Source organism: Marmota monax, unplaced genomic scaffold (assembly GCF_021218885.2).
Source record: "Marmota monax isolate L192 unplaced genomic scaffold, Marmota_monax_Labrador192_F-V1.1 WCK01_AAM20220418_F8-fsc00012, whole genome shotgun sequence".
Lineage (NCBI taxonomy): Eukaryota > Metazoa > Chordata > Mammalia > Rodentia > Sciuridae > Marmota > Marmota monax.
The window spans coordinates 20,453,000-20,525,088 of NW_026695227.1; the positions used below are offsets into that span (position 1 = coordinate 20,453,000).

Genomic DNA, 72,089 nt, shown 5'->3' on the forward strand with positions numbered 1-72,089 from the left:
ATGCCCACCACTAGAGGGGTTTAATTCCTGGTGAATTGATTTTTGTTGTGAAGTGAAGTAATAAGAGACACAACCTTGGGCTTTCAGCATCTACAATCTGTAGCTCTTCCAGAGTCTCCATAGAGTGTCCATATTAGCCCAGATCAAACCAGACCCATGGGACTGTGGGCCAAATGCAGCCTAAAGTATGGAGTAGGCACTCATTTTTCTTATAAGATCTTACAGCATATATTAGCAATAGATACAATTATTTATCTATAAAAACTACTACTCTGTACTTCCTGTACCTTGATGTCAATAATGTTCACTGCAGAAATGAGTGAATCACATGTCTTTCTTTACAAATGCATGTGGTCAAGGATTTTCACAGGTCTTACAAAAAATGTCAACATGATAAGAGTTCAGGACACTCTATATTAATTATAGGCAAAATTTTTTTTTAACTCAGGAACTTACCAATCAATGAACAAGTGTCACCAGACTATGTGACAGCAAGGAATAGAATACAGTTCTTTCATTTTAGTTGACAACACAATTAGTACCAAATTTGGGGGGTGGGGGTTGATTAGTTCTTTAGAGTTCAGCAGCTCACCCTTCATTTTCCTTAAAATAAAAGCATCTTCTTCCTTCTGACTAGGAATTTAGGTTGATTTGGCTAAAGGATATCTAGATTGCTGAGTGTGAAGATGTTTTAAGGCTCTTAGGCACTGTTTCTTTTGAAATCTCCATTCTAAATCTTATCAAAACTTCAAAATGTAATCAAATGTCCTATTAATAAAATGTTTTTGCTATAAAGTCTTTTAAAATGATTTCAAAGGTAACTTTTCTGACAGGAACAAGAGAGCATTTAAAAACTAAGTGCAATGCAAAACTTGAAAAGGAAAGGGCTAATTATGCAGAGAAGTGGCTATCATTGGAAGAAAAAAACCCACAAAAATGTCAAGGACACACACATTGACAGTGTGCATTAAAATACTATTTAGAAAAAGGGCTTTCACCATGACCACTGTTGCCTAACTCCAGGAGACATGAGTTACATAGATGGTCATGTGAATGATATCCACTAAAACCATGCTACATGGCAGCCCTGTTTGGGAGGCAGGTGCATCTGTGGAAGTGCAGCACTTCCACCTGTCAAAACAGGAGGCCATTTAGCCTGTAATCAAAGCACCAGCAGCCTCTGTTCTGAATCCAGGATCACAAAGCAATATTCTGATTATAATTTGACTTCCTGTGTAGCTTCCCACAGAGAAAGAATATGATGGCCAGAGCAATGAATATCTATTCCACTTGACAATTATTTTTCTCATTGTAAATGAAATTAACACTCTGGTATCATCCATTAGCCCATTATAAGCTTTGTTATAGTGAGTAAACATTGCACAATTTGATCTAGTCTAGGAGAAAGACAAAGTCAAAGTTTGGGTTTGGAAATCTAAAGATCAGACTCTGGCCTTATATGATTTTGAAAATACAGGACAATTTTATGACCTCACCGGCATTGAAGTATCTCAAACACTTTACATTTTCACTTAAGATGAGATCAGAGTAATAAATAACAGACTAATCCCAAGTAGAATCTGAGAAATGGCATGTTTTAGTTAACATTTTGTTGCCATGACCAAAAGATCTGACAAGAATGATTAGTGGAGGAAGTTTGTTTGGCTCATAGTTTTGTAGGTCTCAGTTCGTAGAGAGCCCACTTCATTGCTCTGGGCCCTGGGGTGAAGCCAACATCCTAGCAGAATAGTGTAATGGATAAAAGCAGCTCAGGACATAGCAACAGGAAGTAGAGCAAGCTCTACTTCTTAGAGACAAAATATAAACCCCACAGGCATAGCCACATTGACACACCTCCTCCAGTCACACCTTACCTGCCTACAGTTACCACCCAGTTAATTCCTATCAGTAGATAAACCCACTGATTAGATCACAATTTTTCATAATCTAGTCATTTCACCTCTGAACATTCTTGCATTGTTTCACAATGAGCTTGTGGGAGGGCACCTCATTATCTAAACCATAACATAAAGGCAGTTGATAAAGAAAATAAATGTCAATTATGTATATAAAATGCTTCTGATAGCATTATTTCATTTCAATCTAAAACCTTTGTGAGGCAAGTTTATATTGTCAATTTAATGAAGAAAACATATGCATTGTGAGATTTCCAATCTTTCTAAGGCCATATAACTGAGAATTAGAGCTGGATCACAGGATTGCTGGCTCTCACATTGCACACTGTAAGGAAAATGACTGGATGAAACGGTTTAATCTATCTGAGTGGAGAATGTAGTAATAATCTGAAAAGAGAGAGAACTGCAGAATATTCAAAGCTGGTGCTGGTTAGAAAGAATATTGAAAAAATTAGTGAGTTTAGATTAGCCTACTGAATGTCAATAAATACTGAACACTGAAATAAAAACAATGTGTATCCCAATCAAGAAGCCAGGAAGTGTGCAGTGACTAACTTAATATACATTGGTTGCAATCTGAGTTTGTTTATTTGTATATTTAACTACAACCATGGGCATATACATCTGATATAAATAACATTTTACTTGCAAATAACTGGGGATATATCCATATTAAAAATAGACTGTAATCTGTTGGTAAGTGGATTTGAAGAGTGTGCAATTACACACATCAAAAAAAAAGTTGTCTGACTAAGAAATAACCATTTAATTTTCAGTATGTGCTTCAGAATACACAAGTAAAAAAATAAGAAATGGCATTCATTGCCACAGTGTTAGTCAGGCATGTTTCAATTTTAAATGAAACGTGGGGCATTTTTAGTGTCAGAAAACCATCTATAAAGGATGCTAGGTATGCCAGCTGGGTCTGTACTGCCATGCAATAATCAGAAACTTGGCACGAATGTGTTCACACCAATCACAGTGTGGTTGCTTTTGACTAGAAATGCCACTGTGGTAGCTTTAATTAGAGATGTGTCAAGTAATTCAGTGTTAACCATGGTATGGTTGAACCAGCATTGGTTACAGTTTGAAAAACTCTTTGGACCTTTACTCATGCATGAGAGTCTCTTGGCAACATTTTTGTGAGCTGAAAATAATTCATATTATGTCTGCTGGTCATTAAGTCATGTCCCATTGTGTTCATGCCATGACTAACTGGAAAAGCAGATGTGGCAATTAAAAACTAAAAGTGATACCCATTTATTTTTGGCCAGAGAATTACTACACATAGCAGCACTTTCTTCTTCCTTAGCCAAAAGGATGGTTTGTACAAAGTAACTATTATCTTCCTGCTGTTTATGAATAGTTCATGAATCATGACCAATACCCAACCACCTGCCTTTTTCTATTTTTAAACCATTTAAAATATGCTTATATTCATTTATTGAAATGTCTCTTTATTCCTAGTAAAATCTAAAGCATATGTTGTCTTCTTTCCTTCCTTCCTTCCTTCCTTCCTTCCTTCCTTCCTTCCTTCCTTCCTTTCTTCTATTTTTAAAATCCAATTTGGTTACAAAGAAAAAGAAGTTAAATAATCAAAATAAAACAGCAGTTTTGAACAAACTGTGTGCACAATGTAAAAATCACAAGCTTAGGGAAAGAGAGTAAGAAGTGTTTCCAATGTTCATCTCATACTATTGCAAAACCAACCAGGCCATACACTTATTTGACAGTAATTGATTAAATTAACAATCAATTTGCACAAAAACATTTTTAAAGAAGACCAAAAATATTGTATTAACTAGACTTCAATGTGTCCTAATTTTAAAGATTTCTACAAGTTAAATACTTCTAAGTATTCACTTTTTGCAAAGATTTTTTTTGTGAATTTGCAAGAATTGAAAGCTTTTTACAGAATAAGAAACAGCTTCTATTGTCATAGACCTTACAAGAGTAAGGGAAAAAAACTCTGTACTTCAAAACTATACTTCAAAACAAAGTGTATTAAGAATTATATAAGAAATATATTAAATCGCTGTGTGAGAAAATGAAAATAAAACTATGAGTAAACATAATCTCTATAAAAAATCCCAGCAGTCTTCTTTATATAAATTGGTTAGCGGATGCTTAAATTCATATTAAAATTCAAGGGACTTGGAAATATAAGGATCTTGGTCAAAACAATCTTTAAAAAGAAGAACAAATTAGAAGAATTAACACTGCTTTAATTTCAAAACTTACTATAAAACTGCAGAAATTAAGACACTGTGATCTTTAGAATTAAAGACCAGAAATATACCATCACGTTTATGTTTGAATGATTTGACGGAGGTGCCAACACAGTTCAACAAGGAAAGAAGTTGATTCAAAAAGTTGTGCTGGGACAACTGGAAAGGCACATGTGAATCAAGTAAGTTGTAGTTATATTTTTCATTGTACAAAAATTAATTCAAAATGGAACAAAGACTTAAAAGTAGTAGCTAGAATTATTAAGTTCTTTGAAACAATAGGCATAAATATCCATGAACTTGGATTAGGACTAGGCAATGGTTTCTTACGTATGACACCAAGAATAAAAGGGGGGAAAAAGTAGACAAAGCAGACATCATCAAAATTAAAGATTTTGTGATAAAAGAACATCATCAAAAAAGTAAAAAGACAAATCTACAGAATAGAGAACAAATGTTTGAAAATCATATCCCTAACAAGGAACTTGTATCTAGAATTTATAAAGAATTTTTATGACTCAATAATAAAAGACAAGTATTCAATATTTTAAAAAGAGCAAAGGATCGAAATAGAAATTGCTTTTAAGAATGTGCCAATGTCCGATGAATGCATGAAATGACACTCTACAGTTCTGGGGTATGGATCAGTGGTAGAGAGTTTGTCTACTATGCACAAGGTCCTTGGTTCAATCTCTCCTCCCCACCCCCCAAAATTAAGATGTATACAATTATTAGTCACCAGAGAAATGCGAATCAAAAACACAATGAGATATCACTTCAGACCTGCTGTGATGACTTCAATCAAAAAGACAGACAATAAGAGTTAAGGAAGAGGGGCTGGGGATGTGGCTCAAGTGGTAACGCACTCGCCTGCCATGCGTGCGGCCCTAGTTGGATCCTCAGCACCACATACAAAAAAAAAAAAACAAAAAAAAGAAAAAAACAAAGATGTTGTGTCTGCTGAAAACTAAAAAATAAATATTAAAAAAAAATTATCTCTCTCTCTCCTCTCTCTCTTTTGAGTTAAGGAAGAAATAGTAGGGTAGAAACCTGTAGATACTACTAGTGGGACTCTAAATAGCACAGCCATTTTGAAAAACATTTAGGCAGTTCCTCCTAAGGTTAAACAGAACTGCCACAGAAATCAGAAATTCTACTTCTAGGTCTACTCAAGAGAAATGAAAACATATGTTCACACAAAAATTTATATATGTGAATATTTATATCTGCATTATTCATAACAGCCAAAAGGTGAAAACAACCCAATGTACCTCAGCTGTTGAGAGGAGTAAATGAATAAATGTAGTATGCCAATACTATGGGGTATTACTGGGCAATACAAAGAATAATAATAGAACTTCTAGTTTCCAGTTTTACACATAAAGAACATGGAACTGAAACCATTTTGTCTAAAAAACAAAAAAGTAAAAAGCTGAAATATCAACAACTTCTTAGGTCCATTAGACATGTGAGGTGACAGGGAAAACCACTGTCCCCAAACCAGAGAGACAGACAAAAATATTCAGAAAAATCACAACTTAACAGGAGCAGAGACTCATCAACAAGGTACTCCACGGGGCAGGGGAAAAAAACTCTGCTTTTTATTTGATGAATTACTGGTGGCTCAGTGCAGAAAATCTGAGAGTTAGAAATGACAGGAGACCCCACACTTTTGTCAGTTTTATCTCTGGGAGCATGAACAGGTTCTCACAGCAAGTACTGGAGAAAAATCTCCTCATGCCCTCAGGAGAAAGAAAGGAAGTAGTTTGAAATATGCCAGAGTATTGTTAAGTAAAAACTTAAACTCTAGCTCCATTCACTGTGAATTGACTTAAAAAATCACTAACTTTGGAGGTCACAAATTGGACAATACATTATTAGTCTTTCACTAATATTGCTGTAGATAACATTTCTGGCACATGGGTTATGATGATAACGGTTGCCTCGGTTACTCTTTGTTGACCTGAAGACTGCTTTAAACACTAACTCTTCACTTGGGTCTAATAGCTGTCTGACTAGAATGGGATGAAAACAATTGACATCTCTGTCTTCATATTGTATCAGTCTCCTTTGTTGACTCAACCTTTGGGTCAGATTCTACTCAGTATTGCATGTAGATATGCTAATCACTAAGAAATGTTTTGCCCGAAATTGTAATATGGGGTTAACTTGACCAAAACTTGCTTAATGTCTTTCACTACCTTCAAGACTTACCACCTACCAGCCACCTTGACCAGAAATAACAAACTATGGAAAGAATGGAAAGAAGTGGCACTCAAATTACTGGAACATCTCTGCCTATTTCCAGAAGAGACATAAATATTTGTTCCCTTTATTAGCCCATCCTTCTCCCTCTTTATTCCTATTCTATACCTATAATGCTTTAGCCCTTCTGGTGTTGAAAAATCAGTCTGTGAGCAAACTTCCTCTTTTCCATTCCTTGGCCACTGAATAAAATCTTTCTTACTCTCCAACACTTGTCCCTCAAACACTGGTTTCTCAATGGGATGAGTTTCTGAACCTGGGTTTGCTAATAAAAGAATTCAGCTCTTTTATATTTACTAGTTCATTTTAGTTATATATAACACTAGGGTTCATTTTGACATAATTATATGTGCTTGGAATATAATTGGTTTAACTCAGTCCCTAGTACTTACCCTCTCTCTCCCCTCTTCCTTCCCTTTCCTCTACTCTACTGATTTTTCATATATATATATATATATATGTATATATATTATACATATAAATAATATATATTATTTTAATTAGTGTATAATTTTATGTTATTTTAATATATATATTTTAATTTGTATCTTGCAGCTATACATAAAGATGAGAGTCATTGGAGTACATTCCTATATGTACATAGGTAAATTTGGTCAGATTCATTTCACTGTTTGTCCCTTTTCCTCTCCCTCCTCCCTTCTCCCTCAATCCTCTTCCTCTATTCCACTGATTACCTTTCTATTTTCATGGAATTCCTCCCCCTATTCACTGCCTGATTTTACTTTTTTCTCTCCTATTTTGGTCTAACTCCCCCATATTAGAGAAAACATGTGAACTTTGACTTTCTGGGTTTGACTTATTTCACTTAGCATGATGTTCTCTGGTTCTACCCCATTTACCAGCAAATGCCATAATTTCATTCCTCATTATGGCTGAAGACCTTCAGGAGAAACTGTTAAACAGGAGCCTAAGTTGCTGGAGATTTATCAGAGCTTAGCTTACCTGGAGGAAGAAAAATATCAACTCTAGCAAGTGCTAGTCTTCCTCATGGGAAAAGAGAAACACCCCACTTCAATCCAGTATAGCCAACCTAACCAACTGAGAAGGAAGTTTATAGTCCAGTGGTATAGATAGGCTCACTACAAGACTTAGACCTAATCATGAAACTATAGATGCATCCCATCCCCTTGTACCTTACTATAGCATTGTTACAACCCTGTTCACAGTTTTTTTATCCAGTAGATCAAATCCAGCTATAAAGAAAAAAATAATAATACATTAAAAGGCAAAAACACAGTGTGTGGAGATAGATATACACAAGAACCAGATATGGAGGAAATGTTGAAGTTTTCATATCAGTAGTTTTAAGCAGCAGTGATTAATATACTAAGGATACTAATGTAATAAAAGATCAAGTAATGTATGCAGAGAGATGGAAATCCTAGGCTTTGGTGGTGGGGAGGGAAAAAATTAAAGGGTAAGATAAAAAATGCTGTCGCAAAAATGAAGATTGCTTTTAATGTGCTTATAGTAGGCTGGAAATGGTTGAGGAAAGAATCTCTGAGCTTGAGAACATATCAAAACTGAACAGCAATAAAAGCAAAGATGAAAAAATAAAAGAACCACAGAGTAGCTACAAAAGGTACAATACATATGTAATAAGGGAATGTCAGAGGGGAAGAAAGAGAAAGAAATAGAATAAATACTTGTAATAATAATAATTTCTCAAAATTAATGTAAGACAACAAAACACATGTCTAAGACACTCAGTGAGCACCAAGGGTTAGGGTGGGGGGAAAGAGAGAGAGAAGAGAGAGGAAGAGAGAGGAAAGGGGAGGGAAACACTTAATACAGGCACAACATATGCACAAAGCAGAAGAAACAATATAAATAAAAAAAATTAAAGTTGGAAGAAAAACACATTAATAAAGAGACAAATAAAATTTTTTCTGACTTCTTAGAAACTATGCCTGCAAAAAGAGTGGAGTGAAATTTTTAAAGTGTTGATAAAAAAAAAAACAAAAACATACCACTCTAGAATTCTATCCTATGTGAAAGTATCTGTTTTAGTGAGCTTTTTCATTGCTGTGACTAAAGACCTGACAAGAACAATTTTAGAGGAGGAAAAATTTATTTGGGGGCTCACAGGTTCAGAGGTCTCAGCCCACAGACAGCTGGCTTGACTCCTTGGCACTTGAGGTGAGGCAGAATGTCATAGTGGAAGAGTGTGGCAGAGGGAAGTAACTCACATGATGGTCAGGAAACAGAGAGACTCCACTTACCAGACACAAAATATATACCCCAAAGGCATGCTTCTAATGACCTCTCCAGCCGCACCCTCCCAACCTTCAGTTATCACTTAGATCTTATCAGGGGATTGATTCACTGATTGGGTTAAGGTTCTCATTACCCAATCATTTCTCCTCTTTACCTTTTTGAATTTTTTTACACATAAGCTTTTGGATGATACCTAATATCTAAACTATAACATTAGCCTTCAAAATGGAAGTATTTTCTGAGGCCAGTAAAATGAGGGAATTTGTTACCAGGAGACATGCCTTGCCTTTCTTTTTTCTTTTTTTCCATATTTTTATGGCACATTATAGCTGTGTATAATGGTGGGATTCATTGTTACATATTCATATATGCACACCACATAATGATATAATTAGGCCAATATCATTCCCTAGTTTCCCCTATTCCTACCCTCCTTCTTTCCCCTGGTATATCTTGCCTTCAGGAAAAAAAAAAAAAAAAACATAAGTCAAAAATGCAGATCTACATAAAGAAAGGCAAAGCATTATAGATGATTAGTAAAAAAACAAAACAAAATCCTCTTATTATTTTTATTCTTAAGTGACCAAACAACCGTTTGTTCAAAATATTAATAGCAACAATATATTTAACTATGCATGTTTATTATGTTTCTGTGTAAGTTAAATGAATGACAGTAATGATACAAGGGATAGGAAGGAAAAGTAGGATTAATTTACCGTTAAAAAGATACAATATCAGTGAAGCAAGATAGTATTATTTGAAAGTGGACCTTAATTATAAATGTACATCACTAATTCTAGGGCAAACACTAAAAGCCATATAACAATGGAGAGCAAACAGAATCATATAAAGTGTCAACTAAAAGCAGAAAAAGAGCAGAAGATAAAAACAATAAAGAACAAAGGCAAGAAGGAGAAACCAGTAAGAAATATGGAGGACACTGCTAAGCAGGGAGATGTCAACGGAGGGCTGGGAAAAACCCTTGGGTGCTCCCAGCCGCTTTGCAAAGTGGGTCTTGGTGACCTGGGGTGCTGGTTTCATAATGTAAACTCCATGAGGGCTGAGAATAGTCTTCACTAAGTACCTGGAAGAATACCTGGCCCATTTTATGAAGGTCTTCCATGCTCCGTGAATGGATAAATACAAGAGTAATGAACAGGAAACTCTCCTACACTCAAAGAATTCAGTGTCTAGTTGAAGAAAAGGAAATGTGGGGATTGATTCTTTTTTTAATATTTTGTTTCAGTTGTAGTTGGACACAATACCTTTATTTTATTTTTATGTGGTGCTAAGGATAGAACCCAGCACCCTGCACATGATAGGCAAGTGCTCTACCACTGAGCCACAATCCCAGCCCTTGATTCTTATTTTTTGCCCATTAGCACATTAATCATCTCTTCTAATCTGATGGTCACTTGGTAGAGAGTACCAGGCAGTGCATCACACATGATTGTCTCTTCAATAGAAGATTATCCAAACTATATCATTATAAATCTAGACAAGCTCGATTACTGTGCAGACTTTTTGAATCCTAAAACTATTCCTAAAAAATACAACTACAAATTTAAACAGGGTGACATTTGTGATTCTCACTTTGTGAAACTGCTTTTTGAAACCGAGAAAATAGATATGGTGTTACATTTTGCTGCACAAACACACCATGTAGATCTGTCATTTGTCCGGGCCTTTGAGTTTACACATGTTAGTGTTTATGGCACCCAGTTTTAAGTGCTGCTCATGAAGCCAGAGTGGAGAAGTTTATTTATGTTAGCACAGATGAAGTATGTGGAGGCAGTCTTGATAAAGAATTTGATGAATTATTACCCAAACAACCTATGAATCCTTAGGCATCACTGAAAACAACTGCTGAGTGTTTCATACAGTATTACTGGGAAGAAATTTCTAGTTGTCATCACAAGAAGCAGTAATGTTTATGCACCACATCAACATCCAAAAAAGTTCATTCTAAAATTTATATCTTCACTGCAACACAACCGGAAATGCTACAATCATGGATTAGGGCTTCAAACAAGAAATTTCCTTTATGTTACTGATGTAGCATAAAGCATTTCTTACTGTCCTCAAAAAGGGAAAACCAGGTGAAATTTACAACACTGAAACCAATTTTGAAATGTCATTTGTTCATCTTGCCAAGGAACCAATATAACTCATCAAAGAGACCAATTCAGAGTCTAAAATGGAAAGTTGTGTTGATTATTTTAACAATAGGCCAACCAATGATATGAGATATCCAATGAAGTCAGAAAAAAATTCATGAATTAGAATGAAAACCTAAAGTGCCTTGGAGTGAAAGAATAAAGAAAACAATTGAGTGGTACAGAAACAATTTTTCACAACTGGAAGAATGCAGAAAGGGCACTAGAACTCTTTTCTATATAGCCACCATTTATATAATCAGCAGAGTTTCAGAGCATATGTGAGGCACTAGGTTCAATTATCAGCACCACATATAAATAAATAAAGTCCATTGACACCTAAAAATATATTTTTTAAAAAAAGTAAATGGAGGGGCTGGGGCTGGGTCTCAGCTGGGCACTTAGGTGGGATTGAGCGTCTGCCTGGCATACATGAGGAACTGGGTTCAATCCTCAGCACCACATAAAAATAAAATAAAGGAATTGAGTCCACCTACAACTAAAAAAATATTTTTTAAAAAAAGTAAACAGAAAAAGTTATACAATGCTTACAGTAATTTTAATAAAGCAGCAGTGCTATATTAATTTCCGGCAGAGGAGACTATAACAAATATTATAAGGGATAAAGAATACTACCTAATGATAAAGGAGTCAATTCTCCAAAAGAAATAACAATCTTTAATATGTATGTGATTGACAACAAGGTGTCAAAACACCTAAGGCAAAAACTGATTGAACTTCAAGAAGAAATAGATGAATTCACTATTATAGTTGGAGATAGAGATAGACAGATCGAGCAGACAGAAAATCACTAAGGACACAGTTGAACTACACAGCACCATCAATCACCTGGATATAATTGACATCTATAGACTAATTCATACAACAACAGCACATGGTACATTATTCTTACGCTCCTGTGGAACATTCTCCACGATGGAGAATATTCTAGGTCACAAAACACACTTTAACAAATGAAAAAGAATAGAAATCATACATAGTCTGCTCTCAGACCACAATGGACTTAAAAGTAATCATCAATTAACACAAATATAACTAGAACATGCCCAAATATGGGAAGATTAAACTATATACTTTGACTTAACACATGGGCCAAGGAAGAAATCTCAAGAGAAATTTTAAAATATTTTGAACTAAATTAAAATGAAAACACAGTTTATCAAAATTTGTGTAATGCAGCAAAAGCCATTTTAAGGAGGAAATGTCTAGGTTTGAAGACATATTTTAAAATGAGAAAATATCTAAAACAAATAACCTAAGCTTTTCTCTTATGCAATTGGGAAAAGAATAGTGAATTAAAGTAAATAGAAGAAAACAAATAATAAAAGTTAGAACAGAGATCAATGAAATTAAAATTAGGGAATCAATAGCAAAAAATCAATAAAACCCCAAACTGGTTCTTTTAATAGATTAATAAAATTAACAAGAATTTATGCTAACAAAGAAAAAAGAAAAGGGACAGAACGGACATAAGTTGCTAAAATCAAAAATAGAAGAGTAGAAATCATTACAGATGCCACACACATTAAAAAAACCATCAAGGAACACTATGAACAACTATTTGCCTACAAATTTTATAAACAAGATAAAATGGACCTATTCTTTAAAATACTGAAACTCACACAACAATAAATAACAATTGAAATATGGCTAAATCTATTAAAGAAATTGAATAAATAATTAATAACCTTTTAAAGCAGAAAATATAAGACCCTAGATGGGTTCACTGGTGAATTCTACCAAACCTTTAAGGAAGAAATGATCCTGGTTCTCTATATTCTCTTTCATGAGATAGAAACAGTGGGACCACATCTTAACTCATCCTATAAGGCTAGGATTACCCTACTACCAAACCCAGACACAAACTTTACAAGAAAAGAAAATTAAATTCCAATATCTATTATGAATTGTCTCTTATCTATTTCAACAACATACAGAAAGTTCTAGCTAATGAAAGAATATAAGAAAAGAAATAAAAGGTATACTGATTGAGAAGGAAGAAATAAAACTGTCTTTAGTTTCAAATGGCATACTTGTGCATGTAGAAAGTCTGGAATAAATGTAAAAAAAATCTCTAACAGAAAAAAAAATCTTTTGGAACTAATAAGCAATTGCAACAAGGTCACAAGTACAAAGTTAATGTACAAAAGTCAATCACTTTCTTACATACCATCAATGAACAAATAGAACTTGACATTAAAAACACAACACAATTTACACTAACACGTTCAAAAATAAAAATAGGTATAAATGTAACATAACATGTATGAGATCTATAAGAGGAAAATGACAAAACCTATAAAAGAAATCAAAGAAGAACTAAGTAAAAGAAGAGTTGTTTCAGACTCATGGATAACATATTAGGATTCTTTGAAAAAAATAGAATCAATAGGATATAGATGATATAGATAGATAGATAGATAAGAGGGAATTTATTATCAGAATTAGCTCACATGATTATGGAGGATGAGAAATCCCACAATATGCAGTCTTCATGCTGGAGAACCAGGGAAGCTAGTGTCATAGCTCAATCCAGTTCTAATCAGCAGAGAACCAGGGCAGTCAGTGATATAATTTTCAGTTTGAACCTTAAAGCCTGAGAACTTAAAGGGGGCACTGATACAAATGCCAGAATCAAAATGCCTGTGAATCTGGAGTTCTAATGCCCAAGAGTGACAGAAGATAGATATCCCTGTCCACAAGAGAGCAAATTTACTTTTCCCTGTTCATCTATCTGAATCCTCAGTATCTGACTATCCAGATGTCAGATCTTCCCAACTTTATCTAAGAGTCAATGAAATTCCTATAAAAATTCTAGCAAAGTTATCTTGTGCACGTAAGCAAATTTATGTTAAAGTTTATATAGTGAGGCAAAATACTTAATAAATTGGTAAAAAAAAAAAAAAGCCAATCTTAGAAGGCTACATACTGTGTAAGTTTCAATGATGTGACATTCTAGAAAATGCAAAACTTTGGGGATGATAGAAAAGTCAATGGTTGTCAGGGGTTGGAGGGATGAAGGGATGAATAAGTGGAACCCAATTATTTAGGGCAATAAAATATTCTGTATAATATAAATCTAGATATGTATGATTAAACATTTGTCCAGTCCCACAGAATGCACAATACTTAAAGTGAACTCTATTGTAAGGACCTTGGGTAATAACGATAATGTCAATCGAGGTTGATAAGTTGTAACACTTTTATCACTCTGGTGGGGGATACTGATTATGGGGAAGGCTGCCCACCATGAACTACATATTGTTTGACCCCGCAAACCATAAAGTTCATAGTGAGACTCCATCGACAAATAGAAATTCTATATATACACTATCAGGCACAAGTAAGACTGAATGTTCAAGTTATATGAGGAAATATTTGAATACTAATGATTCCACTCTTTCTACATTACTTTTTCTCTCTCAGTCTGAATTTATGGCTTCTTTGGGATGTCGTTATGACCTACTGACTGAGGTTAACAACAACAAAAAATCTTGAATTGGGTGTGTAGATGGTTGATCTAATTGCAGGGACCATATGAATTTGGAAAACTAAGACCTTACAGCCCTCCCCTGGGACATTCAGGAAAGACATTGGTGAAGGAAAATCCTCCAGTGAACAGATTTTCAAGTATTCCTCATTTCCTTAGAAAGAGAAATAGCCCAAAGTAAGACTATGTATAGATTCAGGGTCTAGGGCTAGTAGTTTGGCTGGATAGTTGGGGCATTGAGAGAGCATAATTGGAAAATTGATGACATGGATATCTGGGAAAGACATACGCTATGTGACACACGTGATCAAAGAACTAAAGATATTTGTATTGCTTGTCAATGTTCATCAAGGGTGATCTCAATATTGGGGGGTTTTCATAAGTGAGATAGGATGACCTCTTCTATGAATAATAGCCTCTTTCCCAGCTATTTCTGTGACTTCCCAATGGGCTCATAAACAAAGTAACCATGGTGGCAAGAATGAAAGTTATGTCTGGGCTCAGAAACATGCACTTTCATTCACCTAAATTAGCTCTCTACAGCCAGTGCTGAATGTCCAGTTTGTGAGCAGCAAAGTTCAGCACTGAGTCCCTGATATGGTAACATTCCTGGGTTTATCCAGAAAGCTACCTGATGATGTGTAGTTTGCATTGGAGGGCTTCCATTATGGAGGAGGAGTGTTTGTCCCTACTATAATAAAGATTGAGTAACTATGGATCACTTATTCTGCATTCAGGTTTGCCTTCCTTGCATTCATTGTTTGCATCAAAATTGCCATCAATTGAGTTACAGTGCCTTGCATACCATCATGCTATTCCACAGAGCCTTGCTTCTGATCAAGAAACTCATCTCCCAGCAAATGAACTGTGTTAATGAGCATGCATGTTCATGGAATTCACTGGGTTTATGGTCCATCAGCCTGAAGCATCTGGCTCTAAAATATATTGGGATGTCCATTTGAAGATCCAGTTACATTGTCAGACAAGGGGCAGTACCTTTCAGGGAAAAGTAGTAACTTGGAGTTGTAGGTTAGAGGCAGAAGCAGGATGTTTACATTCAACTCTAAATCTGTATTTTTAATGCTTTAGCATGATTATATATAATAAAGTTAAAAATTCTATATTATAATACAGATTATTTCTTCATGTCTTATAGTGTTCTGATAGTGGTTAAGATAAGCAATTCATCCTCCTGCCAGGACAGAATCATAGTCACTGAGTTATTTTCTACTGTTTGCTTCAATCTATTTTAAAATGTCACCACTTGTGTCACTTGTCTCATTGCCCAAGCAGTAAAAATGACCTTTCTGTGACTGATTAGCTCAGTTAGCTTGTGTCCAATGCTAAAAACATTGGATATATTTGAATATGCAGTTTCATTTTTGTTATGTTCCCAGAAAATAGTCTGAGCTGATTAATATAGTATCAACCCAGGTAATATTACTATTATGTGACATGGTATCAAAAAATGACTTTAAAAACCATGGATGATGAATAGAACCAATCATTTGATAAATTTAATGATATTAGAGAGCAGGTGCTAGATTCTGGGTATACAAAAGGGATATTCTTGCCATCATGGATGGTAGGCTAGAGTTCAAGAGACTTTTATGTGAAGAAGTGTAGTAAAGTAGTATGCACACTGACCTGAAAAACACAGTATAGTCTGGGATTATAGACAGTCTAGGAGGGCAGAGAAGACTTGATAGGGAAAGTCACATTTAAGCTGAGACATGATAAATGAATGAAAATGAGGTGGAAGTTTGGGAAATACTATGTATCTCAGAAAATAACCATTTCTTACCAAAAGACAATAAAGACATAAACTTATATCTTCCCATTATTGCCACAGATATCCCAACCAAGAATGTTACTGGCAGAATTACTATAGTATAGTTAATTTAGTGATAATTTATGTTGTAAATTTTTAAAAATCTTCACATAGAAATAGATAATTTGAAATCTATGGAGCTATCAAGAATTGTATTAATATAATTTGAGAAAAGCTTCCTGACAAAAGGAGATAACCTTGATTACTACTTTCTGAGTACCTGTGTTTTCTGTGGAATTTGTGGACAGTGGGTGATTGCTGTTGGAAAAGGTAGAATGTCAGGTGTTCCTTTATTCTTTTCAGATACACTTTATTTTCAGAATACTAAAATGTCTGCATGTTACTAAATATTTCATAGCGTGGTCTTGCCAATATACTCTAGTACACATCATTCTTATTCTCAGAAACTTCATTACTCTTTTTTTATAATTGGAATGTCCCACTGATTTTTTCAAGGTTGAGCTCGAGTGAAGCTTTCAGTGAAAGCAATACTGTTCCTCTATAGAGTTCTGGGTTGTATGCACACTTTTCTGATATTCATAAGCTCACATCTGCTGAGAGCATGAATTTCTGTGACATCAGAATCCATGTCTTATTAACATTTCAATCTTCATGACCAATATGTTGCCTGGAAAGTAGACAATCTATACAGAAGAAAGTTAATAATACTCAAGAGCATAACCTAAAAAATTGGCTTAATTACTCCAGTGTAGAAGGTATTAAACCTTGATTGGTACATTGCACTGCCATTGGGGTTTTGCAATCGCCCGAGGCATTCTAACTAAGGCATATGCCTCGTATGAAATGAGTCACAATAGCTTTCTAGTTTTAAAAAACACCAGTGACTGCTTTATGAAATACTGAAAGAATCTGCCACTTAAACTTTCAGAATTCCAATTTGCAAAGCTGTGAATTCTTCTATGTACATGATTCAGTAGTTCATCTCTGAAGACACAAAAATATTCTTATAAGGAGTCTACCCAAGTCTCTGAAAGGTTATTAGAAGATTAATATTTTGTGGCCTAGTCCTTCTTTTCTAGGCATTTTGATCCCCCAAACAAACAAGAAAGATTCATTTTTATGTCTCATTTTATCCCGAATTGTTTTTTGTTAAGGAGGGGGATGATTGATATGAATGGTTCAAAGACAGAAGGCTAAAAGCACTTCTAAGCACAGCTTCACTAGTAGTACTGTCTTCCCAACCAATCCTGCTAATCTGCACAAAGTGTGTTACCTCTGTGGCAGCCTTTTTGATCTTTGAGTTCTAAGCTATATTGCATGCTTAAACTGTGAGCAAAGAGTAGCTCTTCAGTCAACCAACTTTGAAATCATTGATTCCCAATACTTTTCAATTAATATTTTATTATTAAAGTATATTAGAAATAATAACTATAGAAGATTAAAGTACTGTATTTGATATAAAGAACACTGTTCACCTGTTCAAAAATGAACTCATGGCTTTCTGATTTTCAACCCATAATGTTTATCATGTGGTTGACATAAAAATTAAATGCCGGGATAGAACACTCTTACATGGCACTTTATAATTTAAATGTTTTCTAATATAGACTATATCTGTGTACTATAAAGTAGAATGATCTCAACTTGCCCTATGCTGCTGGAAGGTCAAGAAAGAGGTAAAATTCCCATTAATTATTTATTTATTGATAGAGATTTTTCTTTGTTTTTTGATAGCAGGGTAAGAAAAAAAGTCAAGTAGCTATAGTTTGGGCAAGGGAAATGGACAATGTAAAGTGAGAAAAGTAAGTCTAAATTAATCTTTTGCTAAAGTAAAATTAAATAATAATTACATAACAAACAGTAAGAGAAAGTAAAATATCTATAAGGAACATGCTCGGGGTCAATTTTCCTTCCTTACGTTTTTTTCTTTAAATCCCTGTCAATGTAGCTGATGAAATGGAAGGACATAAAGGAAATAAGAAAATAATTTAAATTAGTCCTTTACCAACATAATGTATTAGAACTATATTCTTCAAATGAAAAATTAAATGACAAGAAAAAAAGAAGGCAAAACTGCTGTGTTAGTCAGCATTTTCTTGCTGTGACCAAAATACCTGACAAGAACAACTTAGAGGAGGAAAAGCTTATTTTGGTCTCAAGATTTGAAAGATTCAGTCTCCAATGCTCTGGAACCAAGGTATGGCAGAGAAAGGGTGTTAGATCATGACAACCAGGAAGTAGAGAGGAGAAGGGACCACATAGATAAGTAATCCAAGTCCATGCCCCATGTGCCTACAGTTATCAACCAGGGTTCTATTCAAACTATACATATATCAAATGGATTAATCCACTTTTGTGTTTACAGCCCCCACTATCTAATCATTGCCTGAAAGTTCCACCTCTGAACGTTGCTGTTGTGGAAACCAGGCTTTCAAAACATGAACTTCTTAGGGGACACTAAAGATCCAAACCATAGCAACCACACACACAAATTAAGGAAGTACATTAAAAAATAAGAATAGGCCCAGGGATGGTAATGGAATGTAAACTAAATATAGTAAAAAATGTATTGCCATTGTAAAAAATCTGATAGCTTAGATATGTTAAAATGTTTATGAGCATGCAAAGTCAGAAAGTGATAATTGCATAATTTTCAGCATTAACCAGCTTCTTGAAGGACACAGGAAAAAATATAGATTGCAATAACGGGAACAAAAAAATCAGGATTAATGGAGAAAGGTTAATAGTAAAATTGAAACTAGAGAAAAAGAAGAGAGGGTTTTCTCTTACTAAATTTTATGAGTTAATGGGAAGTTTTAATATTCCATGAAAGTGAAAAGAAGTGTAAAAAGAGATTCTGTTTACAGTAATGTATTAGATGTCACTGAATTGTTTCCCAAGCTCATGCTTACATTCTGTTTGGAGGCATTCCTTTGATTCTCCTTGTAGACATTCCTGAGAATTCTGTTTTTCAACTTGAAACTTCCCTCCTGAAAACTGTGATATGTCCAATGGTGGGCACTGACTGTAGTTGGGATTAGCAGAGTAAAGGATAAGTCAACTCTCCCAGAGAGAGAAACTCAGAAGCTATCAAAGGCCTATGTCTTTTAAATCACATGGTTCTTTCACAAGAGAGAAATAAATAGGGAGCAAAGTCAACTTATGGAAATGCAAAGCTTAAGACACTTGGGAGGTGGGACATCATCATGTTCTAGATTTAGGGTTCAACCCACTTTTGTGTCACTGTGTTTCGGCCATATGAGACACCTTGGTGTCTTAGATAAGAAACTTTTTTTTTTTAGCTTATGTTACTTAGGAAAGTATTACTCCTTATAATACCAGAGTTATTAATCATCCAGCAAAGAATAATCTTTATTATCAGAGAGAGAAAGTTCTGTGGTAAACTGTTAATGTGAGGTCAGGGTCATGTTTGTGCATTCTTTCTCCCATCCTTCCTCTTTCTCCACTTAAGCTTCCTCCCTCATCTTTGTTCAGAGTATTGCAGCAACTTCAAAATAATCACAATACTGCTAATCAACCTCCATCTAATATATGTGTCAGGCAATGGCCAGTTTAGTTCTCTTTAGTGGCAGTTCACGTAATGCCATTTCTCTGTCCCTAACTAAATTCTGAACAATAGTATTCCTGGCCACCTTTCCTTTGCACCAGCAAAACCAAAATACTTGATGTTTCAAGAATATGCTTATGCTTTATTTCGGATTTCATATTTTTGTGTGCAACTATTGTCTACATTAAAATGCCTCTTCCTCTGCAGCCAATATGGAAAGCAGTATAGAGAATCTTTGGAAAACTGGGAATGGAACCCACCATTTGACCCAGTTATCCCACTCAGTCTAGACCCAAAGGACTTAAAAACAGCATACTACAGGAACAAAGCCACATCAATGTTTGTAGAAGCTCAATTCACAGTAGCTAAACTAGGGAACCAACCTTGATGCCCTTCAGTAGATGAATGGATAAAGAAAATGTGGTACATATACACAATGGAATATTACTCAGCAATAAAAGAGAATAAAATCATGGCATTTACAGGTAAATGGATGGAGCTGGAGAAGATAATACTAAGTGAAGTTAGCTAATCCCAAAACACCAAATGCCGAAAGTTTACTCTGATATAAGGAGGCTGATTCATAGTAGGGTTGGAGGGGGAGCATGAGAGGATTAGACAAACTCTAGATAGGGCAAAGGGGTAGGAGGGGAAGGGAAGGGACATAGGGGTAGAAAAGATGGTGGAATGAGGTGGACATCATTACCCTAAGTACATGTATGAAGACATGAATGGTGTGAATATACTTTGTATACAACCAGAAATATGAAAAATTGTGCTCTCTATGTGTAATATGAATTGTAATGCATTCTGTCATATATAACAAATTCGAATAATAAATAAATAAATACATTTTTTTAAAGAAGGCCTCTTCCTCATTTCTCCTTGCAAACTGCAGGAAATTATTTCCACCCCATTTTAAGTTTGCTTAACTCCTCCATGGCTTTTTACTTGATCACTCCATAGGAAATTAATTAATTCTTTTTGTTTGTTTGTTTACATAAGTAATGCGTGTTACTATAGAAAATTTGGAATTTACATTTAAGGGTCTTTAACCTAACCAAAGAAGATTTGCTAGCCTTGCAAAGATAATGCCCTCTGTAGATCATCTGGACACAGAAAAGCCTCCTAACTGCCCTAGAAAGTCCAGGAACCAACTTAAGTGCTAAAGAGAATTTAGAGACACTGCATGATAAAAAACAATTTGTTTTGCATAGGCCCCAGACACCGAGTAGAATTTTACTCTTTGGAGCCTAAGCTACCTAGGAGTGGGACATGGCTCCTTTATTCTATCACTAGTGCCTAGAATAGTTCCTGGCATATACAAAACCTCTAAGAAATACACACACACACACACACACATAAATGAGGAGAGAAAGAGAAGAAAGAGACAGAGACAGATGAAGAAAAGGAAGGAGAAAGGAGAGAAGAGGGAGATGTTATATATACATGTCATATACAAACATTCATGAAACACTCATGTATATATGATTAGTACATATTACTACATACATAATATTATTATTTGTGTTAATTTTTCCCCAAAACTTTCTTGTTTATGTGTTCATTTTGTCCTAGGAGTGGTATTTATTCTTTCACTTCTATGATGTCTTTATATATGAAGGATTTTTTTCTATATAGCACATATATTTTAGATATGTTCCCAGATTTATAATTTGTCTTTTAATCTTTTCTAGAGTTATTTTATCTGTTATTTATATTTAAAATTAATTAAAACATAATGCCAGGGTATATTCTTACAGAAACTCCTACATGAGGACTGAAATTCTCTTGATGTCATAGCATGAAACTTTCCCCTACTTAAGGGAATAGAGGCTATTATATTGTAATCATTATTTCTAGGTAAGCTTTGCCAAAGAGCACTGTTCTCTATGTTAACTTAGTTACATGTTTGCACAGAGGGAGCATGAGTAAAATATGCTAATTCCACTCCCTTGTTTAGATCTATTTAGACAGAGGATGTGTGTAAGAGAGAGATTTGTTTACCTTCTAATAGGATTGCTGAGATAGAAACTTTGCATAATAATGGGCTTAATCCCTGTGAAAGCTGCCAGTGGATTTTATTACCAGTCATAACCTCTGCCCTCCCACTCTATGAAGTACTAAGAAAGGGATTAAGACAACCTCCCTTAAGAGAGTTGCATGAGAAGCAGCTTAGTTTAGGCTGCTGCCTGCACCCTCATGTGCACACACATACTCATAGATCTACATGGCATTCATATCTCCCTGGAACTGCCAGTCACTCCCAATATGAGTGAGAAATTAAAGGTACCTAGAAATTCATATTTTTAAGCATCCAAGAAAATAGCAAAGGCGATGTAGGAATATCTAAAAATTTGGGACCTAAAATGAAAAGGAATCAATAAGGCATGTTAAAAGCTGACAAGGTGATGGCTCTTATGGTTATGAAATGTCTAATTTATTGTATTTTAAATGGGATTGAATCGAAGAGCAAATACATCTTTATTTAGGGCACACTCAAATTTACATACTTATGCAGAAAATTGGCTATTGAATTATTAAATAAGTATTTGTTCCTAGAAAAATATTTTAAATATATATTTTTCCAAGGTTTCTTTATAAAGTTGACCATATATTTCTTCTTTTACCTATTTATGGAAAATATAACAGTTCCATTTCCTAAGTGAAACATTATTGCATTATTGAAATTATTCCTGGTTATGTTTATAAATGATGAATAATGTGTTATTAATTTACTTGAATTACAGATATATATTAATTAGTAAGTTTGGTTTATGTTTTCTTTTACAGTCTAATCTTTATAAGTTTTGTTATTGGGGATGCTAGGGCTTCAAAATTAATTGGAATCATTTCATCTTTTGCTATGCATGTTGATAGCACTGAAATTATACATTTTTAAAAGGTAGAATTATTTTAACATTAGTTTTTTTTTATAAAAATAACATCTTTGTTGATATATATTTTCCATACCATAGTATTTTTTTATTGATTATTTTTAGTAATACCACCACCACCCCACCCCTGCGCCTTCTAAAATTTCTTCATGTGTTCTGCCATTTTCTCTTTTTTAGTTTTTATTCCGCAGCCAGCCTGCTACACACAGAGGAAACCCAAATTCCTCAGCCTGCTGGGACATGGAGGAGATCCCAGTACTTACCCTTTCCCTCCATTCCTCCCATTTCCTGTTCTGTCCTCTCTACTTCACTGATATTTTTATTATTTACTTATAGGTTGTTTTTTTTTTTTTAAATTAGTGCTTGTGTATATACATGATGGTGAGATTCGCTGAGGCATATTCATATATGTACATAGGTAAGTTAGGTCAGATTCAACATACTAAGTGAAATGAGCCAGACCCAGAAAATCAAAGGTCAAATGCTTTCTCTGATATGCAGAAGCTAGTAAAATAAGGGGGACAGGAAGGATGGGGTAGGGGGGATTCCATCAGAAAAGAAAGATCAGTCAGTAGAGAAGAGGGGAGAGAGGAGGGACTGAATAAGGGAAGAATCTTGGAATGAATCTGACCTAACTTTCTGTACCATGGTATTTACTAAAGTATAAAACTCAAGATTTCCATGCATAAGTTAGGGATTTCTAGTATTTTCACAAAGTTGTGCAATCATGATAACACTCAATTTTAGAACACTTTTGTTCCCCAAACGAGAAACCCCATATTCATTGTCAATGATTTACCCTCAACATCTGCTCATTGTTAGCAGTAGATAACAACTAAACTACTTTCTGTCTCTATGGATTTGGCTGCTATGAACACTTTCCATAAATGGAAACATGAAATATATATTATTTTTTACTTTGCATATTTTTGAGGTTCATATAGTCTCAGTAGTAGGTATCAGTAATATTTATAATTATATAAATATATAATATAGATAACAGTATTTTTTAAAAAATTAAAAACTTTAGTTTTAAAAGCAATTTATTTTCATAGCAAAATAGACAGGAAAGCTCAGAGATTGCCCATAATATTTTACACCCACAGGCAAAGCCTCTCCCATTACCAATAACCCTGCCAGAGTGATACAAGTGTTACAAATGGTGAATCTACACTGACATAGCTTTATCAGTCAAAGTCCATAGTTTACATTAGGGTTCACTCTTGAGGTTTTGCATTACTGGGTTTGGACAATTGTAAAATGATATGTACCTATCATTACAGTATAATACTGAGTATTTTCACTGTCCTATAAATCCTCTATGCTCTGCCAATCCATCCCCGCCCCCCTCAAACTCAGAACAATCACATTATAAGTTTTTGACAATACAAGACCCTTCCTCAAGGATACCTGGTGTCTCCTTTCTTCAAGGGGTTTTGGATCAATAGACAAATTCATTCCTGGGAATTGATGCAAGGGCTACTAATCTCTATTTTGGTGATTCAAGTTACAATTAATGTTTACTGGTCATATAGATCATGTGACAATTTATAATTTCCCCCATTTATTTCTGTTTGAGGGATATTATGAGCAATTAACCCCATGCCTTAGATCTCTGTAAGTCGGACTATTCAGATCACTGCTTTTTCTATTCCCTCAATTATGGTACCCACATCAACATTGTGTTTGGTGATTGTTTCTACTTGGCCTCTGCCACTACAGGATTCCTTACCTCTCTTGCATTTAGAGTTGAACTGACAGTTGAAGTTTCCACTGTGATCTCTGACCTAAAGAGAAGCATGACAATAGAGTTCCTCTGGGATGCTGTAACTCCTATTCAGATGTATAGGAGTAGTGGTGAAAGATGTATCTTCTTGACCTGCCCAGGATGAGTGAGCAGATCTTACATGATAAATCTATTCTAGAATTGCAATCTTATTAAACCTTTGTGCATTTTCCAAGGCAATTCTAGAATTTCAAATGCATTTTGGTTCCATGTTTCAGCCAATAAGTAAAATAAATTGTTAAAGACTTTGTTTAACCAATTGAGCTAAAATGTTAAATCCAGAATCTTCACTTGGTGCCCCATGCCAATAAACTCAGCCTAATCCAATTTTATATTCTTTCTACCATGATTCTAAACCTGTAAGATTCATTCCTATACACATTCCCAGCTTTCAGAATAAATTGGAAAGTTATCCATAGTTCTTTTATGTGTAACATAGCTCACATGTTACATCTCATACTTTGTACAGTCTACTGATACTTGAATTGTGTTATATAGTCGAGAAGCAAAGAAAGACAGGAGGGCTAAGTCCTGAGAAGAGTCAGTAATGTCTTGAAAGATAACTGCTTTTCTGGAAGCCACTATACACTGTTTACACAAAGTAGGAGTAACCTCCGCAGGCAGCAGTGGAAAGGCTACTCCTATTGGCAAAGACTCAGAATTGCAGTTTCAAGTCTCCAACTTCACTGGAATCTGCCCAAAGTGCTCATTCCAATTTTCAGTATCCTGTTCCTTCTCCTTCAATACCCTGTCTTTAAAGAAGATACTAGTCATGGTTGGAATTGCATCATAATTCTGGCATACAGGACTACACTTTAGGTTTGTTTTTCAGAAATCTTGGCCCTTTCACTGAGGAGTTAGTTATTTAAGGCTGGTTGTAGAAGCTTTCAGATCATCAATGCAAAGGTTGACCTGAGAAATTTTTTTTTTTTTTTTTTTTTTTTTTTTTTTTTTTTTAGAGAGAGTGAGAGAGATAGAGGTAGAGAGAGAGAGAATTTTTTTTTTAATACCTATTTTTTTTTTTTTTTAGTATTTGGCGGACACAACATCTTTGTCTGTATGTGGTGCTGAGGATCGAACCCGGGCCGCACGCATGCCAGGCGAGCGCGCTACCGCTTGAGCCACATCCCAGCCCTGACCTGAGAAATTTAAGCCCAGGTCCACCAGAGGAATAGAATCAGTAAGAGATTTATATTAAGAGATTATTTTGTGCTGGGGATGTATTTCAGTGGTAGAGTTGAGTGGTAAAGAGAGAGAGTTAATGCATGATGAAGACTGACCAGGCAAGTGCCAAGTTTACAGGACAGACTGCATGCAGGAAGTACAGGCTGGCACTCTCAGTTGAAGGCAGAAACTGCTGTCCACAGCTGAATTTCTTCTTCAAGAAAGTTTCCGCTCTTAATATGTTATAACAAATGAATGAATTAGTTGCAACTGTAGTATTTAGCGTAATCTCAGTTAAAGTTAACTGATGATGAACTTGAATCTCATCTACAAAATAGCTTCATAGAAACACTGGGATTGGTGTTTAATTGAATGGAGACTGTAGATAACACAGAAAACAATCATCACAGTTTTTCATGAAATGAAAATAAATCAGTGTTGTATGTTATGAAATTTTGTGCTATAAGTTAGACTTTATTAAGAATACAGTCTAATAAGAATATTTTTTTATTGTGTATATCGGGACTGACATACTGAAACCATAACATAGATAAATCACTCTTCTAATAGAACTACCTTTACAATGCATCCAATTAGCTTATATTATGTTGTGTTTACTATAATCTGAATGTGTGTGTCTTCCCCAGATTTATACATTGAAATCTAATTTTCAACATTAAGTTTTAGGAGGCAGGGCCTTTATGGGTGATTAAGTCATGAGAGCAGAACTTACCACGTGAAAGATCAGTGCTCTTATGCAAGAAGCTCAGGGAGGCCATTGTCCTTCTTCCACATGAGGCCAGAGTGAAAGACACCTGTTGACAAACCTGAATGCAGACACCAAATGTGGGGGCACCTTGTTCTTAGGCTTTCCAGTCTCAACAGCCATGGAGAATAAATTTCTGATATTTATAACTCACCTTAATTTAACAGCCCAAATAGAATGACATACTTTTGGTATTGCTTTTGCTATTACAAAGAATCTTTGTAAAAACCTTATAGCCACATGTGTCTTGTGGCTACTCTAAGGGGTGGCATATTCTACAGGGAATAAGTATATGATAAGCAATTTAACAACTAAATGTAAACTATATTAGTTTGTAACAAAAGAAAGACAGTCTTGTGAACAGAACAAGACAGGTAAGAGGTCAAGAGACATAAGTGAGGGAGTATGCTACATTAGTTGAGGTTGATAGGGTACAGCTTCCTGATAACACGGCATTTAAGCAGAAACCTGAAATAAGGAAAATAATGTGCCTAAGATGGTACACAGCATGTAGGAAGTACCAATTAAATATTAGTGCTTATTATTATCTAAGAAGGATCTTGTTATTCAGTGAATACTTGAACTATATCATAATAGACTTATTTTAGAAGAAAATTTTTCTGCATTTTAAACAAACAAAACATACTGTTACTCTAAAATATTAAATTCTAGTCATGATTTCATAAAAAGGAGTAGTCTCCTTGAAGTATCAACAGAGAGAAAATAACTAGCTTCATACTATAATAATAAATCAGTAGAGAACAGAGAACAATTTACCGGTCTCCAAATTTCTTTTTAAATGAGAAACAGCGACGTTCAATCTTAAACAAAGTTTTCCTGCCAAGTTGTCAGATGTACAACAGGGGAAGTCGTTGCTGAGCAACACAATAAGACTGAGCTCCCAGGATAAGTTCTTACATAATCTCACTGGATAACAGTCTGTTCTGGGAAGTAGAGAACCTGGTTTAATGGAGTTGGTATTTTTTTAAAATCATTCTTAGTTTAAGTTGAATGACTGCTAATTTTTTTTACAGTAAGACTTTGTGATGACTCTGGGCCCCTCTTCATATTTTATAAGTTAAAGTACAACTTACCTTGTGCTAGGAAAATGCACTGTGACATTTCTGTTGGGGTTTAGAATTCTGTTCCAAAAAAAGCCTTTTTTTTAATATAGTTCTGTCAGGCCCTAGAATAAGATGATATCAGTTAGTAATTTTAGTTTGGGTGACCAGCAAACTTTTTATCACCTTTAAGTCTTTGACTAGCTACAGGTAGATCAGGTTCAGGTGTCACCCAATGGTCAATTTTTATCACCGTTTCAGCTTTCCAGAATGTTGTAAATATAGAGTTTTTGATTAATCTTGAAAATGAATTTAAAAAAAAAATGCAAGCAAGCCCCTTCCCCAAAGGCATTTAGGGCATATCTGCAAGGTCACCATAGTTTACAATGAATCCACTAAACTAAATTCTATTCAGACTTTAATTCCTCTTTCAAATGTTGACTTCTTCATGTGTCCTTCTCCCCAGACCACAAAGCTTTAAGCATTTATGCACTGCTTTTATGCCTAGATCTTCCTCTTAATCAGGTATTGATTTGCACTTCTACTCAATTATTTCCTGCACAATTGCTTTGTGCCTTGGAGGCAGCACTATTTACCTTTCCTGGACCTTCCTGTCATCATTTACTGCCATACTGTGCTCAGAGCATGAGATGAAATGATAAGAGGAACACACTAAGATGATATGGGGCCTTATGCTTTGCACAGTATTTTCTCATGTTATCTACATGGAAACTGGGATTTACAGATGTTGAATGATAGCGTTTCAATTGTATATGCAGAGGATTCGATGACTGCAAAATCTAAATTGATCCCCAGGGATGGAAAAATTCTACTTTAAACACATTTGATACAAAACATCTGAGCTTCCAACTGAGCTATTTTAATGAGACTTTAGGTAGTGAGGGGTGAATACTTTTTCGTCTTACTATAAATACTTTTGCTTTTGTAACGACACAAAATTTCTTATAATTGAATTAGGTTCTCTAATTCTATCATCATTTTTCATTCATCGTTCATTCCTATCCTACAAATATTGGATAGAACATACTCCATCCTTTTTCTATTATTTTCCAAGTCAATCCTGATAGATACCTTACAATTGTGTCAGCCATGAAATCCACCAGCTAGTATTTTACTTTCCTAATGTCTAATTTATCCTCCTTTCAATCTGTATTATTCTTAAAGTCAGAATAATTTCCCTCAAATATTATATTGATCCTTCATATCAAAATACTAGAAAATAAGAGGTTTCCACTGCTCAATGAATCTGATAGATACCTGAGTCTTTTAACCACCCTTCTTTATTTTCTTGAGCCATCATATCACTTACTGTAACATCCAGTAAAGCAAATCTATTCTGCCTCTTCCTCATTGTTCTTTTTCTTGTTTTGTCAGTCATTCTCTATCAATTGTAGTCTTCTCTTTCTTTGGTTGCTTCCTTATTCAAACTTCAGCTTCTTAGGAAATAATACTTACTACTCTTTTGGAGGCCCCCAAGAACCTGTTAACATAGCCCTAAAATGTCTTCTATATATACCCTTGTATTACTAACCTAGTTCTTATAGTCAACTTGTCCTCTTTCCTCTATAGATTGATACATGAGGGCAAGGGTTGTAATTTTAATTCCTTCATATCTTGTTTAGGTTTTTCTATAAAGTTACCATCAGAAGACATTGTTAAAAAGTATTTTATTACCTGAATGCATAACTCCTCACAGGGCTATTTTAGCCCTCAAATGAATGCCTAGGGTTTCTTTCAAGGCATATCAGGAGACAAAAATTAATGTTCTCTATTCCCACAATTTTACCAATATTAGCAGTAGATAGAGCAACTCAGTAAGATATAACCAGAGAAATACAATTATTTGTGAATGTTGTTATTATGTCTTACAAATTGAGAACCTCTTTTGTACTATCTCAAGTTTTTTCTTTCCCCCTTTCTGCAGGTAGCAAGAATAAATTCTTGCATTTGTCCTGAAAGAGCAAAGTTTATATGGGGCCAGTCATCTTCTATCATAGTAATAAAGTATTTACTGGGTTAGCTGAAGGAAAAAAATCTATACACAAACTAAATGGGGGAACAAAGGTATTTCAGAGTTCAAAATATCGTAGGAAAACAAAAAACAGATATAAAGGTCTTTGCTGGAAGACGTAATCAAGAGCAAAAAGAATGAAAAATTAGATGACTTTAGGAGAGAGGATTATAAAAATGATTAAGTATAATTTAGAGAATTTAGGCAAAGTTGCTAAATGAAAGCAGAGAAACATTTAGCAAGAGAATTGTGTCAATTAGAGTAGCGTTCAAAATAGGTCTTGTATGTACATGGGTCACTATGTTTGATATGTGGAGTCTCCTTGATGATTAGACAAACAAGTTCTCTCTTTTCCTTTCAACCTCTCTCAGAGAAGACAAAAATACTGAGATGCTTAGCTAAGCCATATTTTCTATCTGTCCACTTTAACCTTTCTGGTTTTTTTTTCCTTGAGCTCCATAACACTATAGAAAACTACTTTGATCATTTTTGTTCTCCAACATCTGCAGGTAAAATTAACACTCATGACTACTGTTGGTCTTCTGTTCTGGTTTTATCCATTACACTATATAAACAATAGGGGCTATTGTTATGTAAGAGGAAGTTTATTATACTATGTATCCACATTCAAACATATTTCCTTTTATCTTCACTAAACTCTCTCTCCTCCCTATATCAATGGGAACAGAATCTATTTTTAAAAGATAATCATTTTAACATAGCGATGGATCCCATCCCCTTCCACTGAGTTGAGTTTCCTCATTAACTATCACTCTCTTTTCTTTTCTACATACTTTTTCTACACTTAAAATTTTCACATAAAGTTCCTTCCAATTTAAACAGGAACAATGTCAAAAATAACAACAACAAAAATACTTTAAAAATATGCTCTTCTACTTTATTCCATCCATCACCCTAAAAATCTTTTATACATTTCAGTTAAGTTATTTAATAATATCTCCAATACTCACTGGCAGTACTTGCTATGTATGTGCCAAGCACTATTCTAAATATTTTATATGTACCAGTCCATTTAATTCTCATAATGAAGTACTTGTAGTATTACTTTTTAAAGATGAAGAAACTGAGACATGGTACAGTCATTAGTTGCTCCAAGTCACAGAGTCAATTAAAGACAGAGCCATGTCCAAATCTAGTTAATCAGCTCCTGATGACTGTTCTTTAAACTTCTTACACTCTACTTCATGTAGTGAAGAATCTTACATCCAATACCTCAATTTCCTCATGCAATGTTTCATCCTTCTGCATTCTCTGATGAAATTGCTCTTACCAACTTATATTTCTTGAAAACTTATCAACCTTAACTTATTAGAACCTATGGGTAGCATTTGACTTACTACCTTCTCCCAGGTTTTCTTCATTGCCTCCTCTTCCTCTATGCAACTCCATTTGACTTTGTATACTCTCTCGAGATAATTTCATTCATTCCCATCACTTTTATAGCTGTGATAATGACTGTCAACTCTAAATCTTCACCACAGAATTTCCCCCTTAGTTCATATTTCAGACTCTACGCTAGATTTCTCTACCTTGTTCTCCAGAGACACTATGAATTTTATGTTTCAGAAAGAAACTCAATATCTTTCCTAGTTTGACTGTCTTCCCAGTTTTCCTAAGGTTGGGTCATTCTAATTTTTTCACATACTTTGCATTTCTTACAAACAATCATAAAGATGAGTAGATTATATCTTATCATCTTTGAAATCTGTCACCTTTTTAAAAATCTCTCTTATATTCTTTTAGTTCAAAGCCTCATAGTTCTATACCCATATGTGTTGCAAAAACCTCTCATCTGAACTCCCACTTTTTGTCTTACTTTCTCTAAAAATCTTCATACTTCTGTTTTACAAAATCCATTTATATTGCCAGGACAAATCAGCCTTCCCTTATTATAATATCTGAGGTAATCAAATTATAAAGAGAAATGTTTATTTCAGCTCACAGTTTTAGAAGAGCTTTCAGTCCATAATTGGCCCAATTGCTTTGGGTCTGTGGCAAGGCAACACATTGTGGTTGGAGCATGTGGGAGAACCAAACTGCGTATATTATGGCCAAAAAATAAAGGCAGAAATAGCAAGAGGCCATAGCCCCATAACCCCTTCAAAGGTATGCACCAATGACCTAAAGCCCTCCCACTAGGCCCCACCTCTTAAAGGTTCCACCACCTTCCAATAGCACCATGCTGGGAACTAAGCCTTTACATGGACCTTTGGAAGATAGTTATCCAAACCATAGTACATGTGAAGGTCCTACTGGATCAAACCGTGCTTTAACTGTTATTGGGCTTTTTCATGCAACCTATTCTCCATTTATATAAAAATTCATGGTTTTCTAATCATACCTTGAACTTAGTCTCCATCTTGTCTTTATATATATTATTCCCTTTAGCTAGAATATTTATCAGTAAACTAAATGTTCTTTTTTCTCAATACTTTTTTAAAAAATTTTAGACCTTCAATAAAATGTTTCCATAATCTACTGCTATCTTTCCTCAAACATTTTGTATAAAATAAAACCATTGAATTATAGTTGATAATTAGATCATAATTATCTAAAAAAGCAGTCTTTCTTATTTCCACCTATACAAATTATTTTAAATTACATTTTTAAATTTCAGAATCCTCCTCCTCTCTTTCTATAATGTTGATAAATTTTAAGGATCTAGGTAAGTTTAAACATAAATTCGTCAAAATACATTTTTAAAACGTATTTATTTTTTACTAGAGAAAGGAAACTCTCAGAAAGAAAGTTCTTTGTAAAAGTCTGAAATATGTACAGCTGGCATGCTAACAGATTTTCCCCCAATTTATTTAATTGTGCTGACATCAGAAGTGACAGCATTTCCTATGACTATTTGCCCTAGTCCACCTCAGATAGGTCATGCATACAATGGCCCCCCAAGTTGAGTGAAGGATGACAGGTAGTGCAAATGTCTCTTCCATGGTTCCCATAGGGCCCCTTTGGTCAACCCAGGTCATTGTGAACATCTAAAGAACAGAAAATTAGGGTAATACAATCCCAATATCATAATCTAGATCTACCAGTCCTAGGATCAAGCCCTGAAAAAATATATTTCTATGATGCATCTGAGCACAAAACATTGGCACACAAAACTAGTCTTTTTTTCTTCCAAGATGATGTATTTTTTTTTAGGACTATGGTGAGAAAATAGAGGTGAAAATATCTACTTCATAAAAGACTAAGAATTTTCTTTTTAGAAAAAGTTCATTCTGTGCACAAAAGTATAAAAGAAATCATAGCAGTTATTTTTTTTTTCCTTTTAGCTATTCATTAATGTTCCATTTATCTGGACTTAAAAAACCTGAGTATTGAGCACTATTCTGATGAATGAACTTTCTATTAACTCTATTTTTATTTTCTGAATTTTGCTCCTGAATCCAAGTACACTTTAGTTCCTTCTCCTTCTGTCAAGTTATTGTATTTGAGTTTGATATTTTGAAGAATACCATATTGAAGCAGAATTATACAGCACATCTACCAAGTTAAAGTTGAGGAAATAAACTTTCAACAGGTATTTTGACTTATCTTTTTAGGACAAAAAAATATATACCTTTCATCCTATCCTGCAAATTTTCTCATCCTTCTAAGAATTTATTCAATTCTAAAGTAGTTAGAATTAAGTAATTTTTCTACTTATTTGAAAATGGTCTCTACTTCTTTTTATTTCTTATTTTCTTTGTTTTTTCTACCTTCTCCAAAAAATGTTTTTTGATACAATTTTCTTGGAGGGACTTTAGATTTTGAAAGGAGAGACAAACTAGAATGAGAGATGGTGTTATAATTCCATCATTTTGAACATCTAAAGCTACTCTACTGTCATTTCCATGGCGTTCAGTTTGAAGGAAGTAAAAAAAATATTTTTAAATATATATTTTTAAAATTTTAATTGACACTTTATACATACACATTTATGAGGTACAGTGTGATATTTTAGTAAACATATATAATGCATAATGATTATATCTCAGTAATCATTTCTTCATACTGGGAACTGTTAAACCTGGGATAACTCCCAGAAATCTCATGTGAAATGAGTGCATGACCTACCCACTGTAACCTCAACAGTGGGTTAATCCTTCTGATAGTTAATAATTTGAATAGACTACTGGGCAGGTGGTTCATGGCTAGAGGAAGAAGGTCACTGGGGTATGCTCTTAGGAAGTATATCTTCATTGTTTCTCTTTCTTAATTCCCCCCCGCCCAGTTATCATATGATAACATGTTTTCCTCTTCCACACCCTTCTGCCATGATGTTCTGCCTCACCTCAGACCTGGAGCAATGATGTTGGCTGACCATGGAATGAGACTTCTGAAAACATAAGTCAAAATAAACTTTTCTCTTCAAGTTGTTCCTGTCATGTATTTTTGTCACAGTAATGAAGAGCTGACTAAAACAAGAATACTCAAAACCTTCTCCACTAGCTTCTTTGAAATCCACAATTGTTATGAGCCATACTTACCCTCCTGTGCTATAGAATATTAGAAATTATTCCTCTTATCCAACTGCACTCCTGCATCAATTAACTCTTCTGTCTCCATTCCTCTTCCGCCAAACCTTCCAAGCCTCTTGTAACTAAAATTCTACTCTACTTCTATGAGATTATCTTTTCAGCTTCTGTGTAAAAGCAAGAATATGCAGTTTTTGTTTTTCTGTGCCTGATTTATTTCACAAAACAATGTTCTCTAGGTTCATCTATGTTGCCTTGAATGACAGGATCTTATTATTTTTATGGTTGAATATTATTCATTTTATATATATATATAAATATTATATATAAACATATATATACATATATATATATATATATAAATATATATGCCAGATTTTATATATATCTTGGCCAGGCATAGGTACACATGGATATTGTAGGCTAACCAGCTGTTTGTCAATTTCCTGTCTAAGTGGTTGGATAAATGGCTAAAGAAAATCTGATATATATATATATATATATATATATACACACACACACACACATATATATGTATATATATATATTTTTTTCTTTATCCATTTACCCACCAATGGATATCTAGGCTGATTCCATGTCTTAACTATCATAAATAGTGGTGCAATAAAAATAGTGCAGATATCCCCTCAATATGCTGGTGTTATGGTTTGGATATGAGATGTCACCCAAAAGCTCATGTAATAATTCAGGAATGTTTAGAGGTGAAATTATTAGATTATGAAAGCCGTAACCTAATCAATAGATTTATCCATTTGATGGATTACTAATTTGAATAAACTAGTGCATGGTTTACTGTGGGCTGGAGGAAGTCTTCCAGCACCAGTTATTGAAGAGATTATTTTTATTTTAATGTGTAGCCTTGGTGCCTTTGTTAAAAATGAGTTGGTTGAAGAAATGTGGGTATATTTCTGGGTTCTGTATTCTGTTCCATTGGTCTGTGTGTCTGCTTTTAGTTCAGTATTATGCTCTTTTGGTTACTATAGCTTTGTAGTATCATTTGAAGTCTAATGTTGTGATGAATCCAGCTCGAATTCCTTTGGTTATCTGACACTTGACAGAATGGTTATAAATGTACCTGGGAAAGGCTCTTTTTTTGAATCTAATGGGGTTCTTTGAGATTTGTTGATTTTGATTTTCATATCTTTCTCTAGACTCAAGAAGTTTTCAGTTGTTATTTCATTAAATATGCTGCCTGTGCTTTGCTCTACTTCTTCTGTCTCTAAATCTTTCATAATTCAAGTATCTTTTGCTTAATTGAATCACATATTTCCTGTAGGATTTCTTTGCTCTGTTTTGTTCACCCACTGCCTCCTCTCTGTCTGGATTAATTTAAAAGACCTGTCTTCAAGTCTGTCATTGTTGCTCTCAATCGAATTCTTTATTTTGTTTACTGGATTGTTCATTTCTCTGCCACATAATGAACCATTTTCCTGATTACATTGGATTCTTTATTTTTTTTTATCTCACTGAGCTTGTTTAAGATTATTATTTCAAATTTCTTTGCAGGCATTTAAAATTTTTTCTCTCCTTTAGAATCTGTTACTAGAGAATTATTATATACCTTTAGGAATGCCATTTTTCCTTGATTTTTCACATTTCTTTATGTCACTATGTTGATATTTATGCATTCAGTGCAACAGTCACTTTTTCCAATTTTATGGACCATCTCTTGGTGGGGGAAGGTTAAGATTTTTCCTGCACAGCAGTGCTATATTGTCAGTGGGTAATGTGTGTTAGCTGTGATTCTGTATGGGTTCAGTAGTGTGGTCTCTGTGTACTTTCTTCCCATGTAATTCTTATCAGCAATGTGTGTGGCATGAATGCATTAGTGTGGTGTTTTTGCTAGAGGCAAGGCTGCCACCAGGATGGTGATTATGCCTGAAGCAGATACTCTCAGGTGCTGCAGGCCTAGAGCTAGTAGCATGCTTCCAAATGGATGAGACCGTCATCTGGCTATCAAGCCAGGCATAAGTACACATGGGTATTGTAGGCTGACTAGCTGTTTGTCAATTTCCTATCTGTGTAAGTGCTGCAACCTGCACAACTGTTCACTCAGAAACCAGTTAGGGGTGATAGAGGGGTGGTAAGAAAGACACTCAAACATTTAGAGAGAAGGTTTCAATCAGGAGGGACACTGATTTCTGATGGAGAAGCAGTGGCACAAACAATTATTATATAGGGTCTTAAAATCAAGAAGTTAAAAATTATAGAGGCATCGTTCTTTCTGCACTAGAAGGTTACAAGACTAGAAATGTTTTGTTCCACTATTGGAATACTAGGAGTTTCCTGTGGTACCCAGGGAACCCATTGTCCAAAGTTTCTGTTAAGTAGGCAGGTTGGGAGGTCACAGCACTGGTAAATGTTGTGGTTAACTTGGTGTGATCAATCGCTGGGAGATGGTCTATCCCTGGGAGATGGTGTCGAGACTGATATAATTTCTGTGCTTTGCACAGACCCTTCACGAGCAGGGTGTCACCATAGCAATGGGGCAATCTCAATCAGTACTTTTTGCACAGGAAGTTCCCAGCATTTGCAAGCACACAACCATGTAATAATCAAAGACTCTGATCCAGATCACTGCATCCCACATGTAAATCAACCTGTTCCACCTAGGATCAGGCTCCACATAAGTTTAGAAGCTGGTGCATCAGCTTTCCCACTTGGCCTTGACTCCAAGAAGCCAGGGTTGTAGTGCTGTAGCCATTCATGATTATGGTAGAATGAGAATAGAGTCTCAATAACAGTGATATGCTGTGGCTACTGGCCTCCAGGGTGGGATGTACTCCAACAATTTTTAAGATGATGCTGAGACATATCTGTTTAAGTAGTAGAGTTTGGGGTTTACAACCTGGGATTCTACTTTGTGGCAATACAGCCATGTGAACTCAGGGCACTCTCCAAACTGTTTTTGAGGACTGTAAGGACAGTGAGAATCTCTGGTGTAGCCATCTACAACTCATTGGAGACCATTGGAGATCTCCAGTTCACTTTTCTTTGTAAGGGGAGGTTCACCTTGCCTCAAAGATGATCTGGGGAGAGAGTATGACAGGGATGCCTAACTGTCTTCACTATGGTGTTATCTTTGTCATTTTGTGCTTAATAGGGGTCATGTCAGTTCTTTGCTACTTTCTAGAATACTTACTCCATCACTTCAGCCAGAATAGTGTTATGGTCCCTTTTTGTGGTGACCACAAGCCAAAGGCAACTCTCTTCAGCAATCTTGCTGACATCACTTCTCAAAATATTCTTTATTATGGGAATATTGTATTTTTGCACTTCATTCAAAAATAGTTTTGAATGTCATTCTCTCCTAATAATAACCAGTGGATCTAAATTTATCTAGCTATTATTCTCATGAGCTCATGTTTCCTTCTACATCACATTGATGTTGGTAGAACCTTACTTTACATCAATTCTCTTTCTTTTGCACTGAAAATGAGGTAAGAAAGATCACTGCTTTGTTCTAGTATATACAAAGTGTCAATGCTACCATATTTTCACTAGCTTATTTCCAGTCAAGTTCCTCCTTATTGCAGGTGCATGATTGCTAAGATTCTCAAATCAACTCACATTTTTTTTACCACCAAAATCTGTATCACAACCCAAAGATAAAATAATCCATCTTTCTTATTATGGGGTTAAATCTGGACACAGTTTTTAAAAAGTGGCAGGTGAGAATATTTTTATCTATTTACTTAACACTAAACATAAAGAAAAAAAATTTAAAACTTCCAGGCCACTGGAAAACTTTCCAATGGTCTAAGCAAGTTCTGATCTATGATATTCACCTACGGCTTCCTCTGTTTCATCTGTCAGTTAGATTTTCGATGTTCTGCCAATTCTCAAATCATCTTTAGATTCTTTATCATAAAAGGAAGGCTCTAGGGCTAGGGGTGGGGTTCATTGGTGTTCCACTTCCTTAGCTTAAATGAGGCCCTGTGTGAGATCCCCAGCACTACAAAAAGAAAATTTTTTAAAAAAGGAAGAAAGAAAGGAAATTTTTAAAAAAGAGTATCTGCTAAAAGGGCTTAAAGGTTCTCTATTGGATTCTCTACCAGTGCTTTAAAATCTGGAGTTCTGATTTTAAGATGTGTGAGTATTCATGAATTAAAAAAAAAAATTCTTATTATCATCCTGTTTCAATTAATATTTGGATAAATAATAGTTGCTCTCAAGGTAATACAATCACTTCCCTGAATTTTCAAAAAGAAAGAAAGATTAGTTCTGTCTTACATACTAGTTCTTTACACTCATCTCAGAGGTAATGCAATGCATTTCTCAAGAAGATAATAGAACAGGTGGGGAAGGGCCAAAAACAATTTGACATAGATAGTAAAATTTAAAAACAATGCTTTAAATTTTTTAGATAGAGTTACAACTTGATACATTTAAGCTCCAATAGAAAAGGCACTAAAACGCACTTGAAGCCCTAATATAAGTATTTTAAAATCATACGCTATTTTATTTTATTCTCAACTATTGGTTCTTTTTATTTAATACAACTAGTTGAGAACCACTATAGATATAACCATTTGTTAAACTGGTGATACTTCTAATATTCACAAATCCATAGGTGAATAAAATGTCCTTATAAAAAATGCTTTTGAATTGGAATTTAACCAATTTTATTCCTGAATAAATTTGAAAATGACATAGCGTCACTGATGGAGTCTCTCAAACTCTTTTCTTTCATGCAATGAAAGCCTAAATGTCCCAACAATTGGGTATTTATAAAGGTGGTTATGTTCACTTATTCATACATATACTCAAAATATATTTATTGTGTGCTTACTAAATATAAGATAAAGCCTCTAATGGCATTTTATTTCCCAGGAAATATAATAGCATATTGAAGGCTACTACCATCAACCTTTTCAATAATGCATATTTCAAGACAATTTAGTTATCAGATCTTCCAAGACCAGGTCATCAAAAAGGAAGTAGAGAAAACACAAGGGCAGAGGAGGGTTCAAGGGCAAAATAAGAGGAGACCATGAGTGCCAGAACACAAGCTCACAAACTACCTTGTAAACTTTTTCAGTATGATTTCTGCTGAGAAGAGAATGTATATGATCTGTTATTAAAATCTAAGAGTTGTATTGTGAATGCTAGTTATTATGTAAGTGTGGCAATACCAATGACAAAAGGTGGCACATTGGGGAACAAGATGAAGGAAAGCGTGAGCAAATCTTCAACATAATCTTAATGTAGTCTAATTGAAGTTCTGGCAATATGTTGGCAGTTATTTGGGAAGAAGCCATATGTTGTCTTTGACCCACAGCTCCAAACACAGACACAAACTGCTTTCTAAACACAAGATTATTTTACTTTTTATTTTTTACTGTGGTGGTTGTTGTTTCGATATAGCCCAATATAAACATTTCTTGTCAAGAGTTACGTAGAAATTGATAACAAGTCAGAATAGTCATGATATGTCTTGACCTCTATTTCTTACTCTTCAGACTGATTATTTCTCTGATGGATGACAACATCAATGTGTGTGTGGTGTGGTGCCTTGAAGTAACTTGCAAAACTTAATGGAGCCAGGCACAGTGGCACATGTCTCTAATCCAAGTGGCTAGGGAGGCTGAGGCAGGAGGATTTCAAGTTCAAGGCCAGCCTCAGAAATATGGCTAGGCCCTAGTGAGACCCTGTCTCTAAATAAAACAAAAAAAGGGCTGGCGTTGTGGCTCACTAGTTAAGGGCCTTTGGGTTCAGTCCCCAGTACTCACCCCCCCATCAAAAAAAAAAAAAAAACCTTAATGGATGTTTTAAGGTATGTATAAGGCTGTCTTACAGTGTGAAGCTCATTAGGACCTTGAAAGAAGAACACTGTGAACACAAACATAGAGGTTATTTAGTGTCCGCTATAAACAAGAGTCAGCCATCATCACTTCAATTTGATAGAAACTCAAAATAAGGCCAGAGAGTGCAGAAATTTTGGAGTGAAAAAATAAATGTCTTGGAGATGCCCTGAGTGGAAGTTATTAATGTGAGGAAGCTGGTAGCAGGCTAAATAGAAGTGGGGCACCTTTTATGATTGGTTAGAGGAGAATACTTGGCTTTCTCTGGTTGGTTCTGATTTGAAAGTGGAAGAAAAATCAGGCAAACTGGTAATTACTGTCAAAGTCCTGACTATTCTGGACTATTCTGGCTACTATAGAGCTCATGACTTGGCTCCCTGAACCTGGCAGCTGCAAAGCTTGTAGGTCAGAGTCTTATTGTCAGATAGACTAGCCATTGTCCATTTGCATACTGAGTCTCCCAGCATTTAGTAGAACAGATCTATAAATGTATATTTCAGAGTGTACCATGTATTATGTGAGGCTTCATGCCACACTCAGCTATCGATTTCTAAGAGAAGGAGGAGAGTGAAATGTCAGTTTAATAAATAATTCTGAAAAGGAATTATACAATATTCGCTTTGACAGCAACAATGTTGAATGCCTCATAGGGTGACAATTGTAAAAATTTTTTATGCCAGGAAGAGAAGCAAGAAAGGGCAGCAGTTCACGATTTTTCAATTCAAAAACGCACTTCAACAATGACACTGAGAGAAGTCTTTGATTTTAGGGCTGGAGACTGAGGACATTTCAAAGACATAAATCAATAAATGTCAATAGAATAAAGGAATGTGAGGCATGGGGCCAAACATCCCCCTGACCATGCTGCTGATTATACACACCAGTGATTAAGGGTGCCCATCTGGGCTTCTGCAAAGTGCTTTGTGAGATCAGGTGGGAACATAATGCCAGTGCTGTGAAAGGTTCTCTGCTAACCCAGGCCTGCACTCGTTATGCCATCAAAAGCAGAAATCTGAAGTAAAACTTTCCCTACACACACACACACACACACACAGATCTTTTGTTGTAGTTTTGTTTTCGAAATCTATTCCCACTCCCTATACAGACCACTCAACACACAAAGACACACACAGACACACACACACACACACCATTAAAAGAGAAAAACAAAGACAGGAATTGTTCCTCTGTGGCTTCTGAGTTCTGTTCTGAGATCCTCTGGGCACTATATCTACTTCTGACTTTGCTTCTAGAGAGCCATGATTACCTTGGGCTGAAACTGACCCTTGTTCCTAATTATTGCAAGAAGAAGCCATAAAGAAAGTATTCTACAAGCAAATGTTTTACAAGTGCTAAGCTAAAAATAAGAGTTTCTTGAGGCTGGTATAAAAATACAGTGGTGCTTTTGGGGAGAAACTTTTTTCCTTTTTGGATATCTTCTTATTTTGAATATGTAGGCAGAACTCCGGAATCCATATAATAGAGAGAGAAGGCAAAGAAGTAATGCCATGGAGTATAAAATTAAAAGTCATTTGTGGTTATCTTTGGAATTTGGGGATTATTTTTGTTATTGCTTAGTTAACTTCTAGAATTGTTTTTAATCTGATACAAAATTGGCTGTAAGTTTCTTAGTTGTGTATCTATCGCGAATGATAGAGGAGAAGCTGAAGTAATACTGGGTAACTGAGTCCAAAAGGGATAAAAGTGCAAACAAACCTATTTGTACATTTCCTCTGTTGCTCTCAATATGGATGTTCTCCCTGTCCTGCTCAAAGTGTCCTTCAAACATGTCTTGCCTCTCTCATTCTTTAAACAAGGCTTGGCTTGTCTTCTTCCTCTCTCCAGGTACAACTCAAAACTCCCCTGTCTCTCTCTCTCCAGGTACAAACCCAAATCCATCTGCTTCTACTCTTGTATCTCACCTCAGTTATAAACAAATATCTTTTTTAAGGATACAGTTCTCTTTTTCTAATGTGTTTTCATATTTTTCATAGAGATTGTTTATACATTATTTTATTACCAGTACCCAGTATAAGTTTTTAAACTGGTTTTTAAATATGTTGATTGATAATCCCTTCTAGGAAAAATATAACATAGCATTTAAATATTTTCTGGTAAAATTTTTTTAGGCATGAAGAAAGGAACCTCTAATCTCTATTAAATATTGAGTTGTATGAAGTATTTTTCCTGGCGTTATGGTTTGGACATGATGTGTGGCCCCCCCAAATCTCATGTGTTAATTCAGGAATGTTCAGAGGTAAAATTTTAGATTATAAGAGTTATAACCTATTCAGTAGATTAATCCATTTAATTAATCTATCTGATGGATTAATAATTCAAATGCTCTTATGGATTAACTGGGTGGTAACTGTAGGCGTGCCTGGAGGAAGTAGGACAACGGGCATATCTTTGGGGTTTATATTTTATCCCTGGCACCTCACCCTCTCTTTGCTTCCTGCCTGTCATAACCTGAGAAACTTCTTTCTGCCACACTCTTCCTCCAGGATTTTATGCCTCATTTTGGGCCCAGAGCAATGGAGTCAGCCAGTCGTGGACTAGACCAATGAAACCATGAGCCAAAATAAACTTTTTCTCCTCTGAGTTATATATTTCGGTTACAGTGGAGAAAAGCTGAAAAACATAACTGGTACTCCTAAAATGTAATTTCACCTAATTTCTGGGAACTCCATACAAAGCATGGAGTTTTGTATGGTCTAGGTATCTGTCCTCTCCAAAGCTCAGGTTGACACTTAATCCCCCAAAGTTATGTTATTGGTGTTTGGAGGTGTGTAGTCTTTGTGAGATAATTAGGATTAGGTGAAGTTATGAGGGTGGAGCCCCATGACCACACATTAGCAGCTTTACATGCGGAAGAAGGGAAACTCAAGTTAGCAGGCCTGCTGCACCTCACTTTGTGATGTACTGTACCACATGGAGATTCTGCAGAGTCCTCACCAGCAAGAAGGACCTCACCAGAGGTGGCACTTCAATCCCAGGCTTCTTAGCCTCAAGAACTATAAGAAATACATTTTTTCCTTTACAAATTTTTTCTCACCTTGAGTATTTAATTATAGCAACAGAAAATAGAATTGAACAGAACTCTTTAAAGATTTCTAAAAATAATTTAAAATCATTTTAGCATGATTATTTTTCTATATACCCATCCAAATAACATGAATTTTGAAAGTCAGATGAACCTAGGTACAAATCTTAATTGTGTCACTTTTTAGTGTAGTATAATATCTCCAAGATGTACTTTCTGTTTCAGTGAAAGAGAATTAATAGTGCTTATCACCTATGGTGGGTGTGAGGATTAAGTAAAATTACAAAATCACATGCAAAATGTCTTGCTATTATCATTATTGCTATTATTTTTATACACTTTGGGAGGGGTACTGGGGATTGAACTAGGGGTGCTTTACCACTGAGCTATATCACCAGTGCTTTATTTTTAATTTCTTAAATTTTTATTTTGATACAGGGTCTCACTAAGTTGCTGAGGATGCCCAAGTAATGATCCTTCCGTCTCAGCCTTCTGGGATTACAGGTATGTGCTATGTGGCATCTGGCCACATCCTTTGTAATAAAACAAAACAAAACCTCCAAATTCACTTACTCAAATCACCTTATTGACTATACAGACTCAAGAATGAAGCTATGAAATACTTGGTGTCAATCCTACATGAAGACACTCTTGGACCTCAAACAGTTCTATCCATAGGACTGTGGATACAAAGCATAAAGTTACACATGCCTCTAAGATGTATGCACAATTTTTTTTTAATGTTCATAGAGCTTGTGATTGATAAGGTACAATTGCATTCAGCCTATTAATGCTTTGGCAAGTAAAAAGTTTTCTGTATTAACAGATGTCTTAGAGTACATAGGAGGTGGGGATACACTGTTTTAAGCAAGCTGAAAGTTCTTTGTGAAGGAAGGGAATACCAATTATGTTCTCCTTGTGATAAGAAATGCAAATATGCATAAGATTTGGATCTTTCCCTTAAAGAGATCATCCTTTAAGAGTGGGATTAAAATACATCAGTAAAGGGATCTTTCTAGGGATGATATTATTATAGTTTCAGAGAAGGTTTGGAAAATTAAAGAAGATATCTGGAAGAGATAATTGGAGGAGATAAGCTGCCACTTGCAATTGGATGGGGGAAAAGAAGCTGCATATGAAATAGTTTGTAGCACAACCTGCCTCCAGTTGCTACGATGGGTAAATTTACAAAACCCAGTCTGGTATTACTCTTGTAAAATATATCAGATCATGATTTAGATGGAGAGTACTCAAAATGTTTTATGGAAGTAATGTAGTGGAGAGTTTTAGCCATTGAGCAAATTAATTGTCTCTCAGTATACAAAATGACATACTATTTGGCCATAATAAATTACAATAAAGAAGGTTTATGAGGACTTCTCTGGAAAGCTCTCCAGGATATAATGTTCAATGCAAAATGAATATTTTACAATGAGGAGCAGAATAGATAATATGACCCCATGGGCCCTACTTGCATATTAAAAAGTGATATAAATATAATTTATTTTTCCTAGAAGAGAATACAAATATATAATATACATGTTATTAATGTCTATATGTTGATGATTAATGTATGAGAATGACTAAAGTTTTTGATTGGGTGGGTTATTATTATTGTTAGAAGTCTCTAAAGAGACTTCTAAGAAATAATAAATTTCTTTTTTCTCACGAATGATGTCATTATTGTCAGTAATTTGAGAGGCAAAATAATAATGCAGGATAAAACCCAGTTTAATACATATAAAGTACTCAGAGTGAAGGAAGTTGCTACATATGATGCACAAACAGATCTGCTAACTGCATCTCTGACCAGGAAATATCTCAGTCCTAACCCCTGCCCCCAGAGGAGCAGCAGAGCAGACCCAGCAAACAGCCTGTGCCTAAAAGATACAAAAACCCAAAGAGGAGAAAGGAGGATGGAAACAGGCCAAGTACGCCTACTCATTCTTGCCAAATGTACCACTGTGAGTCACTTTATCTCCTCAGGAGAAGAATGAAAAAGGGAGAAAATAGAATCAGTGAAGCTCATAGAGAAAATTTCTTTACGTAGGCATAAAGTTATATATGCCTCCAAGAGTAAGGCAAAGATTCCCCTTGAATAGCCATTTGATGTCTTTCCATAACATTTTCATGTTTCAGTAAGTGAAGATTTTACTTGTACAATCAAGGTAGCTGAATATTATTTAAAATCTACTCTTTGAAATTTTATAACCTTTACTAATAATTAGAACTGTCTGGAAATGAAAAAGGCTTCATTATAATTCATTTTTTTCATTTAACTACTGTAGACCAGAAACTGCTTCATTTATTGGAGACACAGGGCTCGCTGCTGCTCTCCCTAGATTAGACTGCAGGGAGAGAATGGAAGCAGAGAGGTAATGATTGTATTTACCATAAATGGAGCTGTCATAGAACTAAAGGTCTAATGACTCAAAGGTAGAAGATTCAGGTAGACTCAGATATCTGCTCTGAAAATTATCTGCAATTTGAGGGCTTCTGAAAGGGAAACCAATATACTGAACAAGTATTCTGGGTTGGAATGTAGAAAGCAGAGGAATACAGACTAAGTATACTAAAGAAATTGCACCGATGTACTCTGTACAGCACTTATCCCTCTGAGTATAGTATAAACATAATGACTGAAAGACTATGCTTCTATGGAAATTAAACATGTTTAGAAAGTTAATATATGATTAAAATATTAATGAACTCAATTTAATTAAAGTTAGAGTTGGAGGATCCATGTGGATCTTCAATAATTAGTATCTGCCATTGGCCAGAGACTATTTGAATAAACACTCTCAGATACAAAATGAACAGGCAGAGTTTCTGCCTTTAGGAGCATCTACTCTCTTGGGTTAAATAATATGGTTATATGAAAAACAATATAGTGATTCATTTATAAATATATTGCAAGTATTTGTTTACATATTGAGCTTCCCCGATAAACTAAAACTTCTTTGAGGGAGGGCATTTGCTATCATTCTTTTTATACTCTCTGTGCTTGACAAGGGTTTGACAAGGAGGAGGTGGTCAATGTTTATTGAATGAGAGACTCAAACAAGAACAGTTCAAAGGAAAGGAATATATATATGAATATATATGTGTGTATATGTATATACATCTCATATACATATGAGATAATGAAAAAGAACAAAGGCATAAATTAGTTGGGGGAATTTTATCTAGCTGTTGACTAAAAAGCTGGGTTTTTTTTAACAGGAAGAGATTCATATGAAAATGAAAAGCAATCAAAACATTCGTGCATAGTGGACCTGACCTCTTTCAGTGCTGTAGTTCACTATTAATTATGCTGAAATGACAGCAAGGGAGATGGCAAACACAATGAAAAGGACAGAAAATATCAGTGACAAACCTGCTCTCAGTCTCTCCAAAAAGAATTTGAGAAAAGTGTATCTAAGTAGATTCATGATATGATAAAATTATATAAGGCCATACATTTCAAAATTTGGAGTGCAATTGCCAGATAAAAAGTGGCTCAAAGAACAATACTTAAACAATATTTTGTTTAACTAAGAATAGTATTCTTGTTAGTTTCAAATAAAAGTAAAAAAGATAATGAAGTGCAATTAATGACCATAGAGACATTGCAATCATTAATCTGATCTAGAAAGTGTTCTCTTGAGAGATAAATTTGCAAGATGGAATACTGAAAAATGTAAAACCTATACCCTGCATAGGATATACCTGATGGCAGGAGAATAAAGAATACGTGGAAGGTAGCTTCTTATGGAAGAATGGAGATTCTGAGTCCTGTATGAATGAATGAACAAATGAATGTTATATTATTTCTATGGATCATAATAAGAGATCTTTGTGCTTGACTTGGAAATACTTTCTCTCCCTTTATTCCTGAAAATAAAGTGGAGAAAATAAGATGAAGAGAAAAAACGTTAGTATTGATTTAGGTTTTAAGATCAATCTGACTTCCAGTGAAAAACAAATTTCAATGTCAAAGTCCTATCATTTGGAGTCAATGACCATCGGGTCAATTTATCCACAATACTCTGGTTTCTGTGCTTTTTGACCTTGGGACTTGTAATAGCTTTTCATTTCTCTTTTATTTCAGCTGACTGAGGCTCAGGGTATAGCTCAGTGATAAAGCATATGCCTAACATGTACATGGCCCTGGGTTCAAAATATGGATATCCTCTCTTATCAGACCAATCCTATAGATATATCAATGAGTTTCAGTTTTGAAATCTTTTTTTTAATAAAGCAAGGTTTATTTAAAAAGGGTAAGATAGACTTCTTCTGGAGGGAGAAGGAGGCCATAGCTGTTATCCTGGTATCCCAAGAAGTGGGCAGTTTTGAAATCTTAAACTATAATGCAGATTCGTGCCACCAGCTTCTTTTCCCCTGCCTCTCTCCCTTCTTCATCTGATCATAGCTAACCTTCTGCCTCATGGAATTCTCCACTGCTTAGCAACCACCAAGCTGTCTTTTCAGTCCACTTTTTCCAAGCAGACTAAGACACAGGGCCTTCTCTGGGTTTGAATATTAGCAAAAATGACAAATCAGATTTGGTTCACTTAACTTTATTACCAAATTCACCAAAAAACAACTAACTACTCACTGGAAATATAAGGTGACTTAATGACCATAGCTTCCTGAAATATTAATGGGTCCTCTGAGTTGGACCTGAAGTTAAGAGATTATTTAGAATTAAGACACACTCAAGGTCAAGAAATAAACATTCGGAGTTTCCTCGCCTTTTATCCTATTCTGCTTGTAATGGAGTCACTTTGGCATACATAGGTCTACTAAATACAATCTAAGGAAATCTTACTACAGTGTTTCCCTTCCTTTTCTACTTGCTATCAAACATACAATTTATTGGAATAGCCACAATTCTGTGTACTTTTCTGTCTCATGCCTCCATTGCTTTCAGTTCAAGCTGGTGGTATTTCCAGCAATATAATTCTCTTAAAAAACATATGGATCTTCTGTGAATCTTATTATTTGCTTTATTTAACAAGTGCTCTACCCTCAAGTCTTTTGAAAATTAGTCTATCTCTACCTTGCCCTTCTGCTGAGACAGCTGAGAGACAACATCCTTAAGCTTCTAAGGAGAGTTATTGTTTAGAGTTACTTTTTGAGGTTTAAATAAAGATTTTCAAGCCATACCCTTAAATTTATCTTTAGACCAAATGTCCTTTGATTTGATCTTGAAGTCATTTCCTACATTAATATCATTAGCTATCTACAGAGACTGGGAATTTTCAAAATTTCCAAGAGCTGGGTCCTGTTTTGCTTAACAAGTCTTCTTTCAGTTTATCTCTCTTCTTTCAAAATTTACTTTTGGGGGTAAGAAGAAATGAGGGACAACTTTGCCTGCCTTCCTGGAAGAATCCTTGGCTAGACACCCTGAAGCATATTACCTATTTTCCACATTAGCGCTGATAAAAAGGGTGCTGAGTTTTTACACCTCTACTTTCCCACCTGCATCCAGTTCCTCTCATTTTCCTTTAAACCTTCATTGGCAGCCTTCTCAAAAGCTATCCAGCTTCTACTCACAATCTTTTCAATACTTTTTAGGTTTTCACAAACATTTTCCTCCAAGTCCATCTACCTTCATCCTGTTGCTCAGGTTCAAAGCCTTCAATAGTTCAGGCTTGTTAGGGCAATGCTCCTTTCCTAGTGCATATTTGCTTTAGTACTTAACCCCAAACTTCAGTAGCTAAAACAAATACACTTATTTCCTCAGAGTTTTTCTGAATCAGAAATCTTGGAGAGGCTTAGCCAGATGCATTCAACTCAGGCTCTTCTCAAGTCATATTCAAAGCACCAGTCTGAACTGCAGCTTCTGAAAGCTCAGCTGGAACCAGAGAATTTGTTTTCAAGATAGTTTACTCACATGACCATTGGCAAAAAGCCTTATCTTTTTTGCTGGCTGTAGGCAAGAGACCCAGGTTTCTTACACGGGGATCTCTCCACAAGACTGCTTGAGAGTCCTCATATCATGGCAGTAGAATTTCTTCAGAGGATGTGTGCAAGAGAGTAAGAAAAGGACACAACATACTTTTTATGTTTCATTCTCACAAGTCACAAACTATCTCTTCTACCATTTCTATTCATTAGAAATATGTCGGCAAGTAGAGTCTACTCTCAAGGGAACAGAAATTAAGTAGTGCTTTTTGAAGGGAAGAATATCCAGGAATATTTGGGTATACTTTAAAAGACCACACCTTTGTATGAACCTCAAAACTATTTCTCTGTCTACTATCTATCCATCATCTATTTTAAAAATTATTAGTTCATACTAAGACCTCAAATTCCAGTTCAGTAGCAGTGTTCATTCTAGCCTTTTCCATTCTTTTTTGTAACTTCAATCTTTGACACTTATATTTTAATAATTGCCTGTTCATTCTTCTGTCAAATTTTGAGTCTTTTTCTTCTTAGCTTTTAAGACCTCTTCATATGCTAGGAACTTTAGCAATTTTTCTGTAATATATGTTGCAGTATTTTCTTCTAGTGTGTCAGTTGCCTTTTGACATTTTAAAAAATGGTATTGGGATTTTTACATTTTTATTAATTTTTTAAATACAATTTTGAAAATATTTCTATAGTCATATTATAAACATGTTAGAGATTTATACTTAGAGAGGTTTTTTTTTTTTTTTTTTTTTTTCCTAAAGTGATATTGAAGAGGAATTCACTCAAATTTTTTCCTGGTCCTCTAGGAGTACAATTCAATGTACTTGTTTACATTTAAATCCTCAATTTATTTGGAGTTTATTCCTGTGTGTGATTCGAGGTATGGAGATTCTAATTTTCTCTTTTTTCCGAGTACTCAGTTTTCCCAGCATTATTTATCAAAAAGTATCTTCTAGCCGGGCACAATGGCACATGCCTGTAATCTCAGTGGCTCAGGAGGCTGAGGCAGGAGGATCAAGAATGCAGAGCCAACCTGAGTCATTTAGCAAGGCCCTAAGCAACTCAGAGAGACCCTGTCTCTAAATAAAATATTTAAAAGGGGTGGGGATGTGGCTCAGTGGTTAAGTGCCCCTAGGTTCAATCCTTGGTATCAAAAAAAAAAAAAAAAGCTCTTTTATCCCAATAAATTGAGGGAAAAGCACTTTATTTTTGGATAAATAGACTTAAGGGTATTTGGAAGAATATGAGACTGAATCATTCAGAAGGAGAATGTAAATATTATAATAGTTGTTATTTATTGTGTATTTGCTAAGTGCCAGGTACTGTTCAATATACTATATACATTATCTCATTTAATCTTTACACCAGTCACAATTGTTAATCCATTTGAAAGATGATTATAATGAGACACAGAATGATTAAATGACTTTTCCAGGGTCATGGAGCAAATACATGATAACAACAGAATTCGGATTATGCTAATCTGGATTCACATTTTCTACTTAGCACCACTACAGTCAGTTCCTTGTTAACACAGGGGAAGTGTGGCATAAATATTAAAAATGCTTATCAGACTTTGATTTGCAAATAACTTCCTTTGGCTCTTAACAAACATATAGATTCTCATTTAAGATTTGCTCAAAGACCTGAAATGCTTCACTTCTTATCAACTCTGCATTATTCTTTTTTTTTTTAATTTTTTTATTGTTGGTTATTCAAAACATTACATAGTTCTTGATATATCATATTTCACCCTTTGATTCAAGTGGGTTATGAGCTCCCATTTTTACCCCATATACAGATTGCAGAATCACATCAGTTACACATCCATTGATTTACATATTGCCATACTAGTGTCTGTTGTGTTCTGCTGCCTTTCCTATCCTCTACTATCCCCCCTCCCCTCCCCTCCCCTCCCCTCTTCTCTCTCTGCCCCCTCTACTGTCATTCATTTCTCCCCCTTGTATTATTTTTCCCTTTCCCCTCACTTCCTCTTGTATGTACCTTTGTATAACCCTGAGGGTCTCCTTCCATTTCCATGCAATTTCCCTTCTCTCTCCCTTTCCCTCCCACCTCTCATCCCTGTTTAATGTTAATCTTCTTCTCATCTGCATTATTCTTTTGCTATGGCCCTGTAACATTAGTAACAGACTCCCTTGTCCAAATAGATTAGGGGAAGAAAGGAAATAAAACAAACATTTTAATTAGCTCCAGAAAAGGTTAAAATAAAATAATATTAAGAATCTAGATATTGTATGTAAAGGAAAATAAAAACTAGACAAGCCAAATTCAAGAATGATGTCTCTCAAACCTTTAGTAAACATTTTTTGTTTGTTTGTTTGTTTGTTTTGCCTGTAATTACAGGACTGGAGGAATGGAATTCCAACCCCTCCTATAAATAGGTAAACAAATATTTTGTTAACTTACAGGATCATTTTTTTACTTTCAATTTTAAGCTTTTCAAATAATAATAATTATTATTTCTTAGAAGCTGGCAATCACAATGAATGTAAATATGTGCAGGACACTTGGCATCTGGAGGACCAGAGGATATGGTTAGAAAAGGAGATCTCAGGATAAAAGATCTTAAAGATGGCATATGACCGATTTCAAAGACATCAGTACATGACAAGATTTGATATGGAATGAAGAGAAAGCGCAGGAAATTGTAAAACTCAAGAAATCTCAAAATGTAGGAGTTGTCAGATTTCTGGAATAAATGTTACATCACCAACAATTAACATAGTAGGGTAAAGGCGAGTGTGGTGAGCCATACCCTGAAGGCTCAGAAAAAGGTGAAGGAATGTCAAGTTTCAAATAAGCAAATGAAGTTAAAGAGAACAGAGAACTATAGTTTTAAAAAATGTATTGTTGTGCAATTTCTATTAGTCTTTTATACATTTTTTGAAAAGTCAAAACATTAAATAATATTAAGTCTAAAATATAAAAGCTTAACAAATGGCAACATTTTATAACATTCACCTATTCTTTCAAGGACATATTTTCCTAATCTTAAAAATTTAACTTCTCAGTGCATCTAATGGTAGTAAATTCCATTAAGCCAAACGTTTAAGAAGTCAAGCAATAAATACCCAACCCTACCTTTCAAGTGCTAGTTGTGGTGAATAAAATACCAATAGAGAAAAATTAATTCTCTTTGCCAAAGTATTTTCCATACAGACATTTATATGTACTTTTATTACTGCTAATAACAAAATCATCACCAATTTACTTTGATAATTTTATCTATTCCAAAGCTGCCTATATCTAACACCTGACAGGATTTCTATTTACACACTCGTGTTTTTGGTTCTCTCCAAAATCACACAATTACTGAGGCTGCTATTTGTGATTCCATAGAATGCCTGTACAACTATATAGTGAAAACCATCTTTGCTCAGTTACAGCTAGCTGTTAATCATCCATGGTGATTAAGAGACAATAGACTAGAAAAGTGAAATCAATTTAGCAGAGAGGTATAATTACCTCTATCCTCATTATTCCTCTTAGCTGAGATGCTAGTAGGTAGCCAACAGGTTCATTTGAATTTCATCTCCTTTATTATTCCATTTGCAGGACACTTGCTACTCAATAAATGCTAATGATCAGAGAAGCAGCCAAAAGGCATTCGGAAGTGAAAGGGGAGAGAAGCAATGGGAGTGGATAGCCCCCAAGTCAGATAATGAGTTCCTGAATAATCACAGGTTACAATGGTCCCATTGCTATAAGGATATAAATGACCATGACATCCTCATCCTGCAGAGTGGAGGTCTTGTTTTTTAAATACATAAACATTCTGAGGGAAATGTCCCATCCAATTATTTTGTTTCCATTTTCAGGCTGTAATTGAGCATATGTTCTCTTTCAAAATATTGTTTTTTTTATTTTTCTCCAAGATTTTATCATTACTTTTTTTCTGAGCATCTCCCCTCATTTCTTTCTTTTTATTAAGTTGATTATGATGGACACATCCAATTTGTTCCAATCCTGCCAAATCTGTTTACTTCCCAGAGAAAGGTAAACTGTTAAAATGGGCCTGCTCTGATTATTGGGAAAGAGAAGTCACTAGAGCTTTTCTTGTCTCCTAGCCAAATTTTCTGAGTACAACATGCTGGTGCTTATGTCAAAAGTCCTACCAATCTTCCTTAGTACCTGGAATAAGATAAAAACATGTAATAAGGGCCTGTTTACAGGACACAAATATTATTTTGATGTAGGCATTAATGGCCATGATTTTGTTATTCATACACTGATTTCCAGCTAGCAAGATGAACTTTGTTATGCAAGATGGCTATTTATTGTAAGTCACTGAGAGATATTTGATTGCAATATAATCTTTGTTAACCAGAAGTTTAATAGCAAGAAGATGATATTATATTTAATAAACATTCCTATTCTCCAGTATATCCACATCACTTTTCTATTTTCTCCCAAGTTTCATCTTAGAGAATAAGTTCAGTTAAAAATCTGACTATGTTTTTGATATTTGACTACTGATAGTTTTTATGTCCTACCCTTCCCCCTTCATCATCTGTTCCACATCTGGCAGGCTGATAGGAAAGGCCCAGGGCTTCTTCCTTTTGGTGCCAGCAGGAAGTTCAAACCATGCACAAGAACTCTGGTTCTAACCCCCAGCTATGTAAAAATCAGATGCCAGACTTCACCCTGTTCTCTCAAGACATTCTTGGACTAGCTTGGGAGGTACAGCCAAACTCAGGAAGCCCCACTGTATGAGTAATAAATCTTTTCAAGCCCTCAGAGTTTTGAGTGAAGTGTTATCAGTCTTGATACTTGAACCAAATTGAAGGTAGATTTACATCCTCTTTCTTTGGAGTGTTCATTAAAAACAAGAAAATAAACCCTACTGACTATAGATCCTTCGGGCTTCTATTCATCATTGATGTATGAATCCATTTACTTAACAAATATTTAAAGACATAGGAAGCCAAAAGTACATGCAAATTTGATCTAACTCTGGAGATATCAGTTAGCAACTGGGTTTACAACAATATGACAAGCACGTCATCATTGATCTGATGTTTTAGTGTGATTTAGCCTCCCTCATGGGTTACTACTTCTGCAGTTGCTAACTGAAAAATTGGGAAGGAAAGGGAAAAATGAAAATTGGTTCATTTAAAAAAAAAGAAAACAGAAAACGGGAGGTTAAGGCAGGAAGACAGCTCTGAGCATCTCTTGGCTCCATCTCTACAGCCATTGCCCTTGCCAAACAACTACCATCTCGCATCTTGTTATCTGATTTCTTTCTGCCATTAATTTCTCCCCTTATGCAGTCCACCTATATAGCATAATCATCTTTCAAAATGTAAATCAGTTGATTATACTCCTCAAGTAAGATCCTTCAGTGGTTTTCTAATTGTATTCCGAATATAATAATGTGTCTCTGCTTATCCGTCTCCTCTCTCATATATTCTGACCATACTATTTTAGGAATTCCTGAATTATCAGAAATATAGACCTTCAAACAGTCCATTTCAAAACGGTTTCTCCTCAACTCCATCTATATAACTTCTTTCTATGTCTCATATTAAATGTCCCTTTCTCATATAAGCCCTTTCTGGGCTTACTCAATCTAACTCATACTTCTATATTTCTAATATCTCATTTACTCTTTTTTTCTCAATTATCAAAATGCAGGGTTAAGTTGGTATTTGTTTACAAAATCAGACAAAAAGTTCTTCAAGGGCATATTGTTTTTGTTTTGTTTTGTTTTGTTTTTTGGTTGTTTTGTTTTGGTTACTCTTGGAAGACAAGTTTCCCTCTCAAGTCTGTGCACATCTTGATAGGGAAAACACTGCCTGCCTTTCTTCTGACTATCCTTCCAAAGATGTCTGTATAGCAAGCAGCCTTGAAAGACAGAGATAGATTCTCCTAGGTATTCATTCTTGCTGCCATAAACCTAGGACAAGCACAATACTGGGCCCACTTTAGGTACCTAATAAAAATATGTTGATTCAGTAAATGAATGATTGTGTCCTTTTGAAAATCTCATTGTGTTTGGATTCTCATCCTAAAGAACACTGTAGATATGTAAATACACACATAATTTTTCTTATAGTACCAGAAAGATTTCAGACTTTCTGAAGCCGCTCCATAGATAAAAAGATCTTTATGTACTAGCTGAAGTTTATTTTCTAATATACACAATAGGATTAAGGCATAGAGGAAAACCATATGTCTTAGTCTATATGGGCAGCTATCACAATATACCTTAGAATGAATCATTTACAAATAATAGAAATTTATTGATTACAGTTCTATGTTGAGAGCCACAGCCAAAGGGGCCCCAGCAAACTTCCAGCTGCCAGCAAACTTCAAGCTGCCAGAAACTTCCAGCTGCCAGCTGATGATTGGCTCACAGCAGCCCCAGCAAACTTCTAGCTGCCAACTGATTGGCTCCTCTGCGGTGATGCTCATTGGGCTGTTTCCCCACCCTTTCAGACCACGGAGCTGCTCATTGGGGGATTTTTTTGGCTCTGCCCACTCGACCCAGCCAGTCAGCCTCAAGAGCAGGAGGAGTGGGGGAGGTTGAGAGGCTTGTGGGAAGCCGGTGGTGGCAGTTGGGCTCTGAAGGTTTCTCCTGAGGAGCTGTGTGGTGTGGTGTGTGTGTTCTAAAAATAAAGTTTGTTTCTTTTGACAAGTGGCTCCTGAATTGTGCCCAGCCAGACTGCGGCATTTGGTGGCCCGTACGGGGAACAACTGAGGGTAAGTGGTAAGGTAAACTGCTCACCCCTGAGGGCAGGGCGAGAGGATGGGTAGCCATTTTAAGATTTAAAATTTTACTAAAAATAAAAATGTGTTTTAGTACAATCACCCTGTATACTGGGAAAATTCAAGATTAAATGTAATTCAATAAAAAGAGGATAATGAAAATAAACAAAGAAAAAAAAAGATTCTTCTTTTGTTTTGCTTCACTTTTGTTTTAAGTTGCCTGTCCCTGGAGATGTGTAAGATGGAAGAAAAACCGCTCACATCTGAGGAACAGATAGGGAGAAAGGATGGACGGACATTTCAGGAGGATAGAAAGGCTATAATGATTTTTTGTTGTTCCAATTTTGTTTCACTCTGTTTCAGTTTTGTTTGGCGTTATCTTCTTGGGTTGTATTATAGTTATAGTAGAAATATTCAAGTAAAAGAGAAGGTCTCTCGAGCTAGTTAGACAGAGAAAGAAAGTGTAGAGCAGAAAAAGCCATCAGGGGGAAAGTTACAACAGGAGACTGCTACTAACACCTTTCTATCACCAGAGGGCGTAAGTGTCCAACCAACAGCGCCACCTCTACAGGAGACTGCTACTAACACCTTTCTATCACCAGAGGACGTAAGTGTCCAACTAACAAGGCCACCTCCATATGCTGGGAGGCCCCCAACCCCAGCAGTTGATAGTTGGGATCCTGAGACAGGATCTCAAATATTAACATGCCCTGTATTTGAGGCAGGAGGGCAGCGAATTCACAATGCTTTAAATTTCAAAACAGTGAAGCAGCTAAAAGAGGCTGCTATGGTCCTCAAGCACCCTTCACTGTAAGCATGGTCGAATCCATTAACAACTTGAACATGACACAAGCAGATTGGGCTAATATGTGTAAAGCTGTTCTAAATGGAGGACAATACCTGTTATGGAAGGTTGCCAAAGAGGAATTTTGCAAGGAGATGGCTAGGCAAAATGCAGCAGCTGGTTATCCTCAGAGAAATCTAGATATGTTGTTAGGAAAGGGACCTTATGAGGATAAGCAGCAACAAATTACATATGATCCTGGTGTATATGCACAAATTGCTGCAGATGCGGTTAGGGCATGGAAGACTTTACAAGGACATGGAGGTTTACAAGGTCAATTATCTAAGGTAATACAAGGAGCTAATGAATCTTATGCTAAATTTGTAGATAGGCTTATTCAAACAGCTACCAGAGTTTTTGGGAATACAGAACAAGCAATGCCATTAATAAAACAACTGGCTTATGAGCAAGCGAATCGTTGGTGCAGAGAAGTCATTAGACCATGGAAACATGAAGATTTAAACACATATATTAAATTATTTAGAGACATTAATGAACAAGAGCAAGTCGTGGCAGCTGTAGTAAAACAGGCTTTAGAACAAGGGCAAGTCATGGCAGCTGCAGTAAAACAGGCTTTAGATGCCAGGCCAAGAACATGCTACAATTGTGAACAAACAGGACATTTTAAAAGGAATTGCCCCATAGGAGGAGGGTTTAACAAAACTAGGTATCAAAGGAGTAGAATACCAGGTATTTGCCCTCGATGCCATAGAGGGAGACATTGGGCTAATGAATGCCGTTCTCAAACCACCATAGAGGGTACTCCATTATCAAAAAATGAACATGGATCAGGTGTTTATCCACGATATCATGGAGAAAGGCATCGAGCTCCATTGCCAAAAAATGGACAGGGGGGCCCAATGCTCCGGGGCCCAAGACCACAAATATACGGAGCACTGGAGGAACCCAGCAACCCCATCAGGGTAGTGCCCAGGACACATTGTCCATTAGATCCCTCATCAGACAAACCAGAGGGAGCGCAGGGTTGGACATCTGCGCCTCCGCCAGATCAGTACTAACTCCAGAGATGGGAGTTCAAATCATTCCCACAGGGGTAAAAGGACCTCTTCCCAAAGGAACAGTAGGCTTATTATTGGGACGCAGCTCTTCTACTCTAAAAGGACTTATGATAAGTCCTGGGGTAATTGATCCCGATTATGAAGGTGAAATAAAAATTATAGCCATTTGTCCAAAGGGTATATCAGTAATTTCACCAGGAGAAAGAATAGCACAGTTACTAATAATACCCAGCCTACATGATAAATTTTCCAGTTGTACTGTAGAAAGAGGTTCCAAGGGATTAGGCTCCACAGGTGTAGATTGGGCTATGCTTTCTTTAAATTTAGATTCTCGCCCCATGCTAAAACTAAATATTTAAGGACATGAATTTAATGGGATACTGGATACAGGTGCAGACCTTAGCATCATCTCTCATCAAGAATGGCCAAAACATTGGCCATTACAACAAGCCACTCAAACACTTCGAGGCCTAGGAGTGGCGACTAATCCCCATAGAAGTGCAATGGTATTAGATTGGAAGGATCCTGAAGGATGTGAAGGAACTATACAGCCATATGTATTGGATCATCTTCCCGTAAATTTATGGGGACGAGATGTCCTAGATAAATTAGGTTTGACATTAACAAATAACATCAACCAAAATGCACCCACTATTATGACTAGACAAGGTTTTAGGAAAGGAAAAAGATTAGAAAAACAAGAACAAGGTATAGCAGCACCAATACAAATAGGAACGGACAGACATGGGTTGGATTTTCAGAAAGGGCCACTGAGACAATAAAAATTACTTGGAAATCAGAAAGACCAGTATGGGTTCCTCAGTGGCCCCTGACTAAAGAAAAGATACAAGCAACCCATGACCTGGTCAAACAACAATTAGTGGAAGGACATATACAACCTTCTGTATCTCCCCATAATACTCCCATTTTTTGTCATCAAAAAGAAATCTGGTAAATGGAGATTATTGCAAGATTTAAGAGCCATTAATAATGAGATGGTTATTATGGGACCTGCTCAATTGGGGATTCCTCAATTGTCTGCTTTGCCAAAAACCTGGTATGTTTTAGTTATAGATATTAAAGATTGTTTTTTTTCAATTCCAATTCATCCTGAGGATAGTCCACGTTTTGCATTTACTATCCATGGAATCATGAAGGTCCTGATCAGAGATATGAATGGAAAGTACTCCCTCAAGGGATGGCTAACAGCCCAACTATGTGTCAAATTTATGTTAACAAAGCAATCCAGCCACTTAGAAATCAAAATCCTGAACTACAAATATTTCACTATATGGATGATGTATTATCAGCACATAAAGATAAAAACACATTGCTAGAATGTTATGCCACACTTACAAACTTGTTAAAAAATTATAATCTAGAGATAGCAATAGATAAAGTACAATTAAATTTTCCAATTAATTATTTAGGAGTTCTATTATCCTCAACCATGGTCCTTCCACCAAAAATTCAAATACGAGTAGATCAACTCAAATCACTTAACAACTTTCAAAAGTTATTAGGAGACATAAATTGGATAAGCCCTTATCTAGGCATACCAACAGGAGAGTTGGGACCTTTATTTGATATCCTAAAAGGTCCATCAGATCCAAATTCACCCCGAATGTTAATGCCTGAAGCAAGAAAGTCATTAAAAATCATTGAAACATATATGGAAAATATGCATTTGGATAGAATTGATATAAGTTTGACTTTATTATTTATTGTACTACCAACAAAAAATATTCCTACAGGAGTATTTTGGCAAGAAGTTCCATTATTATGGATACATTTATCTTATTCTCCTAACACTATTCTTACTAGGTATCCTGAGGCTATAGGACAATTAATACTCAAAGGAATAAAAGCAGCAAAGGGAGTGTTTGGAATTTCTCCCAATAAAATTATTACTCCATATACTATGAATCAAATTGATGAGTTAGCTAATGAGTTAAATACTTGGGCAATAATCATGTGCAAATCTAATGTTTCATTTGATAACCACTTACCATCTAATCCTTTATTGTCTTTTTGGTCATTGCATCCTGTAATTTTTCCAAAAATGACAAGAAAAACACCTATCATGAATGTTCCAAATATATTCACTGATGGGTCAAATAATGGTACAGCAGCAATAGTTACCCCTGATCAAACTTTTACATTTTTAGTACCCAAACAATCAGCTCAAAAGGTAGAGCTTAATGCAGTATTACAAGCTTTTGTGATGTTTAAAGATTCTGTATTTAATTTATTTTCCGATAGTCAGTATATAGTTAATGCTATAGTATCCCTTGAAGATGCTGGTAGGATTTCCCCTTCCTCTACAGTTTTCTCTTTGCTTTCCACTATACAATGTCTAATCTGGGACAGAAAAGATCCGTTCTTTATAGGACATATCAGGGCACATACAGGATTGCCTGGAGCCCTTAGTTTGGGCAATGATTTAGCAGATAAAACTACACATGACATACATATTTTCTCTACACTAGAAGAAGCTGCAAATTTTCATAAAAAGTTCCATGTCAATGCTAATACTTTACAAAAGCATTTTAAAATAACTAAGGAACAAGCTAGACAAATAATAAAACAATGTCAAAATTGTGTGACCTTTTTACCACAAGTTAATCTTGGAGTCAATCCTAGAGGACTGATACGTAACCATATTTGACAGATGGATGTCATACACTTGCCAGAATTTGGAAAATTAAAATATTTGCATGTTACAGTTGATACTTCTTCTGGATTTTTGCTGGGCTCCCTTCATGCCGGAGAAAAAACTAAAGATATTATAGCTCATTGCTTACAAAATTTTGCCACTGTGGGCATTCCAAAACAGTTAAAAACAGATAATGCCCCTGGTTATACTTCTACTTCTTTTAAACAATTTTGCTCATCATTTGGCATTACTCATATAACAGAAATCCCATACAATTCACAGGGACAAGGCATAGTTGAAAGAGCTCATCAAACTATTAAAATGTACTTATTAAAGCAAAAAGAGGGAATTGGGAAGGGGTATATATTCCCCAAAGATAAACTTAAAATAACCCTTTTTACTCTAAACTTTTTAAATTTGGATTCATCAGGGCTTAGTGCTGGGGAAAGGTATATGTGTCCAAAAAATGTACATAAGCCCAAGGTACTTTGGAAGGATATTCTAACAGGACAATGGAAAGGTCCTGACCCAGTAATTGTCTGGAATCGGGGGTCTGTTTGTGTGTTTCCACAGGGAGAACAGCAGCCCATTTGGATTCCAGAGAGATTAACTAAGGTCCTGATCCAGTGATTGTCTGGAGTCGGGGGTCTGTTTAATGTGTTTCCACAGGGAGAACAGCAGCCGATTTGGATTCCAGAAAGATTAACTAAAGCAATTTCTACAGACCAAAAAGAAGATGATTTGGCTCAAATCCATAACAACTGATATCCAAAACTCCAGATTGGCTATTCTTACATCTGCGACAGAACCAGGATGCTTTTTTCAATATCTATTTTATTATTACCCTTTCCCACATCATGAAGTTCTATTTTGTTTTTTGAGCTCATACAGACCTAGGTTAATGTTTTGCTGATCAGTTCTATTTTTTGACTATAGAGTTTTTAAACATTGCAATGGAGATTTCACCTGTAAAATGTTATAAGGCCTTTACTATTATGTTATGTGTTGAGTGCACACTTGTGTTTTATGTTGTATGTTTGTATGTCCATATATCATATATGATGAGTGCTCATGAAAAAATGGATCCAAATATTTTTTTTTATTCACGTGATTTAAATGGTTTAATTTAAATTGGGTAAACAGCTATTGAGGATTGTTTTAATATGTGAACAAAAAAGGAGGTTAACAGATCTGTTTGTTTACTTTCACCTTTCCTTTTCATTATATTTAATAATTCTGTTCAAGATAATGTAAATTGTTAAGAAAATTGTTTTCTTTTAGTGCCTTCTGGAATGTTACATAATTTTTTCTTTAGCCATTATTGCCAGAATTCCTATCTTCATCCCAGTGCCGGTGAAGACAAAGATAAAACCAATCTACAGCTTCTGCAATAGCCATCACTGAACTGCTTGCAGAACTTGCCTGGACTATGTATCACTTGTATGCATTGTGAACTTACTTGTATGCATTGTGAACTATCTGTTGGTACAGCAACTTGTGGAAGTGTTGGGATATTTTTGCTGATGGTGTCATCGGTGGTACAATTTTTCCAAAAGGAGCCGTCAATTGGCTTGGTGTATCTTCCTCCCTTCTGCTTGTCATGGTCGTTCAGCTAAAATTTGGGGGCCAACAGAGGTGAGGCAAAGAACCTCACCCCCCTCACCCCCGCTAGTACAAAGACCTATCCACAGGTGTGGCTGTATGCTGGACTGGTAGTCAATGATGGGTAAGATACAATTGCAATGGTACCAACCTAAGACAGGAGGCTGACACCTTGAGGTCAGCTCATCTGATAACGGGTAAGGACCATATGTACTATTGGACAACCTAAGGCAGGCACGGTCCCTAAGCCACATGTTTGTTGTTTAAACAGAGAGGGGGAGATGTTGAGAGCCACAGCCGAAGGGGCCCCAGCAAACTTCCAGATGCCAGCAAACTTCCAGATGCCAGCTGATGATTGGCTCACAGTGGCCCCAGCAAACTTCTAGCTGCCAACTGATTGGCTCATCTGCGGTGATGCTCATTGGGCTGTTTCCCCGCCCTTTCAGACCAGGAACTGCTCATTGGGGGACTTTTTTTGGCTCTGCCCACTCGACCCAGCCAATCAGCCTCAAGAGCAAGAGGAGTGGGGGAGGTTGAGAGGCTTGTGAGAAGCCGGTGGTGGCAGTTGGGCTCTGAAGGTTTTTCCTGAGGAGCTGTGTGGTTTGGTGTGTGTGTGTTCTAAAAATAAAGATCGTTTCTTTTGACAAGTAGCTCCTGAATTGTGCCCAGCCAGACTGCAGCAGTTCTAGAGGTGGGAAAATCTAAAATTAAGGTGTCAATACATTCAGTTACTGGCGAGTACTTTCTCTGCTTTGAAGATGATCCCTTCTTTGCATACTCACATGGAGAAAGCCTCAGACAGGCTCTTCAAACCCTTTTATAGGACACTAAATCAATTCATGAAAGTGAAGCCTCATAATCCAAGCACCTCTGAAAGGTTACAACTTCTAATATTATCACCTTGGGGATTAGTTTTCAATCTGTGAATTTTCAAGAGAATCAAACTTTCAGATCATAGCACCATTCAGATCCTGAATTTCATTGTTTTCTTTTTGTCCTAGTTGCCACCTCCATATAAACCCCTTGAAAGAATTTTTTAAAACATAGATAAAAACACTTATTTTCAAAGTGGTGGTAAAATTCTGGAATGTGCTACTATATATAAGTAAAGCTAGGTTCAAGATAAGTTAGATAGACACTTATAAATATGGCTGAACAGAAATATCCAGCATACCTGTTCCCCCACATAAAAGAACTAAAGCAACAGGTGTATGGCTTTATATTGAGGTGAGTGACCAGAGGAGAACACTAGAATTCGTAGAGAAACATAAACCTTGTAAAATTCAGACACCTGATACACCGTCATAGCAAGAGAAACAAAATGTTCCATCACCTGCTACCCCAGCTCCATAGTCAGGGAGATAGAGTCTCCCCTACACAGGAGAAAAGGTGAAGCAGAGTCTGAGCAAACTCTCCCAGCACAGTATCTGACAATCATAGCTACTGGAAAACTTTGTGGCTTCTGTAAGCCTTTAGCATAAATACATAAGAACCCTAAAATCAACAGAGCAGTCTGCCTTTGGAGAAGTGAACCCCCAGAGAGTTGTTGCTGAGAGCCATCTTGAAAGGGGGTCTATTATCTGAGTCTGACCTACTTTAGGCGTCAGAAACCATCACATATCCCCATCTCTGGGACCCCCCAGATATCCCCCTGCCCTAGTTCAATGTAGCTGCCTTACAAACCATACTTCACTTGGTGGAGTATCTCTGACACAAACCTGCTTGGAGCGTTACATAGTAGGAAACAGGTGTAGTAACTCCAATGCAGAGAAGAGGGCAAAGAAGTACAAAGTGCCAGTCATAAGAACTGAAGATGGGTGAGCCTCCCCTCTGAGATCAGGGGTGTGGCCAGTCACATGTGATTTTGCATGAGTACCAGGTGTTAGGGAAGTTACCCAGAGAGTCCCTGATACCTTTCTCCTAGTGCCACATTCAAGTACCTATCATTTAAATAGAGAGAAAAATAACTTGTTATGGTGTGGATATGAGGTGTCCCCCAAAAAGCTCTTGTTAACATAGGAATGTTTAGAGATAGAATGATTAAATTAGATAATCAGTGGACTTATTCATTTGATTTATTAATAACTTGAATGGACTTGATGGGTGGTAACTGTAGGCAGGTGGGTTGTGGCTGGAGGAAGAATGTCACTAGGGGGTGCCTTTGTGGTTTATATTTTGTCACTGGTCCCTTGCCTCCTCTCTTTTTCCCTGCTTCCCATGTGCTATGAGCTGAGCAGCTTTCCTCTGCCACAGCCTTCCACCATGATGTTCTACTTTATCTCAGGCCCAGGGCAATGGAGTTGACTGATCATGAACTGAGATCTCTGAAACCAGGAGCCCCAAATTAACTTTTCTTCCTCCAACTTGTTCTTGTCAGTTATTTTAGTCATAGCTATGGGAAGCTGACTTATACAGAACTCCCGATTTTCCATTGCTTCTCTACCTCTTGTTCTCCCATCGTGGACTAAATGTTGAACTACCTCCAAGATATACAGCCTGAAAAAGGCCAGAAAGAAATTGCTTGATGCCAACGGCCTCTTATGTCCACTTTCTCCTTTGAGCACCTCAGCTGAGAGGAATTTTTCCTGATTGTAGCCATACCTCAATTCATTCCCTGTTGGGTTCTACTACTACCCTGGCCATCACCCATCCACAGACAAGCATAGCAGTTTATGTATGTTTCAGTGGGATGGACTCTCCACGCCTCCACTTCTGAACAGGCAACCCCAGGACAGCAGCAAAGAGCAATAACACAACACTCCCTGTATCCACACATACAAGTGCTCCCTACATCAGTTTCCCCTTTGCCTTCTATGATCACCCACTACACACAAGACTAAGTGTGAGTGTTTCAGATTGGGGCACTATGATTCTTGCCCCTACCTCTCCCTAGGAAGCCCTTGGTCCCATACCAGTGGCTAATCAGAGGACAAGTACTTCAGGACCCACACAACTACTAGGTTAATCAACACCAGAGACCCATTCAAGTAATACAGTCAACATCAACACCTGAAAAAAACCACATCACCTGATAGGGGTCACTGTGGAAATAGCAACATAGGGTTCGTCCTACAGACTCTGCTACCTATACCACAATTGCCTGAAATGATAGAGTGACCCCACTTTCATGTGACTTGCACAGACAGTAGGTTTCTCTAATTCTAATTTCCTATGTGTTGTACCCAAATTCATTAATCCCATCTAAAGAAGCTACAGGGAGACTATACTATAGTACCCAGCTGGAAATAAATTTAACATTGCCTAGCAAACCCATACTCCAAGACACATCTTTAGAAGGAAACTGCTCAGTAAGAAGGCCATCCCATATAAGTGGTAAAGATAAGTATTTCACCAACTGCATAAATAAACCTCAACATAAGAATACAAGAAATACCAAAAAAAAAAAAAGGTAATGTGATACCTCTAAAGTTTATAACTTTCTAACACAGATTCCAAAGATATCAAAGTAGATGATATACCTGATAGTGAAGTCAAAACAATGTATTTTTTAAAAAGCTCAATGAAATCCAAGAAAATACAGATAAACAGTCAAATGAAATTAAGAGGAAAATGCAGGATATGAAATAGAAATTCAATAAATAAATTGGAAAAAAGCACTAATCAGAAACCGTGGAAATAGGCTCCATAATTCGGATAAAAATATTTAATTGAAAGTTTCAACAACAGATGAGACCAAGTGGAAGAATATTAGACCTTGAAGACAGGTCTTTTGAAATTTCCCATTCAAACAGAAATAAAGAAAAACAATAAGAATGAAGAGAGCATACAAATTCTTTGAGACACCTTAAAAAAATCAAATGTCTAGGTCATCAGCACACCTGAAGGGAAATAAATAAATGTTAAAAGTATAGAAAACCTATTCATTGAAAGAATAGCAGAAAACTTCCCTAATTTTGAAAAAAGATAAGAATCGTCAGAACTATGATCAGATTCTTAAAGATGACTGAAGATGAGTTTTAAGTGGGTAGAAATTTTCTTACTACATTGTAAAAGGGACTTCAGAAAACACAAGACAATTATTATGCTCTTCCAAAAGCTAGGTCTTGGTGCTATTGGCAAACATTGTACTTAGTACTGGGTAAGAATAAATCGTAGCTCTCATTCAATACCTTGATGCAAAGAGTCTGGATGTGTTATTGACCATCCTCTGACCTTAGGGAAGTTACCTTTTGAGTTTGGATATCCTCATCTGTAAAAATGGCATAATTTTATTTAAATCATGAAGGTGTTCTAAATGTAAAATAAGATTTTGTGAAAGGACCAGTGTGACGAAAGTCTAGGGATAATGACAACACAAATTAGTACCCCATTTAGTCTCTTTTTCCTTTGATTTTAAAATACAAACATGTATAATTTGCATACTTTGACATAAGAAAGATTCATTTGTACAGGTCCCCTATGTTGCTACAAAGTTTCACTTGGTGGGAAGACAGTCTTATTATTTGTGTTAAGGGACTGATGATTGGATTATATTATAACTTTTGGAATTTAGATCCAAGGGGTTCAATCTTAATAGCTCAAAGCAGGGATTATTTAAATTTCTTTGAACTAGGAATTATGAGGTCCAACCATGCACTATAAAATAGATATTAATTTTGAGGCCCCTTGGGATAGATTCTAATTTTAGTGACAGTTAGCTCATTGATTTACAAAAAGTTCTTTATCATCCTCTAATTTGGTTTCCTTATTTATAAAATAGGACAAAACCATAGTAGTTCCCTCAAGGTATATTGTATTAAATAAAATATTATGCAAATTCCTCACTATTCTTGAAATTATTGCTATATAGATGCACTCATGCACGTGTGCACAGAAGTGCACACACACACACACACACACACACCTGAAAAATGCATACAATTATTTTTTTTATGAAACCAACCCAGAGAGACCAAGCTGTTTTTCCAAGGTAATATAGCTAGTAAAAAGTAGAATTAAGATAAAATATTCAGGGCTGGGGATGTGGCTCAAGCGGTAGCGCGCTCACCTGGCATACGTGCGGCCCGGGTTCGATCCTCAGCACCACATACAAACAAAGATGTTGTGTCCGCCAAAAACTAAAAATAAATAATTCTCTCTCTCTCTCTCTATCTATAAAAAAAGATAAAATATTCAGTCTCTTCAGTTATAATATCGATTTTATTCTATTTTGTTGTACTGTCAGACGCTGTCTGAATTCAGAATAATAATAGGTGATTTGGATTATTCAAGAAGTTTTCTATTTGTTCTGAGATCAGCAATATTATTTTGGATTTGAGACTCTGTACACTTGTGAAACTTTCCAAAGTCTTCTGAAGAAATGCCTTGGGAAGTCAGAATGCCTCTCTCTCAGGAAACCAGTATTAAAGCACTTATAAATTAACAGAATATGTACTCAACCAACTAAAGATTGGCTTATAATTGAGCAGATGCATGAATTTCATAATGAAAGGCAAAGTGCTTGTCTTTCATTATAGTATTGAACCTTTAACAGATCTCTATGTGAAGGCTAAGTATGTAGGAGCACATTATAAATGCCACTGTGTCAGACCTTATTGTTAAGTATGTTTCATTTTTTAAAAATCCAACTTTTTAAACATGTTGCAAAACTTCTAGATCTAAATGCACTTGGATTAATAGCAATTGTAGCGAGGTAATGACAAATTTTCTTTAAGTGTATGGATGGATAAATGAACTAGCCAGTTTAAGTACCAGTTTTATGTTGCAGGTATATCCAGGCTTGATGACAAAAATAATTTGTACTTCAGGCTGCTTCTGTGAATTCTAGTCCCTGAATGGTGTGATGTGACTGTTCTTCACCATACTATTCAGAAATCCAAGATTACTTTCATATCCCAAATGACTCTATACTAATTTATGTTCCACTTACATTTGATGGGACACATTTTCTTCTATCTCCCATGGTGAATAATTCATGGTGAAGGACAAATGCTTGTTATAACAAGAATATACATAGATGGCTTCAAAACGTAGGTTTAAGTGCTTAATATAACCCTGAAACAAGAAATATTTTGATGCTTCACTGAACCTATGTGATGTTGATCCAAAAAGGCAGTGTTACTCAGAGCATGTGGTTCAAAGTGGATAAAGCAAGGTTGGAGAAGTCTAATGCAGGTATGTAAATTGCAGGTGAGTCTGAGAAGCTCTGATGGAATTTTTGAATGAGAATTAAAATTTCAAAATTTTAGTATTTTGTACTCTATGTATTTTTGTCACATTTCTAGCAAAATATGTTTCACGTCCAGTATTTTTAGATTATTATCAGATGAAAGTATTGATAAGCTTTATATAAAATTACTTCATAAATCTAAGAAAATGTGTTGATTTTTAAAAGTATTGCTTCAAGGACAATTAATTATAAATGGCTCTTTTTGTTTTGGCAACTCAACACATCAATTTGGCAGCTGTCTCAAGAATCCTGGCATAATAATTAAGGCAATGTTTTTTGTTGCTAAAAAAACCTTCAGTATGCCTTAACTGAACTAACTGGATTAGGTCTACTATTTCTACCCTTTAAAACAGTCTCTTTAGACAATTCTTCCTGGCTGGTATTCCTTGTGCCATTTTAAGTTCTTATATTGTGCAATGCATAATTTCAGCTATTAGATTTCTGAGGAACAACGTGACTGTAGAGATGAGTACATATAAGTGATACAGATTTAATAATAAGCAAGATACTATAAATGGTGTTCTAACACTACCCACAACTGTCAGCCCAGGGGAATGCAATTTTTTTTCACTTGACCTCCATACCATCTGTACAAATTGGCATGCTTGGTGCTTTTCACACCTGCTTTGCTTCAGAAGTTGATGTGCAGGAGGAGGTTTTCACAAGAGCAGAAAAGTATTTTCCAGGTTGCTTTCAGATGTTTGTCAAAACAGTATCAAAATGAATCCAGTTTCAGGAGAAAAGCAAGGTGTTATTTTAAACTCAGAGGTTACTTGGTAAAATGCAGTGTTTTAAAAAATGTAGATATGAGGACATGACCTCAGGAGTATTAAAGTTGTTCATGAGATTTTTTTTTTTTCATTTTGGTGACAGACTTTAAAAAAAGGTAGGATGATAAAATTCGGACTTGATGCAAACCTTTCTACATAAAAAGGTCAGAGCAGCTCAAAAAGAAGGGGAATTTGATCAAACTTGAACCTGCAGAATTCCTGAAATATTGAAAGGAAACATTATCAGATTAAAGAGAAATGCCAAAATATGTAGAACAAAAACTTCTGGCACAGAAATTGTTAAAGTAAGGAGCAGGAGAAAGCTCTAGGAGAATCAAAGAGGGTCCTGAGTGGTCTGCCATGGAAACAAGTAAATCTTTTGAATGCTTTGCATCTCTACTTGATAAATGCTTCACTTCCAACTCCAACTGTCCAGGCAATAATGAATTAGCTATCTATACATAGTGTGGGAGATTAGGGATGAGCAACACAGCAGAAATCCAAGAGGCTGATAATATCTGGGAAAACCATAAGGAACCAACCATCCTGAGATGAACATGGAAGTAATCCACTAGCGACACTTTATGCTAATTACTCACTGTCCTGAAGTAGTGAAGAGTTGAAGTTGGGCAAGAGTTCCTGCCTTTACAAAACAAGTTGTGTAAACCCAGCAATGAACTGCAAAAGTGATGAGCCATCACCAACTATGAGTGGAGCACTGCTGAATGAGAGACTTCAAACTCAACTAATGTAAGAACTTATGCTGGAGAACAGAGAGTTAATTAGACATTAAGTGCAAGATGTAAACTAATGTAATTTTTAGAAAGAATATGCTGTTCATGACAAAAAAACAAAACAAAACTGTGACATGGTTTAGATTAGGTGTCTCCTAAAAGCTTATGTGTGAGACAATGCAAGAAAATTTATAGGTGAAATGATTAGATTATAAAAGGTTTAACCTAATCAGTTAATTAATCCCCTGATAGGGATTAACTAGGTGGTAATTGTAGGCATGTAAGAGGTGGCTGGAGGAAGTTGGTCTATAGGGAGTGCCTTAGGGTTTATAATTTGTCCTGCTGAGGAGACCTTTATCTGCTTCTTGGTGCCATGTTTTCCTTAGCCACACTCTTTTACCATGATGTTCTTTCTCACCTTGGGCCCTGAGGAATGGAATCTGCCCATCTATGGACTATGACCTCTGAAACCATGAGCCCCTGAATAAACTTTTTTTTCTTTAAAATTGTTCTTGTCAAGTCTTTTGGTCACAACAGCGAAAAAACGCTAATGAAAACATGCTGTTCTATATTCAAAGAGCCAACTAAAGATTGAGATTGAAATGTATATATGTTCATGGCCGAATAGCCAAATTTACAACAAATTATTGGCCTTGAATAAAAATAGTATTACCAAAAAAAAAATCTCAGGAAAAAGTCTATATGGAAATTAAAGAATTCAGCTACTAGATATTCATGATGAAATAGAGATAATAAAAGAGAATCATTGCTTTAAAAAGGTGACAATTCCCTATGGTGAAAAAAGATGAGTATTTATATTTGCATGACCTATTAGTTGTTAAGGGGATAAATTTAAAAGCAAATAAAAAACAACATATAAATAAGTCTCTGTTCTAGGATTATCATGAGAAAATTTTAATGTCAACAATAAAAGAAATCTGCAAAATACTAAAGAGGGGGCACTATTGATCAAGGAACAAGAGTCATTAGCTACATGGGAAGCAAAAGTAGTATAGGACAGTCCATTTCATGACTTGAGATTCAACACTTAATGTTCAGCTAATCTAGCATTCAAATATCTGGATCTAGTTAAAGAGCTATTCAGATGTACAAGGGCCCATAACTTGTGACACCTACGGATCATGCCTCAGAGATGCACTCAAGCAAGAGGAGCAAATGTTCTAGAAAGAATAGTGGAGCACAAGAGGCAATGGTGAGCCAAGAACTTGGTAAAATTAATTATCGTGGGTTGAACATCCTTAATCCAAAATGCAAAATCCAAAATCCAAATCTTTGAGTGACATGTAGAAATTATACACTTAACCTCATATGATAGGTCATATTCAAAACCCAGACACACCAAAAATATTGCATAAAATCACCTTCAGACTATGTAAATACAATGTATCTGAAACATAAATGAACTTTATGTTTCAACTTAGGTTGCATCCTCTAGATATCTTATTATGTATATATGAATGCATTATGTATATATGAATGTATAATTATATATTATGTATATATAAATTATGTATATATGTATCATTTATATATGGATATGCAAGTATTCCAAAATCCATAATATTTCTGGTTCCAAGCATTTAGGATAGGAGGTTTTCAAACTATGCCTCTAAACACTAAGTAAACATTTTTTGAGCAGAGGTGAGACACAATCACAATTGTGTTTCAGGAACATTACTATCAAATCTCATTATGGTGTGAACAAGAGGAGAATTGTCTGAATCTGTCCCACACCAGCATGAGGAATGGGCTGCTTCATGGTTTAACACAATGTGGCTGAACCATGGCTCCTGAGGGGCCAGCCTAACATATATTTTCAAATGAGAAAGATCAATAGAGCAAATTCAATACAGACACTCAAAGACTATCTTACAGAAAGCCAAGTTTCAGTAATTGAACTGTTTAGGTGAAGATACTATCTGAAGGGCAGGAGACCCTAAGTGAAATGCTACTGAAAGTTTGAATAGGAATGGAGTGGATATGCTGCTGCTGGATTAGGTAACTATAAAATCTTTGATGATTTTTTGAAGAATGGTCTTGAAGAATGAGGGGAAGAAAGACAGGATAACTGATGGAGCATGATCACACAGCCCATACAAGGGCATGGGAGCAAGAATTTGAAAGGAGAAGTTCGTTTTAAATGAGAAGATGAGTCAGGTGATTGGAGAAAATAGAAAACAGAGAGAAATTTTGAGGAGAAAAGATCAAAAAGGATATAGGAAAAATGAAATGAAGGGAGAAGTCTACTATTAAAAATGAGAAGGATCACGGAAATAGAGCCCTGAATACACAAAAAAAAGGAGGCAGTTCTATGTAAAAAAAAAAAAAATTGATAAGGCAATTGGCTGAAAATAAAATTTCCATGCATTCCCAAGTCTCGTGATAAAATTCTCCTTTCATTAAATGATTCACCATATATCTATTAGTCCCCTACTAAGTTAATCACTATAAAAACAGTTTATAGGACAAGTCTCTTCCTTAAAGAAACATGGAATTTAATGGAGCCTAAAAAATAGAAAATAGCTTCATAAAGTTCTAACACAAGGCTGAGGGGAGTAGAAAGTTGTGCCTGGCCCAGCCTATGAGTGAGAAGACTTTGACATAGTTTTTGTGAGGTTTGTGTTCTGGGTTAAGCAAACTGATCTGGGTAGTGGAGATTTTTACCTGTTTTATAACTTTTAAAGACTTGCTGAGTAATGTGAACTTTCCTTTGATAAACACAACAATGACAAGAAGCAAAAGTCCCCTGAAAAGATGGTTTTCTGTGGCAGCATCTTTTAGTTATAGAATTGTGGCTTTTTTCCCTTTATCTACCTCAATCCATATAGAGCAACTGTTCTCTAGAGCACAGCTTCTATTTATAAATTAGTGCTTGGTATTCTTGGGGA

The 72,089-nt window shown here is 35.7% G+C and overlaps 1 pseudogene; it reads left to right on the forward strand.

Moving 5' to 3' along the window:
• Nucleotides 1-9,602: 9,602 nt before the first annotated feature.
• LOC124086944 (dTDP-D-glucose 4,6-dehydratase-like) lies at nucleotides 9,603-11,047 on the forward strand (annotated as a pseudogene).
• Nucleotides 11,048-72,089: the final 61,042 nt, after the last annotated feature.